The following is a 71,391-nucleotide window of genomic DNA, read 5'->3' as shown; positions in this document are numbered from 1 at the left end:
AGCTTCTTATTACTTTGCTTCTCCATCATGATTGTTCATAGTTTAAAGATGAAAAAAATCTTAGAATTTTCTTTTATATATTAATCTAAATATTTTTTAGATAAACATCTACAAATAAAAAAAATTAAAATGTTCTAGCTTAGGAAGCAACTAATGGAGGTTTTCATACATCTAAATGTATATAATCTAATATATCTTTAATTCAATAATTAGTATTTTTGAATCTTATTCTACAATGCTTTCCAAATATACATTTCTTGCAAAGTCGAATTTATAAGATTTAATACCCTCAAGAATTGATGCTTGTACAATTCCAAAATTCTTCTTTTAATCATATGATCCAAATAAGCATGTTAACAACTAAATGACACTTTAAGTGTTGTTTCCTTAAAAAGATACTATAGTTTTTCTATTTGTAAGAATATCTTTAAAAGTTTATACAAGTTTTATATTATGTTTTTGTTATCACTACTAAAGCTCCTTTAATAACCTTTAAGATTTGTGCCTCTATTAATCTCTTACAACCATTGAATATAATATTTCTATGGAGATAATATATATTTTTTTAATTCCAAAACCTATTTCAGATAAAACAATGTCTTGATAATTACAACAAACATCCCATTGTGTACAATGTCAATTGCCACAATCTAACATCAAAATTTCTCTATATAAAACTTTGCTTTTTAAACCTTTGAAGCAATCACTTTTTATTAATTCAAGCTCTTGACAAGGAATTGGAATCTAGTACTTTATGGTGAGCACTTCTTTCTTGCTAACCTTCACCACTAGATATTTCTTACTCTACTTTTTTTTTGTCTTCTTAAAAAAAAATCAACATTAATATAATCTTATACTTTACTAAGGTCTTTAAAAATGTTTTGTAACAATCTTATCCTTGCTGTTTTTTTATTATTAATACTAATATGATCATCTCTTCCAAAACTTCTTATAATATTGTCTTAGACTACATGCACATTTCTTTCACACAATCTAATAGAAGTCCATTGCTTAGCCTTTGTTACCATACCTTTTTTTGTATCTTTATTTCAAAAAACTAACTTTATTGCTATATTATAAATGTACTTTCATACTAATTATTAAAGTTCTTTCTTTTAGAAGTGTTACAAAAAGTCTTCTATGCTTTTGTTGATTCATTGCAATATATTATAAAATTAAAATTAATTTCATCAATGAATATTATAATCAATCTAAAAGCCTTCTTTTTATAATTTTTTATTTTATTTTATTATTTAATAGTATGAGCATTTATGCTTAGAGTCTCTTCAATTTCATTTATAATATTTCTACAATCCAAAAAAACCAACAAAAGCTTCAATTTCATCTTCTAATAATAAAAATTATCACCTTTAAACTTTTTAATGAATCTCAAGCCTTCACTTTTACTTAGACATGTCTAAAGAAAAAATATATCAAAAAAGATTAAGAGAAATTATCTTAAAGCTTTCAAAATTAGCAAAAATATATTGTTGCCTCAAAATTCTAAATTGTATGCAAATTAATATTATTTTTTCCTTTGAATACATTTAATTTTACTTTTAAAATTATTCACAAGTCATACAAATAATATATGTGTTTTAAATCATATTTTTAAAATTCTTTGATCACCTTTTTGATTACAAATTCTTTTTTAGTACCTCAAGAGGCCTTTTAAATAACTTAAGTTTTTTTAATAATCCAAACTATAAAACTAGTCTATAAAAAATTTAACTAAGTAAAAAAAAAATAACATAAGTATTCTAAAACAATACTTTTAGGTGTAAAACAAATATCAAACTTAAAAATATACTTAACTTGAAGTAATTACTAACTTAGATTTATATTAAGATTTCATTTTGAAAGTTGAAAGTTGAAAGTTTCTAAATCTTAATATAAGTAATAGCAAGATGATCTATTAAAATTCATCTTGTGATTTTTTTAAAAAATGTTAGTTTTCATAAATAATGTACAAGACCTACAAGACCAATATAATATGATTAGATTTTTTCTTCAAATTGATTTAAAATAGATAATTTTCTATTTATTAGCATCTTTTGTGCATTGTTATAAAATATTATTTAAAATTATACAAACATGAAATATAATGTACTTATATGAATATAAATATATATATATATAGATGGTGTTGTTAATGCCATCATATTTTTTGTTACTCACATCACAACTTGCCATCCACCATATGTCTTCACAATTTTTGCTAATACCAACTACAAGCTACCCTAAACTTATGTTGCACATCACAATATACTTTAGAGCAACATGTGGTTGCATTAGCAAAAATTGGGATAGCATGTGGTGGATGGCAAGTTGTAGTGGCAATAGCAAAAACATGGCTTGCAATGCAAGTCAGCACCCTGAACCCAAATTCAAAAATTATCCACACATCCAAACCATAAATACTTGTCTACAATTACCTTCCACCTCCAAGACGAATGGCAACTGCAACACCACATCGAATTGACGAATGATACCATCTGTTCATTCAGAACTAGAATCTAGAATCAGCCAGGACAACCTCATTTGCGTGTTCTGCGCACACTTCCATCCGCCCCTCGACTAAAAATTCATCCAAAATAATTGACGTTCAAGTTTCATCCACTGAAGATGCCACATCATCCAGTAATGTTGGATGAATGAGAGGGTGGTGAGGATGGATGTGGAAGGCGAGGCCACAGCGAGCTCACACCATCTGGAGTGTCGCCGCGGGCGAGCGATCGGTCGCGTGCGCTACGCCCGCCGCGTCAGGGGATGGGCTCGCTTGCCAGGGGTTGCGAACGAGCCAAGGAAGGGCCTCGTGGTAACGAACTTCGTCTCACCTGGCTCAGTGCCGTCACCCGCGGAATTCCGATCGTCTTCTTCTGCTTGACGCCAGGTGGGTTTTCCTCCCCCCATCTCACACACGCTGCCGCTTTCTGTTGCCCAGTAGAACTCATCTTGCCGCGTGTCTAGGAGAGTGTTATTTTGTTGTTGTTGTTGTTGTTGTTTTTTTAGTTGGGTTCCAACTTCGGCGAAATCAGTTTCAGATTGGAGAATTGTGAGCTGTGCGGCAGTTCGGTGTTGGGTGGGTCGTTTGGGTGGAGGTTCCGTGTGCGAACTATCTGGAGGTTTGTTTGATCGCCTCAATTTTTTTTCTTCATCTAACGTTATTTTGTTGGTTGTTGTTGTTGTTGATTTTCTTTTTCTGTTCCCTACGTTGGTTTTTTCTGGTTTTTTTTTTTTTTTTTTTTTTTTTTTTTTCTTCTGTGGCTTTCAAGTTGGCGGTGGGTGATCTCGAGCGATTGTGTTGTTGAATTTTGGGTGAAGAAATCTGAGGAGAATGGTTGCTTTGACGTGTCTTGCTTCTTGCGAGAGTCTTTGTGTTGAGAGGGATTCTCTGGTTGTGTCTTGTGTGAAGATTCCGGAACTGTTTTGTGTGATGGACATGTTCTGCGAAGGCGCCTAAGATTCTGGAAGACAAGAGAATCTTTTATTTATAGAAATCATGTTTTCTCCCTTTCGGTATATGCGTTCTAAAGTGCAGTACACCATGGCAGTGCTTCAGAAATACTGTCTTCCTTGCAGACGCTTAGTTGCTTGATCCGTCGCAGACACGAGGATTTAATGTTTCCCGGGTCTTGTTTAGGCGTGGATTCCGGGGCCTGTACCTGATGTAACTTGGGGCGCTGGTTGTTTTTAGTTTACTTTTGTAAAATTAAATTATGCGTATTATTATAATTAAAATAAAAAAATAAAAAGCTTTCTGTTTTCTCAGATCCAAGCAAGTCAGCCGATTTTCGGAAGTCCATAGCTGGAATTGGGCAAGTTTTTAGTTTCCCGTCTCATCAGCAACTTAGTCGTTTCGGATCGAGCACACCATGTTTCCCATTTTGGTTTCTATTTCTGGTGAATCTATCATCTTTTACAATTGTTGGAATTCTAAAGATATAGAGGCGTGGTTGCAAATGTTAGAGCGTACAACTTAGTGACGTAGCTGCCCAATATGTGATAGAGTTTGCAATTGCACAATAAATAGATGCTGGCATGTTTTACGCATCTTTCAGTGATTTTTTTGCAAGTGGTTGAACGATGCTTTCTCTACCCATGTAGTCGCAACCGTTGAAGAACTCCTAACGCAGACCAAATGTAGGGCTTTTGCATCGAAACTTTGAAGATAATTAACCAAGTGTTAATGGCCTCTTTCCAGGTTATCGAATTTAGAACTTAATAATAGACTTGATGGCGGCGCTTGCCTCTTCCTCACCGGTGTCGCAGCCAGCCCTAAATCGCATCTCCCAGGAGATCGGATCATGCAAGGCCAGCCATACCACGGTTACCTTTAGGCCCTTGAGTTTTGGACATCTCCAAGGTGCTTCAAGGAGTAGAGTCCACTTAAAGATTTGTCGATTTTCACCGGGTCTTAGAAATGACTCCAACTTAGGATTTTTCCTCGTGTCTACATCAAGGCACAGGCTGTTCAATGGATCACAAGTAGTGCGGAAGGTGACACCAATGTGTGCGAAAGGGGGTAGTGACGACAGCGTGGGGGGAGATCCACAGGTTCAGCAAATGCTGGTGGAGATGCTGCAGATTCAAATCGGCAAGTCTCGTGTGTCGGATTTCGTTGATGAGAGATCGCAGCATATGCGCAACATTGCGCAAGACACTTTCCATCAGTACGATCGCATCGCTTATAGAACCATGAAAGGGTTAGATGATTCCGGAAGCAGAGTGAGTAACAAACATCCGTTCGCAACAATTCTGTCTGATTAGCTTGGCATAGTGGCAATGCGTAACTGTAACATAGAATGTGCGTGGCTGCAGTGCGTGGCTAGGTGTGACTTTTGTACTGCCGCTCTGGTCTTGCTGCAATACAAGTGTTTTTGTAAATACACTTGCGTCAACTCTAATGAGCCCAATTTCGCACTGCAGGTGCTGAGGCAACTTGACGCAGATGCTCAAGCGCTTGAACGGGAACTCAGGGTGGCCAGGGCTGAGCTTGAGGTATATTCTTCACACTTGTGTGTGTGTGTATGTGTAAGTAAGTTTTCCACTTTCTAAAGTTCAATGAGACTATGCATATTGGAGTCTTTACCATATTTTTGTGAACCAAACGTCGACTGTGCAGGCTGAAGAGCTTGATTTGGAGGAATATCAGCTGGGTGTGGCATATTCAAGGAATGAAGGGCTTTTCTTCAAGAATCTTTACCCTTCACCAAAACCCCACCGTCTACGGTCGGCTGCTATTTCAAAGTCTTCCGTGAAGGAGGTAAAGGTATGCCTGTTTTTAATGAAGAATCTCTACAAATTCTGGGAATTACATGTAGATGTAATTTGAGATTGATATTTCTACTATTGGTACGAGTTCTGGATTTTTGGAGCTCAGATTTTACCTGTTCAGCAGAATGTAGCCCTTGCAAGGCCAACCCGGGACTTCAGTAGCAGCTACAGGCAGGTGCTCTACGTAGGCTTGTCGCTGGTCATTGTTTCCTTCATTTGGAGCTCCAGCTCAGGTGGGAGTATTTCCAGCATGCTCATTTCTCTTATTCCACTGACCAGATTTCCAGCATTAGAAAACAAGGTCTCCTTGCAAGGCTGTCTAAAGTTGCCAGACATGCAATACAAAGAATTGCTGACCACGGATTGTGTGTCATTGCAGCACTCTTAGCAGGCACATGGATGCGAGCTTCAAAGCTAGCCAGCTACGGCATGATCTTCTCCGCTCTTCTGACCCAACTTGCCTACGTCAAAGTTCTCGTAGGTGAGGAGGAGCTAGAGGAGGAAGGTCCCATCGACGTCACCAACAACGAAGACTAACCTCAACAGCCCATTGCCGCTCCTGCAACACTGTACCCATGTATATAGTGAATTGTATCTAAAAATTCAGCATTACATCAGTGTTTTTGTAGATTCAGGAACACGTGTAGGAAAATCGATAGGTTCCACTCCCTTTATTTTTTTAAAACCTGCAGGCTGAGTTACAGGATAAGCTCTCAAATCGAAGTGGGTGCATCCAGATCGCCGCCTAGCATGACCATAGATGTGTATTGCTTTGCCCTTATTGGGATTGTTTTACTAAAACAGTATACTCTGGATTTCGGCCGAAGGCGTGTGAGTGGTATGTGGGCTGCTTGTTTGAAGCGCCGTGCTTCTGAATTTGTAGAGTTGTAGAACTGGTCTCCAAAGGGAACTTTACTAATAGCATTGAGGAGTTTTCTCGACATCATCATTTTACTTTGATAAATGCTTCACTTACCTTAGAAACGTCAAATATGCACGGAATAATGTTTGTTAAGTAATGTCTATTTTAAGCGTTCTTTGGGTTTAAAGCCAACGACAGACTTGAATATTTGAGTCTGTGAAGTATACATTAACTTGTTTTGCGGTATTACTCTCAAAGTTAAATTTATCCTAAATTTAGAAAAATTTGAAGAATTTTGACAATCAAAATCATTGTAGATAATATTTATTAAGAACCACAAGATAAAAATTAAAATTAAAAGATCTTGTATTTTCTATCTTTTTTAAGTATCTTCCAAATATTTCTCACTTTGATTTTCTTCCTTTTAGCAGTAGTGCTTTTACATCCCTATTGTACTAAAAGACATAGTTACAATTTCATATATTACATATTTCATTTTAAAGAATGTCTTTATACAAAAAGTTAGAACAAGCATCCAACATAATGCTTACATATAAGAAAGATTGCTTATTTATAATGTAATATTAAAAAGAATATACTTTATTAATACTATCACACAAAAATCACCTTAATTAAAAATAAAAAATATAAGAAAGAATAGCAAATAGGATGGTGTTTAAAAAAAAAAAAAAAAAAAAAGTAGAATCTTTAAATGGTCTTATTTAAATCTTGAAAATATTTAAATTTAATACAACTAAAGAATTAGTTAAAATTTATGACCATCACTATCTTGTGTAGAAATTTAATTAAAAAAAATCACAAGAGATGGAATAGCTATCTAATTTACTTTCAATCAAAAAAAATAAGATGAATTATTCTGTAAACTTATATTCAGTTTAAATATGTAACACAACTTTTTATGAATTCTATAATAAAGATCAATTATGTAAATTTACGATATCTTAGAATATTTTTAGGTAATTCTTAAGATATTATGAAACATATTTTTAGAGATTTTTTCCACACCCACAAATTTTGATAAAAACATTTCACAATTTAAATCAAAAGTTTGCATTATGATTTTAAGTAGATTATTTTAGAGTGACATTTCAACTTGAGTATAACCAAACAAAGATTTGAACTATAGGATAATATTACTATTCAAGAGTTTAGCTAAATATCATTGTACTCTTCTCAGTCATTATTATTTTTAGACACTTAGAATAGAAACCTTAGATTGAGATTTTTTGGATGAGTACCTTTCATAGTCAAATTTTGTGTATTTTAAAATTCTAAAAAATATGTACATTACTTAAAAAAGTATTACTTAACTTATTTATAGCATGAAATCTTTAAAAATAAGATCCAAAAAATATGAACTTTTTGAATGATTAATTATATAATGTTCAAATCAATAAACATATATGTGAAGTTGAAGCAAAATTTTGGAGTTATGAAAATGTAAACACAACTAAATAATAATAAGACAAAATTGCTATTATTTGCAAAAAGAAAGTTTTAGTTTTTCTACATTAAAAAATAATACATTTAAAAGAATATAAATTTTTTATTTTAGTTATATTTTGTGTATATATATATATATATATATATATATATATTAATGTATTTTTTGTTAAGAATCTTGCAAGAGTTTAATTACTACATACAAAAAAGAAAAAATATATATTCTTTTTAATTTGAATCAATTTTTAATTTATTAAAAACTGAATTGTATATTTTATTTACACTATAAAATGTTACTTTGTTTTTGAATGGAACTTTTAACTTAATACTTCTTTTTTCTACTTAAAAGATAATTAAATTATTAAAATATCATAAGATTAAAATGATATTATATTTAAAATCAAAACTTAATTTATCATTTTAACCTTCTAATATTGTATATCTGATCTAAACCGAAAATTTAAATTCTACACTAATTCATAAAACAAAAATAAAAAATGAATTTATTATATAAAAAATTTAGTTATCTTCTTTAGAAAAACTAAAGCATTATTTTTTATCAGTAAAAAGTTTCTCTTCACAACAATTTCCTATTTCTAAAAAATAAAATATCATAAAATTTAACAATCTATTTTTGGTCTCTATTTTCAATTGTTTCACTAATTTTTCTTTTGAAATCCAAAGAAAAAAATATATTATTAGTCTTTATTCAAAAGACTATATAGTTATATTTTTGAGTAAGTACAGTATGGTTAGTACTTTATACTATTTATCAAACAGTTTTTTTTTTCCTTCTATTTTTATTGTAAGAATAGAGAAATTCAAAGTCAAATTTTGGATGAATAGCTTTCAATCTTTGCAATATTATGCATGTATGAGGAGCAACATAAGAGCAAAAAGTACTCATCACAGGGACATGTGACAAACATGGCAATTATAAAATAGAATAGACAACAAAAAAACGTAAATTTTAGTATGATATTATAATATATAATGATATTTATTGATTTCTTTTGAAAGCTAAACATGCAAAATAAATGAAAGAAAGTAAATAATTTAGAAATGTGTAAAAGACACACACATATTCAAGAAGATAAAACAGAGTTAAAATAATAATTTGACATGCTTCTTCTTATTACTTTTTCTTCTCACTAAGTCTTCTTATTTGATGCTAAGTAAGGTAACTGACCCATTGTTGACCACCCTCCATTTCTAACCTATAAGGTGGGTATTTTTGTTAGTGTGGCAACTTATTGTCAACCATGTGTGATATCTGTTGGTTGCAAATAGGTCTAGTGCTGGTTAAAATGATGTTAAGTTGTGATTAGAAGTAGGTTGGTATTTGATTAAAATGATATTAAGTTGTGAATAATAAATAAAACTCATTGTACTTGGAATGAGTATGCATGAACTATTAATATAGGTGGTAGTTGTTGATTGGTTGGGATAAAATAATATAGCATAAATAAGTGCCATACTTCTCTTGATAGCATAATTAGGTGTTGCACTTCTCAATTTTGTAAAAATTAGATTGTTGATTTTGTAATCCATCATTAGATGGAATTAGCAAATGGATCAAAAAGAATCTTCAACTAAAATATTTATATACATTTGGTTTTTGGACAAAATTGTGTGAAAACACTTGGAATCTTTCTGATTTCTATTTCTCTACATGGGGGTATTTTTTTTTATTTATTTTTATACTTATTGCAAATATGCTGAAATGCTTAAGATATCGGAAATGGATCCTCTACTTTAATCAATTGCTTTCCAGTGTTTTGCACCCAAAAGGCATATGAGTTTGCTCACATCAAGAAGTTCATCAAAGTTGGCAAATTCATCAAAGATATGTAGAATTGCTTTTGACTGCACAACAATAATCACTTGAAGTTGGGCCAGGGAAGCAATTACACCACATGCTGACAAGTACACAATAAACTTGTTTCTGTGTCTTGGTATACAAATAGTAGGTTGGAAGGGTTGCAATGATGTGGTCTGCTTTACCATAGTTCTTCTGACCTCCCTTTTTTAATGTTGGAAAGTTACAATTACACTTGCATGAGATCAAATTGTAGTGCAGGTTTGTCAAGCCAAACAAAAGGATTGTGGACAACTAGTCTACAAACTTCTGCCATTCTTATGGGTGGACTGAACATTCATTGGTTCTCATAACCAACTATATGTCCAGTTCAAAAAAGAGAGGTGGGAGGGGAGTGAAATCTCTTCTATTCTAGCAGATTAAGTTTAGTTGCTGATTTAATGTACAAAAATACTTGGTTTCTATGGCACAAGAGAGGTAACTGCATGCATCTTCTTTAAGAGAGGAAACAATTTCAAATTGAACAATTGCACTCTTTGTATACAACATAGATCATGATTTACTTTAGAAAGCAGAATAATAATAACTATCATATTTTTATACATATTTTGAATTATTTATTGGTTTTTATAAGTATCAATTAATTTATTTATTTATTATAAAAATGATATTGTTAATCTTGTATATTTTTGGAAAATTATATTTGTTGATTGTTGTTCATAGGAAAAAAGTAAAATACATTTTTAATATGAAAAAATAGAATAAAAATATTACAAAAAGTGTTAAAAGTGTTGTAATATGTTTAAAAAGAAAATCTTACTTTCAAAATATGATGTAGTATGCAAAGGTTAAAAGTTTGTATTTTATCAGAACACATAAGTAAAGGATGTTATTTAAAATATATTTCTTAACATATTTTTGTTTGTGAGAGATCACAAAGATCTATTCCATTGATATGAGCTTTTCTAAAAATAAATGAAGAAATACTAAAATTAAAATAATTGAAGAGCTACAAAACCTTTCTAACTTTTTTTCCATGCATTTGTCCTCACATGTCCTAGCAAGATGCTTCCTATTTGGAGCTTGAAAAGTTCCTCGTTCATGATAAATCTTAGTAATTAGGCACGGCACTACTTTGCAGTCAAGTAGCTCACTTCTCCAAAGATGAGAAGTTTCTCAATCCTATCTAGACTTTTGTTGGCATGACCATGTGAGTTCGAATCCAACCTTCTCCATTCTAAAGATTGTCTCTATGACATACTCAAGACTATAGACTACATCAATTTTATATAATGCTTAGAACCTCTCTACCACCTAAAGCAACTTATTTATATTCCATGTCAACTCTTAGCCTATCTTGTTTTCAGTGACATAGCTTCCAATGCCAAGTATGTAAATTAAAACATCTCCACATTTATATTGATGCAGACAGTAGAGAAAATTTTCATCATGGAAAAAGAACTAGCCATATAATAAACTCTCATGAAGAGATGAGTATTTTAAGTACTTTGGAGAATTAGATTTTCTTGGGTATTTTTTGGTGAATTTGAGAGAAGAAGGTGGTAAATGAGAAAATAGTAAAGTGATAAGATTGGCCAATCATTGAAATGGATTTCTAAAATTATAAACAATGCTTTTTGGCTGAAAAAATGAACTTTTGCTCTGGTGATTTTCTATCACAAATCCTCTTCATATACTTTGAAAATCCTCTAAAAGAAAAAAAAAAAAAAAAAAAAAAAAAAAAATCTCTAGGGAGTTTAGAAGGAGATAAATCTTAGTGGTATTGATTGCAGTATGCAAGGAGGCACTAAGAGTAGTGATTCTACACACATCTTGTCCTTTAGCCATCTGATTGTTATCTAAGTGTTAAAGGAGGGGCAACATTGCCTTGATCTGATCCTTATTGTCCCATATATCAAATGTGATAGAAATAACCACTATGATGGAATTGCAGTATAATTTAGGATTAAATTTAATTGGTGTGAATTTTGACGATTCCCTTAATTGGAGTCAAGTCTTCGTATAAAGACAATAACAAGAATGGCTTTGTATGTAGAGATGCTCAAGTCTATCTTGGCCCATACTCTATTAGTATCTACTATCTCAGAAGAAGGAAAGAGGATGTAATGAGCATAATAAGGAGATTTGGTAGAGTTGAAGTTGATTGCGACTATATCTAATTTGAGCAAATACACAATGATTAATCCAATCCATGTTGTACTAGGTGAAAAACTATCCAATGGTCTCTCTAAAAGTAGTACTTATTTTTTGTTGAATAATTAGGTAATTGAACTTAGATTAGATGAAAGCAAAGTTAAAGCTAAAATAGAGTACTTGAAAAAATACATCATTATAGCATACTTTGTTGGAAGCCACCTTCTAATAAAGTTTCTACAAAAGTAGTTAGGCTAATGAAAATAAAACTCGAGGAAGAAGTGCAATTAAGACAAGATCTTGGACATGAATTTTTCTAGGTCATAAATAAAGACAAAAAAACCTAGAAGGTCTTCATATATGTCCCATAAATCTCACAATATGGAACTTGCATTCTCCAACCATGGATGGTGAGGTTCAATAAAAGTTGACCTATTAGCATGAAGATACTAATATGAACTACATTAAAATTAATCTCAGATAAACTAATAAGTAGTACACGTGAGATTGCTTAGAGCCTTGAAAATATTTTGAATAGAAACAAAAGCAATAGATATAAGGCAGACCAATATTTTTGTGTTGCATTCAAAAATGGCAATTCCTACAACCTAACTATCAAAGCATTCAATTCTGTGCTACGATTGAGTATACAAATTGAAGTGAACTATAATAACCTTTCAATATAATGTAAGGGATATAATGATAATTACAATGTCGCAATGCAATCATATGCGACATCAATCCCACATTAATAAAAAGCATAGAATAAGTCAAGTAACTCAAAGAATGTTCAATATGTTAAATATGTAGGGCCAAAAAAATTACTATCACCTAATGCTCAAAAAATAATAGCCTTTGTAATAGAATCCTTGACCACAAGGTTTGCAACCAATCTTAGGAGTCTAATGAAGAACAATAGTTTGGCCTAAGTGAAGAAAAATGGAAATTTAAAACAAGTAAAAGAATAAATATAAAGAATTTGACACAAAAATTTTGGAGCAGACAACATAGGAAAGTAGAGAGCAAATGTAAGAATGGAATCTTCATTCAATACAACTAAGTTTTTTGATATCAATGAACTTAATGAGGCATGCAATAAATTATCGAAGAAGAGAATTAAAAAAAAAAAAAAAAAAAAAAAAAAAAAAAATCAAACTATTAAAACAAATGGAGCTTAAGTAGAAGCAATTAAGCATGGAATATAAGACCTTTTAGTAGTAGTTGTAGGCAAAAGGAAAGGTGTTAGATATACAATAGGTCTATTGAGACAATATATATTGATTCATGATCATTTGATTGTGGTTAATATATAATCTAGTAATGTACAATCAAGCAATCAAGTTATAGCAACAACATAGGATGTTCTCCATCCAAACTCAATATACAATCTAAGCCAGATAGACTAGATGGAAGAAATTTTAGAAATTAAAGAAATTAATAGGAAAAAAGATTTAGTACTTGCAATAATAATAAAGCCAAAGAATCCATCAATAATACCATTTGGATTTAAAGCAACCTAGTTAGATATAGATTTGAATAAAAGATATATGTTGAGATTTATCTCCTTAAAAGTTTAATGCAGCCACACCTTAAGACCAAATAATTAGCTCTGGGAGACTCATTGAGGTTCTAATGAAGTAAGGTTGGAATGAATATTTCAATCACCAAGTCCTTAAATAAGAAGAGAGAGAAAAACTAATCAAAAGATTTTAGATTATTTAACATTATATTTTAATAAAAGGCTATAAGATCAGAGATTAATTAGCGAATTGTTACCTAATTCAATACAAAATTGATTATCTAATAAGTTTGTTGTAAATAAAAACCAATACTTGAATTCTTTTCATAGCTACTGTTTGCTCCAACTTACATAACTATACAAAGTAGAAGACCACCATTGAAGGATATGACTTATAATTTATTGAAGATAGAGATCTATCTCTTCTTTCCTATTCAATATATATCATGAAGATTATTATCTTAATCTAAAAATTTTAGGAATTAAATGATCTAAAAAAAACTAGATTAATTCATAACTATTTCTAAAGATATTTGGTAGAGGTGGAAGTGTTATGTATATAAGAATATAAATTAAGATGAACTAAGCTAAGCTAAGTTGGCAACCTGCTAAAGCCAAGAGCAAGTTTCTTTAGCTAAGAGACTAATGTGGCTTATAACTACAAGATGAATGAAGAGGGAGCGAGAAGGGAGGGGATGAGAATGTGGATTTCTCATCACATGATACATCTAATGACATAATCTAATTACTCTCATTTAGGCCAAGTACAGTGGATGTGCCTCAAGAATGTGGTTAATTTTAATATCATTATTTTTAAATGTATATGCCTTGTATACTGCATGGAAGCATTGTAAGCCATAGAACAAATTGCTAGACATACTTGTAGTTGATTGTAGATGGATTATGACAAGAAGCTAGAATTTTGTAGAGGGGAGATACAACAAGTTGAATGCATAAGATACAATCCTTTCTAGAAAAGAAAAATAAATCTTTAGTACTTTAAAAATGGCCCTTCAAATTGAAGAAGATTTTCTATCATTTCATATAATATAATTCAACTACGATAATAAGATCTTTTTACCAAATTTTGATTATACCATCTTAGGAGACAATGCCCATTCAAATTACTTGGTAGTATTAAATTAAGTACATCTCTAAACTAAAAAGAAAAGATTGTTGGTCTTTATCATAAATTCACAATTTCTTTTGGACTTAGTGGTATAAGTATAAGTACGTAAAATATGAATGGTACACATGTCATTATATTTTTTTTTAGTAAACTACAATGGTGTATATATTTTTATAGATCCTTTTGTATTAACTAAGTAGCCATAAGAAATTGTAACAAGAAGGATCTTTATTGCTAACTAGTAGTGGTAGTCGTCAAACTACAGAACTATCTAGGAGATGTAAACTGCCAAGCAAGACTTACAAATTCTATCAACCTATTATAATAATTTGAAAATAAGAAAAAAACTAGAAAAAACTTGAAGGCTTACCTAAAGTAGCAAAAAATAGGTATTAGATGCACCAAAGCCTTCTTTTGGATTCATAGGATAAAATTAAGAGTATTACAAATCACTAAATTATCAAATAAATTAGAATAGATACATAAGCACCATGATGTGATGGCTCATATTTATTAAGTATTTTATAATAAATTATATAAGACTTATCTTTGTATATGAATAATAAAAGGAGCTAAATTTTAAGCATTTATAAGTATAGAAGACCGATTGGTCTCAATAGAGAAGGCAAATTTAAAAAGACCAATATCTTTATTAAAACTTATGCTTGCCATGCAAGAGATGAATAAAGAAAAAAGCCTATGGCCTAAATAAAGTCATTTTAAATTTTTATGTACTTTTTTGGAATATCTTTGGATCAAATTATTTAGTCATGATTTAAGAAAGTATTCAAAAAAGAAGAAATTCCATTAAGAGTGACTTAAGAATTAATTGCATTATTACCTAAAAAAAGAGTAAGATACAACCTTTTAAATTAGGGACCAATTATTCTTATTAATGTTGGATATAAAATCTATACAAATACTATATAAATAAGACTTCAACTAATATTTATGAATATTATCAACTCAAACCAATGTGCTTTATTATCTAATCAATATATTTTAGATAATATTTTATTGACATATGAAAGTATGGTATGAGCTATGAAATCAAAATAAGTATTATTATTTCTAAAATTTGATTTTTTCAAAGTATATGATGTAGTAGAATAAGACTTTTTATTTCTTACAATAGAAGCAATTAATTTATTAAGTACATTCAATGAAATGATTAGCTGACTATTTAAAGATGCTAAGGCTTATATAAAAGTAAATGAGACACTCTCAATACCTTTTATAATAGAAAGAAGAGTGAGACAAGGATGCTCACTTATTCTCTACTTATTTTATATTGTAGGTGAAGCTTTTAATTTAATGATTAGGAAGGAATTAAGTTTGAAACTAATCAAAAGAATACAACCACTTCTAGTCCAAAGATAATAAATTATAGCAGAATATACAAACAACATATTACTAATAGTATAAGGAGATAATATATATATATATATATATAGATATAGATATAGATATACTATGTGATTTATATATTAAAAATATGTTATTAGGGATAGGGGCTTATATTGAATTGAATTAAATCTAGTGGATATTGAAAAAGTATTCATTTGCCTCTTAGACCTATATAAACAAATGAATTAGACATTACATGAACAGATAGTGGAAATATTAGTAAATTTTTAGATATTTCATTTGAAATTTTATTATCATCATTTAATGTTAATACCTTCATCTAACAAAAAATAAAGAAAAATCTAAAATATTTGTGTTTAATAATGGTCAATAAAATAGGAAGAGAAATCATAATTAATAGCATCTTATTATCTACTATATTCTTTTTATTTCTTAATGGTGTGGCATAGAAAAGAAAATAGCAAAATTCAAGGAATCACTAAGTAATTATTTTGTAGGAAGAACAATGCAACATGTTCATGCCAAAGAGGCATGGCTATAGCACTACCAATATTTTAATAAAAATAGTATCAATCTTATCAATTCTTTTGATGTAGTTGTAGCATTAATAGTAAAATGGATCATCAAGATAATAAAACCATCTGACTCTAATTTATACTTAATATTGAAACATTATATGAGCGACTTTCAATTTTATTTTTAAGGTAGGTGGCATCCAAACTTTAAATTTTTTACTATCCAAAAGCATCAAAGTCAGAAAGGCTCAAAGGTATAGAACAAGATTGGACAAGCTCAAAATGATCTTTTCTTTGAAGTGACATATCTACCTCCAAACTGTCATGAAGAGTGGATCAATAATAATACTTGATATAGCCAAGAAATCAATAGCATAAGGCCTAAATTTTCAAAAGTAAGAGTAAAAAAATTACATAAGCATAGTATGCAAAAATATAGAGACATATAAGAGAATAACAACTTCTTAAATTTTCAAGGTCTATAGGATTTTTTTAATCTAAGACAACATGAAGAAGGAGTATGGAAGATAATAGCTAATAAGATTGATCAGCAACAGTAATAGCTCACTCTTAACATATTATAAGGATTCCATAAGAAGACGTAGATGGAAGTATTCTTTAAGAAAGCATCTTAATACTCCACAAATATTTTTGCAACATTAAATCAACTACTTAGTAGATCCTTTTGCCACAAAATTTTGGATTTCTTCCTAGATCCATATTTACAAAATAAGGAGAGTGATACATCATGTATAAACTCATATAAGAATAAAAACAAGGTTTATATCACAAAACAAATGACTAGACTAATAAAGGATCATACTTTATAGGCAACTTCCAATAAGTCAAGATAATCTTGATAGCAAAGGAACCAAAATATATATATATATATATATATATATATATATCTTTCTATTATAGAAGGATTGATTTTTTGGTATAGGACTTGAGGCATTTTTATTAGGCCAAGAATGTTTCATTTATATAATATTTATTGCAACTAAGCCATGACCAGCTAAAAATGATGCATTCAATTTTCAAAATTATTGTATTATGTGGCATTTAGCTTGAGGATGCACCTGACATCTGGTTGTGGAAGATAAAGGAAAAATTATAACAACAAATAATCAGTAATAATAATCGAATTTGATAACAGTAACCAGTACCAACAACCAATAATCAATAAGAAGGACCAATAACCAATAGCAAAACCAATATCCAAAAGCAAAAACCACTATCTAGTAGCAAAAACCAATATTCAGTAGCAATAACCAATATCCAGTATCGAAAATCAATATCCAATAGCAATAACCAATATTCAATAGCAAAAACTAATATTCAATACCAATAACTAATATCCAGTAGCAATAACTAATATCCAGTAGCAATAACTAATATCCAATAGTAAAAACTAATATTCAATAGCAATAACCAATATCCAATAGTAATAACTAATATCTAGTAGCAAAAACCAATATCTAATAGCAATAACCAATATCCAGAAGCAAAAACCAATATCCACTAGCAATAACCAATATCCAATAACAAAAACTAATATCCAATAGCAATAACCAATATCTAGTAGCAATAACCAATATCCTTTAAAAATACACAACTTTAACACTCAATTTCTTCCAATCCAATTGTTGGATTGAGCTCAAAAATTTTAAAGAGTAAGATAATATTCTTAACTTCAAATGGATGATAATCACAAAAATGTGCTCGGATGTGGATCAACCTTCTTCTCCAATCTGAATGCTGAATTTATAGGGCCAATTTCTTCTTATCAAACCATTCAATCAATCTCAAAATTCTCACATATAAAGGAAAATAAGTCTATTATCCAAATGCATAACTTTCACTCCAATCAAACTGACAGATTACAAAATATCTTTAAAATCCTCACTAGTCTTCAAAACCCTAAATTTTGAGATCATAACCTACAAAAACCTCAATAATCCTCAATCCAACCCTTTGATCAAGCTCAAATTTACAACACATATTAAACACAACTATAACCATTAACCCACAAAATTTCACTTGTAGATCTGTTACAAAACTCTTAAAATTGTCCAAAATGTCAACCCTATTTTATTTCACAAAAACCAAGTCATCCAAAAACAAACTAGATTTTGTAAAACTCTTACAAAGTCATTACTATAGATGCTTGGTTTTGTATCTCAAGGTCTGATTTCGACCCAAGTTGATAACCGGCCCTCCTAGGGTATCAAATTTGTCTATTTTGAGTTAATTTTTGTTAAAATCAACTCTTAACTTCTTTCTATAAATGCTCATATTCTTTATTTTTCTAATCTATTTTATTTTTTCTTATTTATGGTCCAACAAAGTAAGTAGAAGGCCATTTATAAAAGGCAATATTGATACTTTTTGATTTTACTATTCTTTTGACTATTAACTATATCTCTAAAGTAATATGCTCTAATACTTTAAACCAAGATCTCCTATATTATAATAATTTTTACACTCTTTCATCTATTAGTTGTGTTATATCATAAGAACATCATAGAACAAAAGTTGAGAGATATACTTCCATCCAAATTTATGTTTAAATGAGCAAATACTTGAAATGCGGAGCAAGTAAGAAAGGAGGCAAGACTTTTTTTTAGCTGACTTGGCATCATGAAATTATGGTAAATATTTGAAGATGAAGAATAAGTAAAAAAATTCCAAAATGGTTCAAAAAAGCCAACCACCTATGGCTACTGCTCAGAAAAATATTTATATAGGTTCTGTGGATTGAGAGAAATGATGTGGCATTCAATGGGATTTTTTGGAGGCTTAAACAAGTCTACTATAGGATGTGGCTACAATTAGTAAATTAGGAGAGGAATTCATGGTTTAAAATAATAAAAATCATAAAACATAGATCTCTTCAGGCAACACATCTTATCAATCAATTTCAACAGATTTAATGTACAAACCATGTTCTGACAATATGGAGAGGAAGCAAATGAGAATAGAAGTTAATTTATCCAAATAGTAATTATTTAAGTAACTCTAATTCATAATTCACTATCCTAACTAGACTTTGTCAGGGATATGTACCTTATCTTACCTACAATAGAGATTTAACTCTATATGTATAGCAAAAAAAAAAAAAAAAAAAAAAAAAAAACTTCTAAAAGCCAAAAGAAGTACTTCTGTAAATTGAAGTTGGCAGCAAGTATCTAAAAGCCTCAAAAACTGGTGCAGAGGCTACAAAGTTGGTACTTTGAGAAGCAAAACTTTGTGAAATCCTTTCAAGAAAGCCAACTAGGTATGATATCAAGTGGCTGAAAAGTATGAGTGTAAAATTCATTTCTTAACTCAATTACAAGATGGCTTCAATTAAGAGTTGCTTATAATGGGTGGTATGAAGTGAAAGTAGTAAGAACAAGAACAAAAGAAGAAAAACACAAAATAAGTGGAACAAGTGCAATCAAGCAATTATACATTACAAAACTAGTCATAGTCTATTCACTGAGTTTTCATCCAATAAAAAATAAAAAAATAAAAGTAAAAAATATATTTTTAGAAATTTAATTTTTTTATCTTTTCAATGGTTTAAAAAACATGTAAATCCGAGTTTCTATGAATAAATTATGAAGGTTTGAAAAATAACAAGTAAATGAATGAAAAGTTAAGTAAAGAATTTTACCTCAAGGGTAACTTGCTTAAGAGATCAGGAGTTCGAACCTCACCAAGGCTCACAAGTAGTGTATATTCCTTGTCCGATGAGTCCTTGAGGCCTTAGTATTATCTTCCTACCTATACCCAAGGTGCTACAACCCATATGGTATTTGTACACCTCCCTTCTTAGAAGGATTAAACTAACTGCTGGTCCTCCTATTTTCTACTAGTAAAACTCATTTTTTTGCATTTTTGACTTCACCATGGTATTTAAAAATATCCTACTAGTCAAAGAACCTTGTGTGGCCATCGAATCTTGCTTCATTTCTTCATAATGGCTCCCAAGGTGGTAAAACTCATTTTTACCAAAGTCTTAGAAATTACTCTAAAACTTCCTAAAATATATATAAATAAATTCTAAATAAATTCTAAAATTCCTATAATGGTTTTATAATATTAATATCAATTTAAGAATATAATTTCCTATCTTAATTATTTTTATAGTAATAAAATCAATTTAAATCTATAAAAATCTTATTTTCTATATATCTAACTAAAAAGACATGAGGTTCTTTCTCATGCTTCTTTTAACTACTAATTAATATTTATAGTTTCTTTTTATAAATCATGTGTATAGATAGAAGGCCAATATAAATATTGGCCTTAGTAAATATTCCTCAATATTCAATAATAAATAATAAATACTAAACCAACTAAGATAATTGCCTCTAAGACTTACTAAGACTCCATTTCTTTTATACTAATATTATTCTCCTTCATTTAACATCTTCTAAGCACATTTTTACCTAAAAATTGTAATTTTGGCACTCTACATGCATTCTTTTGTCCTAAAATAACTAGTGAGTCAATTTGATGGTGCACAAAAAGTTAGCTTCCATATGGCATTGTGACACATTTTGGTCATATGTGTGGTTTTTTGATGACAAGAGAGTAACCATCATATTCATTCTTCTAGAATAAGTTAGATAAAATTAACAAAATGAAGCATTTTTGAGACAAAAGCCTTCACTTTGTTCCGTATTCTTTATTCTTTAAAAATCCTATTTGTGCATGTGCTAATGTGCTGTTGGAAGCATCTAGATATCTTGGAAACTAAAATTTGTCAAATCAACTTGTGTTTATTTGATGTCGTCATCAAGTTTCCTGAAAAAATGTTATTAGAATGCTAAATATTTTTAGTTTTATAAAGACCTGGAAAGTATTAATGATTGTTTAAGTTCTTTATAAATGTAATTATATGTGATACAAACAATCCAACAAGCTGGCTTTGGTTTTTAAAAGATTGGATCTTCTTTATTATTATCATTTTTTAAATTTAAAATTTTTTTTCATGTAGATTAACTATGCCATTTTCTATATAGGTGATAGTTTTAATATAGTTCATATAATGGTTGCAATGTGTCACTTTTTATTTTATTTTGTACATAGTACATTATTTTCATAATTCTTATTATTTTTGATGTTATCTATATATAAATATTTAATTATTTGATCTTTTTTATGATATTTTTTCAATTATATTGTATAATTCTCATAGAAGATTAGACATTTAGTAATATGTTTATTGTCAATAAAATTCAATCCTACTTCTTTGCTTCTCCTTGTTAAAAGCAGGCACCCATTGTCGGCATCTCAGGTACAAAGTCCTAATGAGCCTTCTTCTTGCAAGCTCTTGCCTCTGTGGTTTGATGAGCCTCTTTGGGCACTCTTTGCAACAATGGACAAGGCTAGCAAAGATTTAAACTTTACTTTTCTTTCAATATATATATATATATATATATATATAAGAGAGAATGTTAAATAGACCCATCCATTCCAACCATTGTAAAATGAAAAATAATTAAATAGATGGATTGATTTACTAAAAGCGTAGGTCTATTTAACATTCCCCTCTATATATATATATATATATATACCTTTGGATAGGCAAAGGTCAACACCTGAGTTTCTTAGCACATCTTTGCATCATCTATGTCTTCATTTTTGCATGTGGATGCTCTCCTCACCTTGTACAAAGAAAACCTAAGATGCAACTTGTTGAGAAACAAACCTAAGATACAACTCATCAAGATTGTGGAATCTCTCTTACCAAAATGCATTTGAGACTTGTATCATGATTACCACATTCTTCATCATGGATGGGTCTATTTAGTAAAACCAGTCTAGGTATGTTCTTTCATTCAAGATTTACGTCAGCAATCATTTCTATTACATAGTTTCTATATGAGAAATATGAAAGCTGGGGACTGAGATTCTCTTCAAGTGCTATGGCAACCAACCTGTATGACATTAGTTAACTAAGAGGAGGTTGTTTCGAAACTTTATAAAACTTCATCAAGATTTCTGAGTTGGTTGATCAGGCTTGCTAGGAGCTGGTCAACCAGAGGTGATTGTTTTGACTTCAATTTTGAGCTTTTTTTGTATAAAGAATGCATCCCTCCCAATTCCAATGGTGGATTCCATCATGTTCCTGGTGCCTTTTGTGATTTCCATGAAGGAAGAGTCTAAGGAGGAACATGAAAAAATGGCTAAGTTCAAATGTTATGGGCTAATCCAGGAGCACACTCTGGACTATGCTGCTTGCATGAAGGCCATGTACTTCAAGTCTTGTAAAATTGATACAAACCATGTTCCACAGTGTAGCTCAAGATTAAACATTGAAAGAAGTGCTACTATCATTTCCCTCAAATAAAATTTATTGATGATTGACATTTGATAAATATGCAAGAAAATGGCAAGCTTCCATGTCAAATATTCAAGAGCAGTTCTGTAAGTAACAGTTCTGTGAACAACATGTTGAAGTGTAATGTTGACATTTATGCACCAACAAGCTTGCTACCTTTGGAAGAAGACTCATCATGGGATGATAGAAATGTAGAAACCAGCACCACTGGGAAATTTGCTCAAGATTGGAAGGTCAAATTCAAAGTTGAAGAAAACAACAATTACAATTGAAACCACAAGCATTGGCATTTAGGTTCTTTAAGTTGATTTGCAGACTCAGCAGCCAAACCTAATGTTTTATCAGTTCAAACTTGTATCATAAGCAGATAACCATGGGAGGAAAAAATTACTTGCTGGCTAAAAGAAGAAATTCTGAGCTTCTTATTGTTCTACAAATTAGAGTTGCATGCACAAGCAGCAAAACTAACATATAAAATCATCATACAACTGCTTGTTCACACCAAAGAATTTCACATGTCATTTCTTATGGTGTCATTTTCACTAAACAAAATCCTAGCTAACCAATGCTCACCTACTCACAATGGAAAGAAGGGACTTGGAAAGTAGTTCTTTATATGCATACATACATGTGCTCACAGTACATAGAAGCGTGGCACAAGATAAATTAGGTGGATCATGCCTCACAAACAAGGCCAAATTGAATAGTAATTGGAGGGGGGCAGAAGCATCTCATGAGAAAGGGGAAGGATCCCACACATGGGATTCTTTGAGTGGCCATTGAGAGATTCCTGGTGCAAGGTGTTGGCTTAGAGGCAAATTGTTGACTACATGGTTCCTCCAACTAAGAATGTTATTCATTTGGGTGCCAGCCAGGAAATGAGAACATTCAACTATGGTTCTGGAATTCACTAGAATGGGTCACGAATATTTTGCAAGAACCATTGCCAAATTGGTGAAGGCAAAGAACAGTGAGATGTAGAAGAAGAAGAAGAAGAAGAAGAAGGGATTGTTTGGGGGATGAAGAGAGTGAGAAAGGTTTGCATGCAACCAAATAGTGTTTGAGACCATGGGCTTGAGCCAATTTCCACCTTTGATTCATTTGTGGGAGTGTGTCCCATGGATACCATTTGCAGAATCAAACAGAATTCTGAGATATCTGGCAGAGTTGAGTCTTGAAGCTTGAAAATGGATGCTTGATTATATTCCTATGAATTGGCACAAAATATGGTATAGATGCTGGCCCTTTTGAATGGTATAGTTTAGCCAAGTAGACATTGCCTTTGGCAAACATCTTTTCCTTGTTTTGTGCAATAAACTTACCTCCTTTTATATAATGAAATATAATTAAAAATAAATAAAAATAAAAATCCAAGAAATCAGTCTTTTTCTTTTGAAGGGTCTAAGTGGAGGGGCCATTTTCATAAAAGAATATGGCAAACTTGAAAGCTCATGGTTCCTGATTCATTGAGAAAAAAAGAACTGCAAATTCTGTTGGAATGTTGAGAATAGTTGCTTACATTCCATCAACATGATTCATCAATGCTGCAGTTCAGCAGATATTATTTTTATTTTTTATTTTAATATTAACAGCTTCTGTTTTGGTGTAATAATTTACTGTGTAATGATGCCTTAAACCAGTCCTGAGGAATGTGAATACAAATTCTATGCTTGCCCTAATTATCATAAGAAACATAATCAGCAGTACAGGGTACATGTATAACTGTTGTCCAATTCTTTTACAGACTCTAATAAATCCAATCCACCAAATGCTACAGTAACATATATTTAGTATTGTATAAAACAGATCTTATGACCAAAGTGTTTTATAATTGACAAAGTTGTTTGTGACAGTGTGTTAAGCTGAGTGTTTTAACATTTGTGAAGGAAGTCAATCATGATGTTCTACTTGATCAATTTTGAGACTATCCATGGATTTATTAGAGGTTCATGATCTTGCAGCTAATGGTGGATGTAACTGGTGTTGGAATTTGAAGTAGATGTAGCTTAAAAAAATGGTTAAGAGAAATCAATACAAGAAGCTTTCTATTGATTTGACTAAGTTCACTACTTGAAATATTTTACCTCATAATGAACATCAAAACTTTCACCTAAACCTACTCTAAATTCACACATAATAATGATGAAATTTCTTAAATCAAAAACTTAAGGTTTTTCAGCTATCTAAGGAGGGTTGGAAAAAAAAAAAATGGTGGAGAAATACGGTTTTGATGTGCCCCAAAAGAAAAAAATTACAAAAGACATGGTGGTTTAATTAATATAAAATTTCAAAGAGCATTACACTTTGAGCCCCTGAACTAATACATAGACTCAGCCATAAGCATCCATAAAAACATACTAAACCACCACCTCTATCACACTAAACCACCAACTTCATCCTTGTAAAATTTGTCAATCATTGGTGGACTTGGAATGGATTTGGAATCTTTCTGTAAGAAGTATGGTTTTTTTTTGGGTTGGTACAAGGGTGGCTTCTGACAAGGTCTATGGGTTGGTTTAGGGCGTGACACAGTGTAAAGTATTTTGGACGTTAAGTAGAGAGAAGGATAAAGCATACACTCACATCATGGAGAGATCTTAAAACAATTCTATAATAAGGATGGACCTCCATCCACTCGAATTTCGGGATGAATGAATATAAGGTAGAAGAGATGAATGGCATCGTCTGACACGGCCTCTGCGGCGGGCAGTGGAGAGCGACGGGCAGTGGAGAGAAAAAATCAGAACTTCCTCGATATTCTCACCGATTTGAAGAATTCTTACTTTCCCTCATCGTCTTCAACCTGTTCCCGGGGGATTTGCCGAACTCTCCATAGCTGCGGCCTGGTTGGTTTCCAAGCATATTAAGCCGCTTGCCATTGCCTCATTGAATCAGCTTCTCATCGATCCTTCTCCTCTCGTATTTTGCATCCTCCTTTTCTACTACATTGTCGGGTCATTCGTGGTTACCTTCACGCTGACTCTCACTGCGCAGCAGCAGCAACGCCATTATGTCCACGCGCCGTTGGCTGTGAACCATTACAGCATTTCATTGCATCTGCTTCAGCACGGACCGCTTCTTAAAGGTGGACACTGATTCTAAGATTCTCCTGGCTTGCCGTTATACTCTCACTACTAGTGCTTCACAGCTTGGTGAACCAACCGGCCAGTTGCTCCTGCGTTTGGTCCTTCTCGTGACTGCATCTCACTCCCTTCGCCGAGTCTGAGTTTTGGTGTTTCAGAGACGACGATCTGAGATTGTAGTAATTTTGTTGCTGTCAGAGGATTTTTACGTACGATTCTTGTTGTGGCTACCAGGAAATAGTGACGGTCGTGGCCAGTGTTCTTGCAAGAACTCAGGTGTAATGTCCTGCTCCTACCTTCGCAGGCCTGGAGTTGTTGTAAATAACAAAATGTCATGCATCTGCCTTTAAAAGAAGTATCATCTTGTGATCCGTTGCTGGTACGCAACACATATTCAAGAAGAATATCGTTTTGATTTCGCTGAATCGGTTGAGCTCAAGCTATTGTAGGCAGCATCTACCTTGAAGGCCTGCTCTGTGGATCTTCGTGATCTGCTTTGACTCCTCCGTGTCGGCTTTTTTTTCATCAAAAGTTCGACCATGGGAGCTTGGGCGGTTGCTTTTCACGGTGGAGCAGGGATGATTGCGAAAGAAAAGATGACTGCCGATTGGAAGAAGCGAACTGAAGTCGCTTTATACGAGATTTTAGCAATAGGCATTGCTGCGCTAAAAAATAACCTCACTGCTGTAGAAGCCGTAGAGCTTGTGGTGAGTGGCATCCTCTAACATTCTCTGTCATAATTTCATAATTGCAATTTCAGTTGCGTGATGTATCTACTGGAAGTCGTTGACCAGTTTTTCTCGACAGCTCATTGAAAGTCAAAGTTAGTTGAAGCGGGATTATTATGTTCAGTGGAGCGCAGACAACAAATTGTTATGTATTGAGGAACTCTCGCAAATGTTGCTGCTATGTTTCTCTTGCTGCACTCCCCCGCAGATAGGCTGGTGACCAGTTAAACTTGTGAAGCGCCATAATTTTGTTTCCTTATTTGTTATCTTTGTCATAGCAGTTTTCTTAATTGGAACGTTTGTATTGAGGGATGTGATTGTAGCCTGTTGCCGCTTGCAACATATTGAAAGATTTGCGGGATGGTGAAGAGTAACGATTGAAATGTTTTTCAAGCTAAGTACAGTAATATTAACACCTGTGAGTAGGTGAGAGCATTGGAAGAGAACACGCTGTTCAACGCTGGCAAAGGGTCTGTGCTGACAAATCAGGGCACCGTAGAGATGGAAGCGAGTATCATGGACGGGAGAACAAAAGATTGTGGTGCTGTTTCTGGTCTTTCCACTGTAGTTCATCCAGTCTCGCTAGCTCGCCTAGTGATGGACAATTCTCCTCATGTCTACCTTGCCTTCAACGGAGCAGAAGAGTTTGCGAGACAGCAGGTCATAACAACACTCTTGTGCTTAGATTGCTCAAGTAAAAGCTGCTTGAATTGTTTGGTTTAGCAGATGTTGAAGTTGTTGAGATTCTTGTGAACATATCTTTAACTATTTCGAAACAGCAGTCCTATTTCGAGCCTTATTTTGTTTTATTTTATTTTCATAATACCCTTTATTTAACGTAGGATCAATTTTCAGTAACCAATGTTTACTTCATCATCCACCAGTTCTCGTTATTGAATGGCAGAGAAATAAAAGACTTCATTACTACTGCGAAAGTTGATTTTCTAACCTTGCTCTGCCTTTCAGGGAGTTGAGATGGCAGACACAGAAACCTTCATCACGGAGGAGAACAGACAGAAGCTGGAGATGGCAAAGAAAACAAATTCTATCGAGGTGAAAAACTTCTGGATAGAATTGAAATGAAATTGTGATTGCTCTGGCGTAATGAAAATTATTTGATGCAACGTCGGATTAGAGCAGAACATCTGATCTGTAAATATTCTGTAGAGCCAGATGAAGCGAACATACTAACAAATTGATTTATTGCTATTGATGCTCATATTAGTTTTCGCGGGTGATGATTGTGCAGTTGGACCTTTGCGATTACACACCAGGTTTAATTAATAGTAGGGGCGATAAGTTCTCCTGTAACAACGAAAATGGCATCGTCCACCCTGATCATGAGCCTGTTGTGCACAGGGAACATGAGTATGCTAAGACAAACGGTCGTTTTGACTGTGGTCATGTGCATAGGAAAAAAGGTGCTCTTTATCAGGCTTGTAAGGCAGAATTTGAAACCGTAGGTTGCACTGCAGTGGATTCTTTCGGGAACTGTGCGGCAGCTACGTCCACAGGCGGCCTTGTGAATAAAATGTCTGGGCGAATCGGTAAGCAATTCTTTGTAACTTCTTTTTATGTATTCCTTTTTCATTTGAATCTTCAAATGCATTAATGACGGCATCAACTCTGAATTTTGTCCGCAATGTTCCCACTGTTTAAGCCACTTCTTGTGTCGAAGCACTATTTGACTTTCTAAAGCCTTGTGACACAGGTGATACGCCCATAATTGGAGCGGGAACGTACGCAAATCACCTCTGCGGAGTGTCAGGAACAGGGCGAGGGGAAGAATTCATCAAACACACAGTTGCAAAAGAAGTTGCAGCCATAATGGAATACAAGGATCTTCCCCTTGGCAAGGCTGTGTACAAAGTAGTCCATGAGAAGCTGCCAGAGAATATGGGAGGACTGGTTGCAGTCTCTGCCTCAGGCGAAGTAGCCATGGCTTTCAACACTCCAAGTATGTTCCGAGCAAGTGCACAGGAAGGAGGAGATCGTATGATTGGAATTTGGTAAACAAGCATGTCCAGATTATGCAAGAAGCAGTTCTCATCATGTTCCTTGTTCAGTTTGGGGCAAGCTCATGATGATCACCTCGAAGAACAACCTATGGCGTTGTAAAGGCCGTCTCCATGCGAGGGACTCTCCATGAACAATTTTCATTGAGCTAGTGAACAATTGTACAGGTACATATATGCTTTATCATCCCTCCAGTTGAAAGGCACTGGCTCGGATCAACGCATGGGACAATGAATAATTCTGCGTTCGTGGTTGGGGGACACTAACGATCACTCTCAACCAGCGCTCATGCTATCCCTCAACCCCTCATTGAAAATGGCGATGTAATTTTCTTGTATAGAACTCATCGTGCAACGTCATTTGGGGATGGCCAAGACGTTCATGTACATACCACTAATATACTAGTTAAATATGAGTGTTATTTTTTACTCAGTAATGCGCAAGTTGTTTTCGTAACAACGCAGCATTTAGAGCCCACTTCATCATGCTATTCCAAATGAGACCATTCATGCATGTGCACATGTTGTCCTGTTTTGAGCAACATAACATAACTTCTGGTAAATATGTTCCAATTTAATCGATGGTGCACAAAATATCTCATCAATGGGGTACTAGTCCTATATAATTTGCCAGGTAGCAACTGTATACAGAAATGTGTGCCGATGAGATAGCCACTTCAAAATTAAATTTGCTTTTGAAGAGACTGCTTATGATCAAGAAAACGTGAGAAATATTCAGTTCGAGATAAGTATACTCTCTTGTATATATCCTTTAATTTTTAAGATCTAAAAAATTAATGAGTAATCATTACTGCAGATCAAAATGATGAAGTATCATGTAAATTGCAATTTGCACACTTGAAATTTTTTAAGTACAAAATATTCTTTTGTCTTTGCAATGTTTTGGAATGGTCACAACTTTTCAATACCTAAGGGTTTGAACCGTTTTATATATTTATTTATTGATTGTTGATTGCACGAAATTCAACATTTCATTTAATTTGGTTGCATGTACATCAAGCCAAAAAATAAAAAAAATCAATGAAGCAATTTTTTCAAGCACAAATTTCATATAAAAATCACTACACGAAAAACTCTGACTGCATGTGTTTTCACCTTGAACATTCAACATCATGCATCATTAGAATCATCACATACGTCAGATAATTCTTTTTCATACACACAGACATCCATCACATTTTTCTCACACAAATTCCATGTAACAGGTGAAAGTGATAAATCTCCTGCGAAATCAACAAACCATAATGACTACTTCACAATATCTTACACCATTCAAGTTTTTTAAACTCGTCTGAAAACCCCTCATCTCTCTCTCAAACAAACACACACACACACACACACACAAACTATTCGAAGATCATGGCTGAAGAAAAAGTCGGGGAAGCAGGGAAGCAAGAGGAAACGGCAGTGGAGCGGCAGCCATGGAGCGAGTACGATTTTTTCGAGAGAAAATCGGAAGAAGAAGAAGGAGAAGGCGGAGGACATTGGAAGCAATACACACCCCATCAGCTTGGCTTCATCTTCACACAAGGCCCCCCGGAGTTGCTGGATCGAGCGTGGCGCCGACTGGACCGCGGCGTCGCACTCTCCGTAGACAGCCTGCACGGAGATGCACTGCAGCACTGGAATCCCAGCCAGCTCCGCAACCCCGTCACGCGACAGTACCACAGCTTCTCCCCCGCCCTCGTCGACACCCAGTCTGGCCTTTTCCAAGTGCTCGCCTACTTCCCTCCTCTGCACAATCGCAAGCGCACGCCTGGATGCTGGTTCACTATGCCAAGCTTGCAGTTCCTCCCCCTTGGCATCCACAGCGTCATCGGCGGCGACGCAGGTTTGCTTGTCTGCGACGGAGGAATGGTGTGGACCGGCGTTCTCGACCATGACGGTGAACCATCGCCACTTACTAGCCGGTGCCCGCTTGTGCTTGGAGGTAGATCAGTTCCAATCAAACCCAAGGACTGGTCACGAGGTTCCTATCTGGGGGGGCAAAGCTCTTTGTTGATTTGCAACCCAGTCACTCAGGAGTTCATGTATTTGCCGCCGTTTGTGAGAACCATGTCATTGAATGCCAAAGCTGCGTGCATCAGATTTGTAGGTTTTGCGGAATTGGAGCCTCCGCCGCTGCCGCCGTCGCCGTCGCCACCGCCGCCAGAACCTTCTGAAGAGAAGCTAGATGCGCCTCTTGCTAGACACTTAGATGTAGGTGTTGAGGCAGTTGTGCAGCGAGCTTCCAGAAGAGGTACGATATTAGAGAAACAACTGTTGAGGAAAATGAGTATACCTGGAAACGCCGCAGCCATGGGAAGAAGAACCAGTCGGCAAGCGAATTTGGATCATGAGTTGAAAGAACTGGGTGCTGGAGTTGCACTTCATCCATCCTCGCAACAAAGCTTGTCTGTTCATTCGTCGGACACTGTGCAAGTTCCAGTAGTAGGTGAAGAAATCATGGAAGGACCATTTCAAAGGTTGTGGAGGTTGTACTTCGAGTGTTTTGGACGAGTCCCGGAGATCACTCCTCCTCCGACTCGTCACTACGTTGTTGTTGTTATGGGGTGTAAACAAGAAAGGAAATTCGATGAGTACCAGGAGAACCAGCTTGTGTGTTGTGTGTACAAGTCCAAAGAACAGGGTAGATGGTCCTATACTCGTCCAATTCCATGTCCTGCGAAGACTATGCCGGATGATGTTGGTCGAACAAGTCTTGCAATGGTAACAAGTCTTGCAAATGAAGAGTGGATGGCAGTCTGCTTTGGAGCTCTTGCACTCGGAAATATCAAGGAAGTTATGGATAACGAAGATCGAAAGTATAGAGTTCCACGAAAAAATGATAAAACTTGCGTCGATCTTTCCGAAAATCCTGCAATATTCTTTGTGTCGGTGGTTCCAGAAGATAATGTAGCAATTGTATTTCCGTTCACTCCGGCTGGCTACACAGAGAAGGAACTAGCTTGCCCGGTGGTACTTCAACCATTTGGTGTGAAGAGCCCTGAGATTGTTGTTGCAATCACAAGAAAACCATATTGGGCTGATCGACTTATTATTTTCCAAATAGAGTTTACACACAATCCAATCACTGAAAATCCTGTACCAACAGGCAGGTTTTTATGGATCAGCGAGACACCACCATGTGTTTATCATCATTTATTCTTCACAGAAAAGCATGCAAACAAACCATTTGAATCGTCGGCAGGAAATGGTATGATTTGCATTAAATCCACAGATGGTCAAAGACTAGGATTATACGATATGTACACAGCAAGATGGTGGATAGAAGACTTCCACCAATTCAGACCATGCAGACGGAAAGAAAAACCGTTCCACCTCATGGACGTTTCATCGTGGGAACCGAACTTCCGACAAAGGGTGCAGTATGCCTCAAAAGACACTGATGGTAGAACAGATCCTGAACCCGCAGACGTAGACGGCGCTGAGGCAACCTTATAAAATCAAAACTACTGAAATGAAGTGTATTATACATCAGCACGGATGGTATTCAGCATTCTTAAATTTTTAAAAATCGTTTGCAGCAGGCCACGATACACATGCTGTGATTTCTGGCTTTTCTTCGACCTCCTTCATATTGCAGAGCGCTTATTCTGAAGCTTGTATCAGAATAAGCCCATTCTTACCGGCTTCACAATACTCACAAATGTGGATAACTCAGACAAAACCGGAAAGGATTTCCAGATATCTAAGTCCTTAGGAGAAAATTTCCTGGCAGAAATGGAGCGAAGCGAGACCCTAAATAAGCACCAATTGCTTCTGAGTCGTATATTAGCACATCGCGCGGGTGTTCAAATGAAGTCTAGAAATATGAGTCATATGAAGCAATGTGAACCCAACTAGATTCACAACTTGAAGGCTTCAACCAAGCACAAACACTAAAAAGTTTACATGGATTGGCTTAAAAGTATACATGGATATACTTAGAAGTATACATAGAATGACAAGAAGATCCATCAAGGCATCTAAGCTAGAATAAATGAATGTGGTAGAACTTTCTCATAAAGTATTCAAGACTTAATTAAATCATGAAACAACCAAATTTACAGTACCATACTTTTGAATGGATGTAATATCATGTGGATGGCAAAAAAAAGAATGCAAGATCTAAGCATGGAATTATCATTCTACAAAACACCTAAACTCCACCTCATTATTTGGTTATTTACGATCCAAACTAGGATACAATAGCCAACCAAGCTAGATATATGATCCAATATGTGATAAGATGTTCCATGATTTGCCCCTGTAACTAAGTAGATAGCATTTTAGATGCTCATGTACTTGCATCCATCCGCTCAAACCATTTAACCGTTGCTCTTGACTTACCCGGAACGTGTGAAATAGAACAGATAAAAATAGCTTTCTTCATGATTTGATAGGAAAAAGAGCCAACCCCCCTCGTGTTGCAGAAAGAAAAGACAGAATCCATGTAGCAACGGCAGTTGCTCTTGGCTTGGAGTACGCAACGTGATAAAAGCACGATGACGATGATTTCATGCACGTCGGGGGATAATGGAAAAACTGAAAAAAACTGACAACGATCTTTTCCCAATATCCAGCAATACTCTTTGTGTCGGTAATTTCAGAAGATGATGCAGTAACTGTGTTTCCATATACTCCAGTTTTCTTCAAAAGGCAGGCCTCAAAGAGAAACGAACTAGCTTGCCTGGTGGTACTTCAACCATTTAGTGTGAAGAGTCTTGATATTATTGTGGCAATTACAACAAAACCATCCTGGGAAGATCGACTCAATATTTTCCAAACAGAGTTTACACACAATCCCTTCACTGAAAATCTTGTACCAACAGAAGAATACACTGAAAAAGCAATTCCTGAGAGCTTAGTATTTGCATGTGCAAGATTGCAACCTAAGTTTCCATTGGATGATAACACGCAGCTCAAAGGTAAAGTTAATTAGTTGGTCCAAAGAAAATCTGATGTGAACCCAACCTCGCAAACACCCCTCGCATTGCCATACACCGCCGCATTTGCCAAAAGAAAGAGGAGGAAATTGCAACTTCCTCCTTTCCAACGAAGCGTGGCTGCTGCTTACACTGGTATTAGGACTGGTTGGGTATTTTACTTGAGAGAATTTTGCAATCGAGTGAATCTTCCTCTTGGAAGTTTCGTTGGAGAATTGACTAAGATCGTTCGCAACTGACTAAGATGGTTTCGTGTGGTTTCATTGAAAATATGGGGAATCAGTCATCCCATTGTGCACTTATGTAATGATAGAAGAATAGCACAGGCAATTGCTGTCAGAACCACAGCAGTTTGCACAGCATGGTGCTTCACAAGTGGAAGACAACGGTTGGAGTGTGATGTTGAGCAAGCTTGACCTGACTGGGTCCTGAAGTAAAGGAATCGATCATGAATCATGCTCTTTCTCCTCTCTCTGCTGGCCTGCATGGTTTTTGTCCCATTTGTTCCTATTCTTGTATGGTGTTTTTCTCTTATATGTTTTTTGCATTCCTCTGCTGTCTTGCTCAGCATTGTCTCTCTTCATAACTGTACGGATATATATATATATATATATATATATAGATAGAATCACTTCATAATGTAAAAAATGTTTGCAATTTTTTAGTATACAATAAGCAGAGTGACTGTATGATATAGTAAAGCTTATTTATATGCTCAGTTAATTACGAATGTGTCCTGATTGTGTGAACTCAATTTATGAAACCATGCGAATAAACAAATCCTATCAGTACTGTTCAACTGAACTAAAATGTTCAAAAATTGATTGTATTAGTATAAGTTGGAAACTCCTAAAACAGGTTAACTAATTTAACGTTAAATTAGCGTGTACTTGATGCTGCACTACTTGACCTTCTAAGGTGCCCCCTTTGGAAAATGGATCTGGAATTTGTGTTTTAGTTGTACATAAGAAGAGTAGACTTTTTTCTCAACTTGAATAAAAGAATCATAGCCCTCCACCATCGTCGGACTGTGCTTCCACTGAACATATGAAACATCTAATATCGTAATATGGGAGAAAGATGAATAGCCATACCAAAAGCTACACTTATACCCGCTCACCAATTTGTTGAAACGACCCGTTGCTAAACCTGCCAAGAAAGGAAATCGATAAGTTGCACATAATTTCTTAGCTTCATACCGTACAGAACATGAAGGTTCTCCACACTGTCTCCTTATTCGAAGTCGAATATTATTAGACTCCCATCGCAGAAGGATAGGTTAATGAACATATAATGAACCAATAAAAAGATGGGTTTAAAATGGCAAGCGGTACCTGATAATGAGTCGATTTTGAGGAGCCCCCCAGAACCTAAGTGACCTGCTGCTCACCTACATACTGAGCTCCATATCTCGAATGATCTGGCTTAATGATTTGAACATGCGTACTGGTCCTCATTTTTCAAACCAGCAGTGATAAACAATCCGCAAATAATTGGGAAAAAAAGATGCAAGGAGCACCAAAATCAATCTTCGAAACCCAGATCAAATGATGGCATAACGGCAGACGAACAGACGCCTTGAGTTGATCGGAGACGAGCCTGACAAGTGGCTTCCTCCTCTAGTGCATCGAGATCCAACCCAGCAAACACATCGTCTTCTTCTTGCAGATGGAAGCTCAGTTTCCGTTTCCTTGATTCCGAGGATTTCCTTCCGTCATCTGCATCTTCACCGTCTAAAATTGCACATGTTACTGGCGTTGCATCTACACTGTTCGGAGGAACATTCTCTTTACCATCTGCAGGACACTTGAACGGGCGACTTGGGACAGAATTACCATTCCGCTTAGAGCACCCCAGAGGGATTGGTGCAGAATATGAAATCCTCGAAACTGAGGGAGGCTCATTGCTACGCCTTGAAAGTGTTTCTCCAGTGTCAGAAGAGACCAAGGTAATAGAGGTGTTTGCAGTTGGTGTGGTAACCTCAAGATAGCCTCCACCCACAGGTGATTGAGTCAGCAAGGATCGTCTGCACAAGCAAACACATTCATGACTTTATCCAACAAACGGAATCGCAGATGAAATTGAATTGAGTATATCCACACACAAAAGGTTACTACCCCATTCACTTAAAGAACTCATTAGTCCAGATCAATTTCAAGGCCCGATAACCATTACTGATAATGCACAATATAGAATAGTACGAGTTCATCCCGTTTATCTTGGATAACAAGGTCTTTCGAACTGATCAACAAGACAACTGGAAGTGCAAATAGGAATCGCACATTCAATTATATTAGCAACCGTTTATAGCAAACGCCACGAAGTAAGACACAACATAGGTTTGACTAGAACGCAGTACCGATAAACTGCCATCATGTCGATTGAGCCAGAGTGAAGATGCTGAGAGTTGGAAGTATCAATGAAGCTATCTTGTGATTCTTCTTCCCCACTTTCAGTATCTGAGTCGTCAGTTGAGACCGCCTCGTCCGATGATTCCCTATAATACAGGGAAATTGGACGGTGTCAGAAAATGCACACCTCATTATACTTTCAGTTTCACCATAGCAAGCTAGTAGAGCATGAAGTCTGCATATCAACGCGAAATAGTGTTCAATAACGACAAGTGTATGGGGAACGTACTCTGCTTCTTCATCAATGAAAGGATGGACTGCAAATCTTCGTTGCACTTTTCCTGCAGCAGTTCAAACCTTCAACTCAGAAGCCATAATCATAGGTTCATAACTCCTTGATAAGATCGGAATTGCTTAGGCTCCTAAAGATATTAAATTTATGTTAGTACACCTCAGTAGATGTCAATTGACGAAACCAAAGAAAATACCATTTTAGAATGAATACACAAAGACGGAGGTTCATATCCCAGTATAACAAAAAAATCACATGACCTTAAAAGACAAAAATACAGAAATTTAGAAAGCAGATTACCACCTAAGCGTGTATGCTTTTTCGTCGCAACTTGCTTATGCTCAACTTGTTTAGAGCTTCCGCGCATTTTCTTGTTCATTTGATCTAGTTGAGTGGTGCGCACCAAATCACGTGCTTTCTTCAAGCGCTTGAATTTCCGTGACCGATTCTGCCCCGTGGATGGAGTCCCTTTGCTCAAGCTCAAGATGTGCACATCACGGGCAGTTTGTGGATTGCGTGGACTCGTCTCATGCAACAGGATAGGTGGGGTTTGCGGTGTCTTCTGATCTCTAGTTTGAGGCTGAATAAGAGACTGAATAGGTGGTGACTTCTGCTGAGATTGAGGCTGCATAAGAGACTGAACAGGAGATAACTTCTGCTGAGATTGAGGCTGAACAGGTGGTGACCTCTGCTGAGCTTGATGTTGAATAGGTAATGACTTCTGCAGAGATTGAAATTGAACAGTTGGTGACTTCTGCAGATATTGTGGCAGCTGAGTTTGAACTTTCTCCCTGGAATGAAAAGCATTGATCTTGTCTAATTCTGGCATCCCATTATGGCCAACTGCAATGTCATCAAAGTTCAGAGCTTTGGGTTTTGCTGGAGATTGAGACGCTACGTAAGTGTCAAGGCTCAAGTGAGCTTTGTTTTCAACTTCAACAACGTCACTGTTAGTTATAACCGCCCTTGAAACCGACTCCAGCATACGAGGAAGATCACCGGAGGTCTCACATATTCGCTTGGAAGTTGAGGCAATTTCACGACGTAGACTAGGAGGAAGAGGAGGCCGAAGCCTTGATCTATAGGGCGGAGTAGTTTCATGTTTCTTTAAATCCGGGGTCTCTAAAATCGGAGATAATGTGGACACATGCGCTAGGGATGGAACCGGTGCAGGAGAGATGAAACTATCCGCTGCAGTCACTTCTTTCACAGCGACTGAATAAGATCCTGCCATTAAAGTTGCTGCTCTCGGGAGTTTGTCCTCGGGTGTACCCGCTATGAAGAACTCATCATCGTCTTGGGGAGCCTCACGCTGAGGAGACGAGCCCAGGGTTGTCAGCTGGTCATCCGGAACGTTCGTGACTTCTCTCGGTCGCCATTCCGGAGGTGATGCAATCTCAAGCTCGCCTGCTGAGTTTTTATAGACTATTGAAGTGTTGAAAAGGAACTGATGCGAGTGTATTGTAACCGGTAGCACTGTTGAACATTTCCTCATAGTGTCCTTGATCGGAGAAGAATCATTTCTCGGTGTATTCTCTTCAAGAAAGGTTACGCGTCCAGTTGCATTCAAAATATCATTACAAATCACATTCTCGTGTTGTGACGATTTGAGCTCATTAGGAAACGCTTGAGGTCCTCTAAGGTTAGGATCTTCAATATAAATAGCCTCGTTGAAGGGCATTTCTTGATCAACTGGTTCATCTTCATCCAAATTGTCCTCAAAGGTTTTCACAGGAGAATTGACTACAGCAGAACCTGCATGAAGTAGATTAACTTATTAAAACAGATAGAGGCCATACCCAGTATTTGAGCTATGTATTCAACATGAAAGGTAGCACAAGGGGCCTTCTCTGAGGTGCAAATTATACCTGTAGGTATGGCTGCGCCTGTGTCTAGGTTTTGCTGAGCAATACTCAAAGATGCAAACTGTGGAAAAAAAATACAAGGTATGAGAACAGAACATAAAAGCATGTTTGAGAATAGTAAACAGACGAAATTAGCAGTAGAAAGGAGGAAGATACTGACCCCGAGCTGACTGGGAAGACTGTCCTTAGCACTACCAAGAAAACCAGGCTCTTGAAGACTTCGAAGAACATCAATGAACATGCTTACAGTCCGAGTGGAATGTTTCACAGCATGTACAGGGGTTGGAAGGAGTTGGTATTTAGGGAAAGCAATAAGAGACGGTCTCCACGGTTCTGCGCCCGGAGGTAATGCATATTTCCGCAACAATGCTTGTTCTTCTTCAGTAAGCTCGTCTCCTTCTGAGTCAGGAACAGCAACGCCTTCCACAGACTTGTTTTTACCACGAGGCACATACTGCTCGATCTTCATCTCCGTCATTTCAACTTGTGGTTTCACCATGTGGGGAACCTGTACACAACTATATAAGAACTTCGCATAACTTAAAAAATTGGGAGAGAACAAGCATCTGATGAATTCTAGTGAGACAAAGATGCAATGTTTTAATGCATTCTCTAAGAATCGTCTATCCACAGGATTTTCAAAGCCAGATGTGCCAAAAGTTATGTACCTACATAATGAAACATTAATAATGGTTTTTTCCCTCGGATACAATAGTCCTTTAGATTCATGGCAGGTTTCTGTTAATCAGTCTCAAATATAAGGTGAGGGAGATAGTTCAAGAACCATTATTCATTCTTGTTTGTATTAAGAAAAAATTACACGCTCATCTAGAACGTCGAGCAGAAATTTGATCATTTGCAGACATTTGTTTTCGGTATAGGGTGAGTTTATCATGGATGATAGACATCGAGAGTAGATCGCCTGGCATTCAACTATCCATGCTGCATGGAATAACTGCAATAGGTAAACTTTTGGCATTCACCCTCGCTCCAAAACCAAAAGCTGTGTTCAAACGCCGAGATGGAAACAATACCATTCTAGGACTGGGGTGAAAGCTGAAGCTATTAACACCTCCATGCTGCATGTGTTTTCCAAGGGCTTTGTTCTTCGCCTGTTTCTTAAGATAGCCTTGTACCTCTGCCCCTTCACTCGCTAACACAAGTGCTGTCGTTTGTCAAGGTCAAACTAAGTGACAGCGATCAGCACGTCAGAGCATACACTAATTATGCATGATAGAAATTTCTAAATTAAAGTCAATAAGAGAAAATCAAACACAAAATAACTCAAAAAGCTACATAGTAGAAGAGTCTATTCAAAACAGTACGTATTAATAAGGATATCCACTCTTCCATCTCGCTTCCTTCCTGTGCGACCCATTCGCTGAATCATGCGTAGAGGAGATATATTCGCGTCAAAACAAATAACTAGATCCACTTCCATGATATCTAACCCTTCCTCAGCTATGGATGTTGCCACGATTGTATTAAAGCCACCTGATCTAAATTTCTGCGAGTTCCAACACAGAAAATGACCCCGCTTCAGATAGAGTGACAAATACAATTTACCATTTCGCCAGTAACAAAAAGAGGATAAAAATGTCGCTTATTAAGACCGAGTTTCGTTACCTGCAGGACAGCCTGCTGCATCTTCTGAGTTTGTCCTTTTGATGCTTTACCTGGATAAACATGTCCCATGCGTAAGCCTCCAATAACTTCAAATATCAGAGCTAGTTGTCTCAATTTTATTATTTATTCTTAATTTTTTTAATTTGGAAAAGGGGGGGAGTAAATTAAAACAATAATAAATAAATAAATAAATAAGTAGCATTACGCAGCTATTCAAACAGGATATGTTAAATGGAGAGGATTGAACGAGCAGATTCAAGAGCAAACGTCATTTAAGCAAATCCGGTGTTTAAACACCCTGATTACTAATTGCTGTTCGATGAAAGAGAATGAAGCAATGTTAGGTTCAGTTAGCGACATAAACCTGAACTCTGTCCGATAAACTCCATTGCTTTCACAATATGCCCAACTTTCAGCAGAGCTTCAAGGATATCCCTGCGCGCACAAGGCTCTTGGAGTTGAGTACACGCAGCTTAACGAGAGCCAGCTTCAAATAAATGTTGAAACATTTTCAACAATGTAAACAAAGACCAACTGCTGATAATTTGAAAGATTAAGAGATGTACTTGACACTTTCACGAAAGTTGGTAAATATGATCACTCGGGTTGTCAGCGGATCATGGTCACCTATCACCACAGTTTATCAATCATTGAGGTCAGGCGCATTACTCATCCACGATGATTAGGAGTAGTGAGTCAATGATACTAACGTTTTACCTCTTGCTGAATTGTTGAAAAGGCCAAAATAATCAATTTTGACAAAGCAAACCGGGCTGAGGCATTGACATATCAAAATATTAATAAGGATGGATCTTTACGAAAATGCTGAAGAATGATTGCCTCCAACTTGACCAGCTTGGGGCTAGGAGCTCCATGACCAACACTCTCCTGCATCAGATTCTTGATTTCTTGTAGCCTACTATTTCTTGCTAATAACCGCAGTGTCCTGAGAAGACGAGAAATTTTATATATATTAAGAAATGGGACAAGAATGGTGCTGAATAGAAACACAGCCATCTCACATGTTAAAACTGTTACGTGAATAAAAATACAATGGTTGCTACCTGCAAGAATGTAGATTACAGAACACATCACTAAAGTACCAGACGTGGAATTTGAACAAAGCTCCTACCTAAGAAGAAAATGAACAGCGTTTCTGCTTACCCTTCCTGCATCTTAGTCTGAAGCATTTCTAGAGCTGGTCGAACACCATGACTGTGCAGAAGCTTGTAGATGTGATAGAGGGTTATTGCCATACTAAAAAAAGATTCTACCTCCCGATACTGGTGCTGCTGCAACGATTGAGGAGGTGCTTGACGAAACTTATCCCTTGCTGTGATAAATTCAAATGGCGAAAGCTGCATGCAGTCACGTCGTAACATTCGAATGCAATAAGAATTTCAACCTAGTGAGAAAACCCAGAGGAACCGACAAAAATTGAAAGAAACGTACACAACTATTCACGACATTGCAATCAGAATTCTCTCCAAGAGGTACAAGGAAACACTCAGGAAAAGCCTCTGCAAACCTAATACGCTTGAATAAATACAAGAGTAAAAGAGAAATCAGATATCGGTACAGATAAAAAATAAACAAGCACTGGTAAGAATCAGAACGTACCCTTGCAAACTCCCTGCTATAAAAAACTCCCAAGTGATAAAGCTTGTCAACAACAGGCTTTAAAATCTCCAAGTAAATATCCTTGATTTTGTTGGTCTCGGCGTTCATTTTAACCTAAGCACAAAAAAACTGAGATGTCTGAGTAAATCAAAGCAAAAACCAAGTGGCTTCATAAGTGATCTGACAAGATCAACAATCCCACACAACGGTCCCAAGTCAGGTCAACAGTTGAAGAGCTTCAATGTTGACAAAAGTGGCTAAATCCTTTCCCAAAGGCTATAATAATCCCATCTATAGTGGATTAATTGAAATCAATGATAAGTGACCCATAAGAAACTCAACCTTCAACGAACTTATGTATATCGCCAGCTTCCATTAAAAAGGAGATGCAATAACTTTGCCAATATATAAACACCCACAGCAATTTGATCTCTTCTGTACCTGAATAAGTTCCAGTTTCCTATTATGTGTATACTGGCTGACATCAGGATCATTCTCATCTCGGTACTCCAAACATGACATAAGAAGGTTATCCACGACTGCCTGAATGGTAACTTGTTTAGCTGCAAAATCCAAGCGAATCATTGATAAAGATATCTGATTATGTTTTCCATAGAGTTAAAGCATTTCGAGGTAAACATTGGATTTCAAAACTTACAGCCTGGCGTAGCAGTCAAAGCCAATATCCTGAACTTTATATTCCGAGCCAAAAGCTGCATTGAAATAGCCGGATGGAGCATGATATAAGTTTACATGACTAGTAAATAGTGGTTTCTGCGATCTTCAATTCACTGAAAGCGTCTCTAACAAGAAATTTAGAAACATACAAAATCAAAAGGATAAACAATCTGATAAGCCAATGATATTCATATGGTGGTTAACGATGCTTTGAATGAAAAAGCAAACCTCACGGGTGACAACGCAGTAAGAAAAGTTGCCAGTTGCTCGGTGAGCTTCGTCCACAACCAAGCACACTATATCGTTTACTGGACAAGTACCTACCCACCCAGAACGTCACTGGTTTTAGGTGAGTACCGAGCGCATCGTTCAAAACTAAAATCTTCGATTGTTAATCTTGAAGTATCAACAAACGCTAAGAAAACTAGCTTGCTCATTAAGTAAGAACCATATACATAAGCGCTTTGATGTCAGGGTGGCAGCACCTGATTGTATATCTTTCTCTAAACATTGTGGAGTCACATAGAAAACCCTCCTGCTCCGCCACTCTTCTGCTCTTTGTGGCGGACTCATCTGCCCTGTCATATCAATGGCCATCTCCTGCAAAACAACGAACCAAACCATATCTGCCTAAGCAAAAGCTGAGGCTGGAGTATCTGTTTCCGAATCAAGATCAGAAAAATTAATTGACCTACTACTTTTGAAAAAAGGTTACCAAGGTGTCAACAACAAATCGGAATAGCAGAATTCAATACGAAAACTCTCAAAATTGATGTTGGAAAAGAGAATAGAGAATGTACTTGCGGAATACCCATGATGTTATGACAGGCTTCGATCTGCTGCATCACCAAAGGTCGGGATGGTGCTGTGAAGACAATCTTTCCTACAAATTGAATTGAGAATGAGCGAAGCGAGAATGAGCATCTAACTCTGACATAGGACTTTTAGCTGCCTAACTAAAATCTACAGTGTTCAATATTAATGTTCCTCACCCGTCCAGACATTGCAACGCAGCCCACATTAAATAGAGCACAGTCCTCAAACTAACCAGATGTTTGTCAGTATGTAACAAACAAAAGAGGTACTCCCTTGCAGACGATAGCCAATCGTAGCAAAATCAGAACCGAGGAAATCATATCTATCGTTCTTTTAACCACAATTGCTACACCCATCATCCAAAACACCAAATAGAACTTCAATTAACAAAGACTTTTAATCAAGGTGTAATAGTCAAGAGCCAATCATAACACATAAACTATAGGGGTGAGAAAAGTAATACCAGTTGGAAACCACCGAAAGTAATTGTACATGACGACCGCAGCGATGAGAGTTTTGCCAAGTCCAGTTGGCAGAGAAACAAGGGTGTTGGAAAAAAGTGCGGTCTTTGTAATGTTGAATTGATACTCGCGGTATGGTATATTGGCTGAAAATAAAAATAAAAAATAAAAAATAAAAACACGTGACAAGATACAATTCAGACCTAAAGCTTCAACCGAGGCAATGCAAACACACACACATACACACACACACACTCTCTCACAAAAAAAAAAACAAAAAAAAAACAAAACAAAACAAAACAAAAACAAATAAATAAATAAATAAAACCAAAAAAACAAAACAAAACAAACCAAAGTAATTAACATGCACAAACAATTAAGCATAGAATCAAATTGCACCAGGGTAAATCCATGTTGAGGCAGTGGTGTAATCTATGTCACTTGCAAGAGCACTTGCATTCGCCGTGACAATCGCACTCGCGGGAGCGATAATTCTCTGACTCTTCAAACAAACGTCGTCGATCTCTGCCACCGCTGCCTCCCAATCGAAGTCCTGAACACGGAACCCCAATTTCCTCAGCAACCACTCTCCACCACCTCCCCACCCTCACCTACACTCTCGCCTGAACCCCAAAGCCCTAATCCTACCCTCCACTAACACGTACAAAACGCAACAATCACCAATTCCCAGGCCCCTTTTCAACAAAGACTACAAAGGAACATCTCCCGCTGGCTCGTATCCTCACATCGTCGTCGGGCTCTCCCCCAGGAGCCTCCATGTCACACCGCCCTCCTCGTCCTCGTCAGCTACGACCATCGCAAGGTGCACAAGCTCTTCAACCAGCTTGGAGAACCCGACATGAATTGTCGCGAATCCAGAAAAAAGAAGAAAAAAAACAAAATAATGAAAAACTTCACAAAACGAAACCTGACAAACAGAACAGAAACCCTAAAACCAAGCAAGCGCAAACTACAGAGAGTCTTTCCAGAGCTAAACTACTGCGATGCGCAAGCTCTACAATTGTTGGGACGACGGCAACGAGACAATCGAACATTCGATACAAAACGGAATTCTTCGTATTCCTCAGTCTTGGTTTCAGGCGGGAGATGGTGCCCAAGCTTCTCCGTCTCGGTTTTGGGCCAGTGGTTTGAGTCCATCCGCGGATGAATGTTCCAACAATCGTAGGTCCCCGTCGCCGTGCATTTCATTCGTTCTTGTTCCCCTCAACTTGTATACGGCGTATGTGTGTGTATGCATCGATGATGTATATGAATACGCCCGCTGCTCGTATGAGTTGCATGAATACGGTGAGGCTTCACTCTGAAGATTGTCCACTCACAACTTGCAGTTTCAGTCAGTCGAACAAAATTAGAGTGATAATAAACTAAGGGTGTGTATGTATATATGTATGTGTACTAGTACACGCTTCTGATACGATTTTGAAAATACACCCTATGCTGAGAAAAAAAATTGTTTGAATTACAACCAAATTATTCTATATGAAATTGGTATGTTGGGTTTTGGTATGTATGAAAAATTGGCATACATGAAAAAGCCACTCTAAAAATTATCTAATGAAAACAGTGTGTTGAGTTTTGTGTTCCATGTATAGTATTCGACAACTCAATAACGATGAATTTAGACTATTTTATATATATATATATATATATATATACATATACATAATATACAATTATGAGAATGACCATTGAAATTGTAGACATTTATTTTATTTTTGTGACTGATTCGTAAGGATGTAGCGTCTAGTTGTATTATTCAATAAATAAACACTAAGAATTCATAACCGAAAATATAATAGTAACAATAATAATAGTAAAATAACAATAATTAAAAAGCGTGCAGTAATTAGTTTAGGTGCACAAAGAGATGCAATTTCACAGCAGTGCAAATTTGAATTCCATTCTATGGTTGTGGTATATTTAATAAATTTTGAAAGATAGTGCAAGTCATAGTTCTCTGTACAATTACCCATCTGTCAAGTGGATGGGCTTGTGTCTTCATACACCTAAGCAGGCAATTTCAATGATGGGCTGTGAAACACAAATGTCGTTAATTACAACACAAAAAACATTTTCTTATTAAAGAATCACATTAAATTATAACTTTTAATTCAAAAAATGGGTAATTGTAAATTTAAAATCTTGCTCTAGAGGAAATAGTTTGCATTAAAAGAATGCACACTTAAAAAATGAAAGAATGAACAATAATTTTACTTAGAATTCACAAATTCTTACATGATAAATATTCTCTCATGTTTGGTAAATTTTTACATGCTTCTGCGCAATACATGTAGAATGAATCTAATTATTGGAAGCTGAAGCAAAAATAAATAAATAAATAAATTGGAATTTTGTTTTATTGTCATTTGATGCTCAAAATAATTCCTAGAGTTTTGTGGTTGCACAGTTAATAGAAGATAAAATTAAAGTAACACTAAATAGATGCTGAGTATATCAAGTGATACAATTTTTATACCAAGACAGTTAAATATGTAATTCTATTGTCTATATATTGTTGTGTTAGATGATGTCAAACAAGGTATTTCCTTTTCTTTTTATTTATATTTTTAGTTAGCAATAATGTTACCCTTAAATGAAAATCTACTAAATGTTTATATAGATCTATGCTTTTTTATTTTCAATATGTAGATTCTCCCAAATAATACTGAGTTAGATTTTACTTGTTAAATCTTACATAGATAGAGCATATATATGTTGATAGATACATGTGTGTATAGAGCATTTGTGTGTGTATATGTGATTTTCAAAAAAAAAAAAAAAACTTTCCATTTCAATTTTAATTTCTCAATAGTAAAATTCCAAAGTTTGTTAATAAACCTACCAAGGAATCAAAGAATATTTTTTTGACGAAGTATGTCATGTGTAAATTTATCACAGATAGTTATTGTATATCAGATTTCCACAAAATGTTTATGAATAATTATATATATATATATATATATATATATATATGTTGAAGTTCCATTTTTATATTTTTTAGAAATCCTGGTTTTCTGCTTTTGTTTATGCTTTTGTAATTTCTTTTTTCTTTTTCCAATTCAAAGTTTCACAGTATTGGAAATATTAATATCAATTCTTTTTTGGAAATCATCTTGTAAAGTTTATGTTATATTTGCAAGTAAATTTTGAATTGATTCAAATATAATATTGTTTCGGAATTTCCTATATTTAATTTTAAAAATTATTAATTGATTGTTTATTAGTTTTGTTAGATTTTGACATTGTCAGAACTAAAATTTCATTGTAGTCCCATATATTATTTAGTTTACTCCTGTATGTTTGTTCACTTGTGGAAATGGATGTTTTAGATACATATATATATATATATATATACAAAGCCCTACAAGGTTAAAAATAAACACAGCTTAAATATTCATAGAATCTAAACTTTAATTTTTATGCTTACAAATTGATATATTTTCTTTAAAAACGCAGGTAATTGCTAATATGAAATTACGGTAATGTTTTAGTTTGTTAATATAACTTTTATACCATTCACTTAATTTTGTAATTATTATTAAGTACATATATTTGTGATTTAATGACACTAGTGATAATCGTGGTAATTCTGAGTCTTTCGAACCCCATAATATTAATTTCACTCACTCACTTAATATCTATATCTATTCTTCTCATTCTACAAATATTTATGATTAATTCTTGGATTTTTAGATACTGTAGTTGGTTAAGAAAGATTTTCTCAGCGTGCAGATGTTCGTAGTATAAACACATGCAACATTAGAGAAAAAAACCCATTTTTGCACCTGAGCAATTTTATTTTCTAGCATATAAAAATGATTTTAGCACACAACTTTTTCTTCAATCATACGATATTTACAATCGTTGATGTTTAACTCGAACAAATACTGTTCAGTCATGCATTTGTTGAAAAGCTCTCGATAAAAATCCACCCACACTTGTGTCCAAAAAAGGAAATGATAGTATCTTGTGCCTGAGAATCTTTATGTTATTTTAAACCCAACTCCAAATAGTTATAATTTTTGTTTTTCCTCGCCTTCGGATATGGGACGAGCGCCCAGCGTCGTCGATCGGGGATCGGATCGGACCGCTCAGAGGTCTCTAGCATTTAGGGTTTTGGGGTTTCCTTGAATCGGCACCGTCGTGGTTTTCTCCACAATGTCGACGACCGATGGAGCTATGGTAGAATCTTTTTGACCTTCGATACACTCCCGGGTGAGTATCTACAGGGCGCGAGAATCGACGACCCCTGTCCCCAGCATATAACTGAGCTTCCGGAGGTTGCAGGGTGGGGAGGAGCTGCGAATTGAACAGCCAGGGCGTTAGGAAGAGGAAGAAGTAGAAGTAGGAGAAGGCGTGGTGGTGTTCTTGCTCGCTTTCGACGGAGGTTTAGCCAGCGGACGATGTGTTTGTGATTGGGAGTGAGGTACAGCAGGAGCAGCACAAACTCAAGGCGCGAGAGGAGGAGGAGGCCACGCAGCGAATTGCCCCTACATCTCGCTGCGGGCAGGAATGAGTACCGATTCCGAGTTCCCCCTTGCGACGCCTGTCGAGGACGTCGCGCCAGAGGTGATTGGGAATGGGGTTGGGGATGGTGAGAAGGAGGCCGCGCAGGCCGTGGAGGGTGCCGATGGTGGAAATGGAGATGAGGGTGGTAGTGTTACGGTTGTGAGCGAGACGACGGTGGTCGAGGAGGTTGTGGTGGCCGCCGGAGAGGACAGCGTAAAAGTAGATGAGACAGTGTCGGTGACCGAAGCGGTTACTGTGGTGAAGGAAGAAATGGAGACTGATGGGAACGGCGATGGTAGGAAGCGTATTCGGGATGAAGAAGAGAGCGACGGGGTGAAGAGGGTGAAGTCGGAGGATGGAGAGGCGGATGGGACGGTGGGGGATGAGAGCAAGCCTGTGGAGGCGAAGAAGCTCGGTCCGAAGGTTTTCGAGACCCCTGTCAAGATGTTCAGCTATTTCTACAACTTGCTCCATGATTGGCAATTTAATGTGAACGTGAACAAGGTAGGTTTTTCATGCTCATGAATGCTTTTGTTGTTCTTGCAATTTTCTATGAGACCGAGATATTTTATTAGTTGTTATTGTAGTTCTCTTGCAAGACTTGTGTGTGAAGACCTGGTGGGTTCCTGGTGAGGCCTGCGACATTGTACTGGTAGTGCACACCCCTAAAATCATTGGTTGGTCCTCAAAACGGTGAAATGGTGTGTTATAACGCAGCAATGACCATTGTGGAAAATTAAACTCAGGGTTTGAGAGTCCCAGTATCTAAACATTCTTCATCTCGATTGTTTAGTGGAACTCTTGAGTGTTTCAGTGATGTTTTGTGGATTTTTGGGAATGTGGCTATGGAAGATGTAGCACTCACATCATACGATTTGTGTAATTGTTTCAGTATGAGTATTTGGTTCTCAGTGAGCTCGTCGCTCAAGGCAACCCACAGAAGGTAGGAGATGGAATTGCTGCATTTCAAATCCGTAACCATCCTGAGTGGAAGAGCAGATGCTACTATCTAATTCGCAAAGATGGCTCCGAAGAAGATTTCAGTTATCGAAAGTGCGTCGACGCTTTAATGCCCCTGCCAGCTAATCTCTACAGGTCAAATGGTCAGTTAGACCTTGAGAAACTCTTCCCAGGACAGAGGAACCGCCACCGTGGAGAGCAGAGAGAACAGAATGGGGATAGCCGCGGAGGTGGTAGATGGGACAGAGGAGGTAGAGGAGGAGGAGGAGGAGGTCGTGGATACGGTGGGAGAGGTGGTGGAGGCAGGGGTGGGAGAGGAGGAGGGGGTCGCAGAGGTGGCCGTGGAAGATGGTAACCACTCATGTTATTCAATATGTATGTGCCCTGCATTCGGTGCGTACTGGCATGTGCCAAGTGCATGACTCAAAGAACCTCTTTGCAGCACATATTTGGCTCAATGAGAGAGAGTAGCACAACTTACGATCGATCTGCTCTAAATTTTTGATGAATAGTGAACTTTGGCTTGCGCCGTAACCAACACAGATGCTATATTGCCAGAAGTTGTAGTCTCGTGGCTGGAGATATGCACTGTTAGAAAAATACGTGAAAGGTTGCAGGTGTCGTGTCTATTTTGCGCATCTGCACCAATTGTGCGTAGCATGGTGCAACTGCCTAGTGCCAGCCTCCACTTGTAACCGCAAGGGAGCTCTTTGACATTGCACAAACACATTTTTTTGACAACTAATTGAGTGGCAAGGCAAATCCGTTTCTTTCTATTCGCAATCCTGGAAAGCATTCTGCATTATGTACTTGATAGTATGCTGGCTTTGTTGTATAACAGTGAGTCGTGAAGAAGTGTTTGTAAAGATAAATTGATTGTCATTCCGATATTCATCAGTTATCGGTCCAGATTTGCGAGTGCCCACTCTCATGTTTCTAAGAATAGTGTCAGTTCAACTTGATTCAATCAATTATGAGAAGCATAAAACTTCTTATTTTTTAATGGTCATGTAGAGCAGATCTTAACAAGGGGACTTTCATGACCTACATGCATTTTTCAGATAAAAAGCGAAGATGTATTACAGTTCATCTTTTTCTATTAGGGCCTTGAGACTAATTTTTCCAAGTATAAAGTCAACTTAGAAGGGCTGCTCAAGTTCAACAAATCAAAGGATTTAAAATTTGAGGCATTTCACCTTGTTCTACAATTATAAAGTCTTCCAATAGTTGACAGACTTTTAAAAAAAATGTATTATATTAGATGTACTAGATTTAATAATAAAAATTAAGTGAAAATAAAGCTGGTAAAGTCATTAGATAAGTTAAGTAACACTAGTTGATAATTACATACACACATACATATATAAGTGAAAAAATAAAAGTTAGTGTCTAATGATTTAAAATATTGTAATAACTAAGTAGAGGAAATTTTACCTATGTTGGCTATGTCATAATAGGATATGGGGGTTAGGAAACAAGTTACTAGTGTTGAGCCATAATTGTTGAAGTTACAAAGTCCACTAATTGTTTTAAGCAAAATTTGTTCTTAATTAGTGGAAGATGTTGAGACCCAATACCTACAATTTATTATTAAATAACATTAAATATGGAGTTTTTTATTTTTTATTTTAATAGTGGCAAGCATTTGCTTTCAATGACACATATTATTGTAAATGTATAAGTAAATTATTGGTGTTAGGTATATGCAAAGTTTTGACAAATTCTCATTATTAACAAGTTATGAGTAAGCAACATTTTTTCACCAAGTCAATCTAAAGTCTTGGCATGAGTGCTTTGACATGGCATGCGAAAGATGCTTTAAATGTTATTAATTGTACTAATAAAAAAATACAGATTAAGAAAAATTGCCAAACTTATTAAAATAAAAGTTGCAATTTTCAGCTAGTATTTTTAGAATATTTAGCAAAATTAATTTAAGGAAAATTAAAGGTTTTTACTCAAAGTAATATTTTAGATCTTTAAAGAATCATAGTACAACACTTTGCTAATCATTTCAAGCAATTTCAACCACTTTAAAAAATTGTAATAATTAGGACAAATAATTGATCAAACATAAACAAAAAATATTAGATTTTTTTTTTTTTTTTTTGGCTTTAGCGAATCTACTAATAGATCATATAATAAGATAATTTATTTAAAGAACTAAAAAATGGTAGAAAATACAATCCAAGAAGAAATACTCTAATTTTGATTTTAACTTCAAATATATTGTAGCTCATAACAATATAGAGATTAAATCGAAGAATAATATTTAACATAAAAGTAATAAAAATTAAAAATTAAATATAAAAACACAATTAATTTTTTTAAAAAAAGAATCATCTAAATATTTTCCAAAAAATTGATTATATTTTAACCTATTATATTCTATAATATTACTACTATTACTTCTAATAATGAATATTTAATTAAGGATTGTACATAATTATGAATAATATGTTTTATATTATATATTTTTTATTAAATAAATATTAATAAATGATATAACTTTAAAAAAATAATTATTTTTAATACTAAATTGGATTTATGGTAAATAAATTTAGTAGTGAGTTAGGTGGAATTGACATGTAAGGTAGGAAGAAGTTTAAATAAAATTCCTAACTCCTACTATAGTTGGTAGTTTGAGAATCTAAAGATGGTTATTTTAAAGTAAAAATTAATTTGAATAAAGAGCTTAAAATTTTTACATATAAAAACTAAAATCATAAGTGATTTTAAATACTTAATTCAATCAGATAAAAAATAATTTATTATTAATCTTTTAATCTGATTAATGTAATGAACATTAAACCATGATTGCTTTGGTAAAATAGAAATTAAAAAGTAAAACTTAAAAAAAACATAATATCTATTATAAAAAAAAAAAAAAAAAATTGAATACTTCAAAAATTATAAAAAGAAATAAATAGATTTATATACATAAAAAAATCTTACTTGGCTTTTTTAACTTATCTTCGTAATAAAGAAATGAAATAGTCTTCTAATTTATTATTAATAAGCTTTCTAAGTATATAATAGATAATACTAATAAGATCGAAGAGCTCAATAAACTATATAACTTTATACAATTATTATTTTTATTTTTAGATTGTACATATTCTATAGTAAGGTAAAAATAAAGACTAATACGTAAAATAAATGATAAGCATAATGAATTTGTGGTATAATTTTTTTTTGAATATACCATAATATATATATATCTTAATATTAAAATTATTAGTACATATATAATTTAAATATTTTTTTCTTTGAAAATTTAACATTTTAATTTACAAAGATTGATGATGCATAATGAAAAATGTTAGAATTTGTAGATATAATATACTATATTATTAATGACCAATATTTGTAAAAAAATAAGAATAGTAATTCGAATTAATAAATTATAAAATTTTATTTATTTTTATTTTAAATTAATAAATATATATTTTTATTTAATTAGAAATTTCTAAATTATTTTAATAATTATAAGATAACATTTTAGTTTATCTTATAACAAAAAAAATTATATATATATATATATATATATATATATATATATATATTTAATTTTTCATATAATTTAAAGTATTTTTTTAATAAAATAAGATAAAATAAGTATATTATTTAAATGATTATAAAATATTTAATGCCAACAACTTTATTAAGTTTTTGTTATGGATATATATATAAAAGACTTAGATAAAAAGTATTAAGTAGAAGATAAATATAGGTAGATTTGCTAATATCTTGTGGAAAAGCTTCTTAAAAACATTTATAGATGCAGATTTGATTTTATATGTGTTTGTTGTTGATTGATAGGTTAGAAACTTGGACAACAAGTTGACCACATATTGTATATGTTTGCAACTTGTATAAGTTGGCTATGTAGCACACATGTGGAAAACTTGTCTTGCAAGTTAGACATGTGTATCACAAGTTGGACATGTGTTGGAGGTCCAATAGAACATTGTTATGTAACTCCTAGTTAGATAATATATATGGAAGCAAGAGTGGATTTTTCTTCACCCTTGTCAACATTTTTTTTTTTTTTTTTTTTTTTTGTTTTGTTTTAATCTTGTTTTAATTTTTTTTAATCTTGTCTTTAGTCTTCTTGTTTTTGGCAATAGCCATTCTAATCTTGATCTTATACCATCTTTGAGTGACTATGTACTCTTTTTGAGTGACACAAGAATGTATTGATCTTTCAGTCCTTAGTGATTCATATTCTTGATAGTTTTGTGACATTAATGGATTCTACAAAAAATAAATATAATTAAATTAATCCATTTAATATATAGTCCAAATAATTTAATCACTATCCAATAATAATTATTTATTTTGTGCTACAAAAATTATTTATTGAAAAATAGAAGATTAAATGTTCATTTTTTTGTAGTTTTAATTTTACTAGCTAGTATAGCAAAAGATAATGCTTAAAAAAATAGAACCATAATTGGATGTTTCAAAATATACTTTGGAAATGTTCTAAAATTTTACAAATCAAACAACCATTCATATTATTACATTACTTCACTTGCAAAGTTGTTGACATGAATTGTAGAAATGGTACCAAATATAGCTTTAAAATTGATATACTTCAACTATGACATAAATATTTAGAGTGGCTTAAAAGCTGTCTATACAACCTTCTATTAAGAAAGAATTAAAAGAATTACATGCTATTGTTGTGTCAAATACATTAAACTTATAACATAGAAGTGTTATCCATAATTTTTCATGTGTTATGCAAAGAATTAAAAAAAAAAATGTTGCTACTTCTACCCTAATTTTTGCTACTGCCACCACAATTTGCCATCTATCACATACCACTTTGATTTTTTTTTAGTGCCATCCCAACTTTTCATCTATTACAAGCATGGTTTTTACTAATGCTATTACAACTTGCCTTAAACTTGAGTTATACACCATGAGGCACTCTTTTTAACCACCAAAATTGTTACCAAAGATGATTGTGCTAACTTATTACTCTGAATTATTTCCATCAACCTCCATTTGTGAAGAGAGGGGTGGATGGGTGACCAATATCATGAATGTATGAAATGAATGACAATAAGAATATTTGAAAGAATCATACCAAATCATTAGAGATTGTGCATCAAACATGTAGCATCCCACTTTTGTAGGAAATCCTGATTTTACATAAAATAAAACGTAAGTTTGTAAATGAAAACTTAGAAAAAACTTCAAAAAATATTGTGATATCATTGCATATTCTGCATTCTAGAATAATGTTTTGGTTTGGAATATAACTTTCAATATAATTGAACATTTAAATAATGTACAACTCATAAGATTTATATCATTAATAGCTTTTTGTGCATTTCATTAGTTAGCTCAGTTTAGTGTGTGAATTGGGATAAAATATTTAAATCATAGATTTAAGTAGGGAATTTTTAGACAAGATTTCTCAACAGGGCCAGCAAAGAAGAAGAAAAAGAAACAAAAAACAACATCCCATTCTCAACATAAATTGATTAGAAACAAAAGTGGTGCAAAAGGAGACACCATCGAGTTCATATTCACATCTGAACACAAGTCTAGAAATGGCGGGCTACTAAGACGGTTGATGCAATCTAAACGAGACCGGACTACAACGAACGAGTCCCACAGTAGATTATGAAAACTACATGCAATTTGGATGAAAGGCACCACAAGCAATCAGCCTCCAAGGCAGGTCTTGATATGTTCTAGTCGGCCTCAAGTTCACGTCCAAATTGTTCCAACCTTGATTCTTCCTCCGCAACATCCCGGACCAGAGCGTAATTTACAGTTCCTGGGTCTTCAAAAGCCTCGATTTGCTTTCCACCAAACCTTCATCCACGTAATATAACAATCAATGAGAAAATACAAGGATATGCTCTATAAAAAGTCCTAATATGTGCAAGGACAAATGGTAACAGTAAAAAAAAAGAAAAAAGAAATATTAAAAGCATTGCTGAAAGAACGATAGCAGCTATGCGGAAATACAGTCATGCGCACTCGCTTTGTTTGAATTCTACACGAGAATCGGGTAACAAGGAATGTACACTTACCAGCGACCGTTCATAATTTCAATGCACTTCAAGCCAGCTGTTTTGTCTTTAAACTTCACCATGACCACCCCCTCTGGATGATTCTCGTAAACCTGATTCGACAACCAATAGAACGCAGCTGGAAATTATTCCATGGAGACCAAGAAAATCAACCTCAAACACAAACCAAGTGATCGCTACATTCTGTCACTTGCCATCAAAGTGCACATTTGGTATTGATACATATGTGAAACATCACAAATAAACACCAAATATTTTCTTTTCCCACAAAACTTTCATGATTCGAAGCCAAGCTCTGGACTCTAGCCCGTTCAAACTACACTCAACCGCATGACGTCTATAACATAAACCGTGCCTGAACAAATTGAATCTCTCATAGATAAGATAGGTCCACAAGTATGAGGAGTTTACTCTTAGTCTCTCAATCGGTCCAATTTTGGTGCATTCAGTCATCACATCCTCCTCCACCTCAGGCAACAAACTTGGATCAGCCTGTACAAAATCAGGGGTCCCAAAGCGCCTGTTAAAATATGGTTAAAGACGAGGTCATTCAAAACAGTCTATTATTCTTTGGTAAGCGCGGTGCGAAGTAGAATTTAATAGCTTCTAATAACAACATAAGATGGACGTTAGCTTGTTCACCAGGAGCTCTGAGCGTGTGAACATGTGCTTGAGAATCACAGTCATGGGTTCCAATTTCTTCTTGTCATCAAAACCTCCTGAAGCGCACATGAAAACAGAAATCAGTAAGCAAAGTTGTCTCATGATGAATTCGAGATATTTGGTTCACCCTGGAACAACGATAACGATGGTTTCATCATCATCCATCCAAGTCTCCCTTCTTGATTGGCAAGAGAAAACCGATATAATCAAATTACAATTAATGAGAAGAAGAGGATGCAACCATCTCCAATCAATGCATTTAAGCAGGCTGGAGTGCATTGCAATACGGACTCTAGCACCATGAATGAGGAAAGAATGGAGTAAATTGTAAATACCCCAGCCAAGTGCCTTTTGTTCCTGTTGTTTCAGCTTCTTTTTCTTTTGTTTATTTTGCTGCTTCTTCATGAATACTTCCCCTGCACAAAATCATCGGCCTGACTGATAACTCGAATTCAACATAGCACAAATAGAATCTAAATTAATTCGAAACATACATATAAGAGTATTACCCAGAACAAATTTCAAATCAAGAGAGAGGAGTCAGCTTCGGTGCTAACATATAGCAAGAAAAACAACACATTAATAACAACACCCATTACCAAGTTGTGAGGGACTTCTGGCTCGCAATACATATACATTGTTAAAGGCTCGGTGAGTATGCTCAGTAATTTACCGATTTCAAAATTATGACTACTATAGGAAGTGCAGAAACGACTATGAACAAGAGTTGGACAAACTTCGGGACTATGAAAAACACAAAACAACGTACCCTTTTGCTCAAACTTCGCTCGAGTCACAGACATGATTGGGCCAACCCCAGGTCTCAAAGATGTTCCATCAAGAATACTCAGTGCTAAGTCTACTGATGGCTCCTGTTTGCATGAACCCCCTAAAAAGCATGAGCAAAAATACAAAATTGGAGGCAACAATCGATACAGCAGAGATCATATTTAGGGCCCATCTTAAAATCATTGTTCGAATTGCTGAACGGTTGCACTTCCAGGATAACCATGTCTATACACTAGAATAGGGCATTAAAAGGGTCTCACCTTGAGATATGTGACTAGGCCGTCACCTTTCTGTTTTCCTGTAGCTTTATCAACATAAAGTTTAATTCGCGGTTTCCTAGTGTCAGGATCCTGCCACCAGTAAATGAGCACATCAACTTAGAGAAAAAAATCACAACAACAAAGAATAAATCCATCAAAACACAATTTTTCTGCTCGGAAGGTCAAGGTTACAATGTAACAACTAAAATAATATTACAGATAGAAAAGCCTCAAACAGGATAGGTCCACAGAAAATCAAGGATATGAACTAACCTCCTTGATAACGCCACATTTGGAGAAAACTTCAACGACCTGCAGAAAAACAACAAAGAATAATTAAGAAGCCAACGAACAGGTTGAACATCTAGTAGAAAAGCACGTGATCACGTTACAAACAAATCTTGTAAGATCCAACTTAACAAGGATCACGGACGAAGGTCGTAGATGAGATTTCAACAAGAAAGTACCTCATCCATAGTTGCATCTTCAGGGAGGCCATCAATATACACGTGCGTATTGACCTTGAGATCAAACCAGGCTTCCGGTTCCTTTTGTGCTTCCTGAGTATCATGACAAATTACTCACTAAATGAGCAACTGTTGAAATACTAATTTGCGTATTCTTATTCCTGGCTCCAAAACTTAAGGCAACGTGAAAACTACATGCAAACAACTATCCTTTTCCCACAGACTTAACGCTAGGACGAGTAAGAATAAATAAAGTTAGAGCCATCTTGACGAACGACAAAAACCCAGCCACACATTTCTAAAGTTGTAATCTGCACGATTTCGGAACTTGCTTGCGAGCAGAGTAAATCAGAATCTAATAAAGAAAGCTTCTTTGTTTCATTAGAGATGTGAGAAAACATCACTAAACACTACATGGAGGACCAATGTCAGGACGCAATTAAACAGCACAAATACTGCACAGCAGCTAATAATGCCTTCTCACGCCACAAGAAAGTCCATCAAAAGGCTGGTGATTCAGATGCCTTAATGCGAATGAAGTACCTTCTTAACTGCCTCTTTGGTATCGTCAACTTTCCGCTTACCACCAGTTTTAAGGTCCACTGTCTTGGCAGGAATATTTGCTACTTCGTCTTCGACGTCATCATCAGTTTGCAGTATACTAGGTATCACAGCAGGAAGCTCTGGAAATACTTCTTCCTCTTGTACGAATGTCATATCATCTGCTCCATAAGCAGGTAGCTCATGAATGTTCTCCTGCACAATCCAAACTGTTACCAACCATAACTATGAAAAAAGACAAAACTTTAACAGATTATCATGACCAGTTCCGGCTACAATACACTGAAGACGTGGTGAATAACAAAGAAATTTCATGAGCCTGCGTGTTCTCCTTGATTCTAATGTGACTCGCTGAAGTGACTCTTTAAAAATTGTTTGAGAGCAATAATCGTGGAAAGAACACATGTAGCTCAACTAGAATGCAATACTAAGGGATTAAATAGAACCTACTTGTGGGATCCAGGCATGACGACCATGGTCCCATCTGTATACAGTCCCATCATCGTCAGTAAACTCTTGCTCGTTTTCTGGAGCGCTTGCTTCTTCTGCTTGCTCCACCGCGGCCACAACTGGCTCTTCTGTAAACTCAACCTGCTTCCGAAAATCCTTGTGATATCTGTGTGACTTGCCAGCTTTCATGGCCTCCGCCTCTTCCTCAGCAAGTCGTATCTCCTCTTGCCATCGTAAGTAGTCATCATCCACATCTGCTGTAGCTGCTGCTTGGCCATTTGCGCCCACGTCTTCCCCGTTCTGCGCCATCACTGGAATTGGGCCAGGACCTCCAGTATTTTCTGACGCTAAAAACAAAAAAAGATGAGCGGGTTGTCAAAAGGTTTGGAACTGCGTAACCACAAAGGTGCGCAACAACCAGTAATTTTCCACGATTACGAGACGTAGATACAGGTGTATTTTTCCCCTTGAATAGCCTCTGGAAAGGATGCATACTCCTCAGTTGGCTCAGCACCTAGCGATAGAATGCATGCAAGCACATAGATCCCAGTAACACAAACTCCCAAACCGAGAGGTAGCCATGTCCGCAACAAGCAATCCTCGCTCGCCTGCGTTCCCACTCACCACAACCTTCACGACTTCCTGAGCCGTTCAGAAACGCAGGAGAACATACAATCAGGAAAAGAAAAGAAAAGAGAAAAGAGAAAAGAAAACTCCATCACTCACAACAACGATTGCAGAGGTCTTGTAAACGATATCAATTTCCCAACACCATTCCTGTTGCGCCCGTCATGTCCGCTCAACTCCCTCACAATGACGCTGGCTACATGATTCCCTACTCCGCCCAGTTCTCGCTCCAGCGAGACAACAAGTTTTGAAACGGATACGAGTCACACATACATGTCCATGGCAACTACTTGCACTTCACCTGCACGCGAAATGGCGATTCTGCATCACGAAGATCGATGAGCACGGATGGCACGCTGGTTCAGGGGACTAATAGTGAGCAGATCGAGGCGTTATTATCGCCACAAAATTCTAGATCATCAGCTAATCCAAGAGCCTAAACTACTAGAAATTGGAAACAGATAGAAACCTTAGAATTCACAGTCACTCACGCTGCCTCAGGCTCTCCCGAACACAGCCATATTGGGAATCGAACTGGAAGATGAGGTTATTCTCGTTAGGTTTTGGGCTCTGCGCAGAGAAAAGCAGAGCTCGGGGAGAGCCAAACCCAAACCCTAGTTTCAGCTCGACATCCCCACAAGATTTCACTCTCCTCTACAAGCATCTACGTTCTCATCTTCCGGGAACGCGTGCGCATATCATCTCCCGCGTTCATCCTCCTCGACTGTAATGGATGAAACACCCCATCCTCTTCCACTCTTCTGTTAATATTTTCAATTGTTACTTTTAATTAAATTTTTTCTTGAAATTTGTGACTATAAAATGTGATTTTAAATTTAATATAATTTAAATATTCTCAAATAATTTTAAAAAATTATTTTCTTAAAATAAAATATAAAATTTAGGAGGCAATTGAACATATGAAAATAATTCTTTTTGTCTTTTGGTATTTCTTTGTGTGTGCAAGTGTTAAATATTTATTTGATATATCATTTAATATTAATATTTAATATTATCGATATTTTAACCATATAATAAAAAAATCAAAGTAAAGTAAAATATAACTTGAAATAATATAAAAGGGATAAAATTTTTAAATTTATCATCTTCATATGTTCATATATTTTAATATACAATGCATAGAAGTTTTGTAGTGTAGTATATATACACATGCTCTCTTCTTATATATATATATATATATATATATATACAATATTACCTCTTGTAAGTTTTATGATTGATTTACCTCCCGAAATATAACTTATAGGAGATTAAAACATACTAGGTGTAACCAAAAGCATGAATATGCTCATGTGTCTATTTATTGCTAGTCCAAGCTTAGATGATCAAGCTTATATTGATGCAACGATGTTTGTTATGTGTGCCTACATTGTGATTTATGATTTTTGGAATGTGTTCAATATGGATGAAATGAGATTGTTTGATAGTATGGTGCCAAACCAAACCATCACTCAACAAAAAAAATTCAACTACAAGAAAGAAACTACATATATTACCATTGCATTCACAATTAATGCTGATATAATCTACAAATTTCCACCATTTTTTTATTAGCCATGTCTACAAGTCCCGTTTCTTCAACTATTATACATGCAAATAACGAAGCATGGATGATTGAGGTTTTATTTTCTAAAAATGGTCAAAAATCTCAACAAAGAGATAGGGATGGCATGTTGATGGATCCTACTCTTCATAGATAATGCACTATCATACATTACAAATGACCAAATTTCTTCTAATATGGATATTTGTATTCTTCCTCCAAATGCAACTTCTAAGATCTATCTAATGGATGCTAGAATCAATAAGGCATTCAAGCAACACTACCAAAGCTTTTATTTGTAGAATGCATTTAACCCAGCTGAATAAAATGATATCAACTTATATAAAGCCAATTAATTGAAGGCAATATAGTTGTCATTTGCAGCTTGGATAGAAATATTTCCAACAACAATATAAAATTATGTCTAGCATATTGAATTGTTTAAGCAAGCATCCAAAGTCAAAGAAAATAATGGTGAAGAAGAACTAGTAGATATAATTTGCAGTCTTCTATTACAAAATCTAATACCAATAAAAAACTTACTTAATCCAATTGAAGAAAATAATGCATATATGAAGCTATATGATTACAAAATTATTGAACTTATTTATTATAAAGAAGCAAAGGAAAGCAAAGGTGTTGACAATGCCATCAAAGAAGATTGTGCATCAGCATTGTTCATGTGCATGGAGAAGTTGCATTGTCTTTATGTGATTATCTCCATGTTGGATATTGGAGATATGGGTGAATATACTACTCACAAGATCCTTTGCAACATTTAGCTAAAGCTACATACAAAAGCCCTCCAACAAAGCACATTGGATTCTTGCCTAAGCTAGATTCTTTATTATTTATATCATCCACAAAGTTATAGTCTTTTGTTTTTTTCTTCCTTAATCATAACTAATAACTTATTAGAATTATAACTTAACTGTAGTGTAACCAAGTTGGTTCTTCAATTTTTCAAAACTTATTGAGATTATAACATATTGAGAGTTAACTTATGAGAGGTAGTATTGTATATATATCTTACATTTTGATAGAGTAATAATTTGATTCTAACTTTCAATAATCTTAAAATAATACAACTTAAGTATTATACTATAAATAAGTCTTTTATATTATAATAAAACTATTACATTTTTTTTAAAAATATTTAAAATCATAATTTATATTTTTTATTTAATATATAATTTTTTATATAATAATACTAATATATATAAAGTTATTTTTATACTTACATATAATTTAAATATTTCTAAAAATTTGGTATAATATACAAACTTACATAGATATTTATAAAATTGACTAAGTCTTTTAATTTAAGATTAATTATAAACTTCAAAAAATAAGTGATATTATTAAGAGTAATTTTTGAAGAAAGTATCATAAAAAATAGATTGTGCATCTATACTTAAACAAACTGCTTATAATATACAATATCAAAAGCCAAAGTACTTGAGACTATTCAAGAAAATAAAATAAAATAGAAAGAACCATATACATGTAATAGTGTATTAGTTTGATCAAACTAAAAGTAGTAAGGAAAAAAATTATGTGTAATTATACTTATTTGTGTATAATCATAGCACAACAATTGATCTATTCAAATTATGCTTATAAAAAATAGAATTATTGTATGATTACAAAACACATTATGAATTGCTGAAATTTAAGAAATGAAAAAAAATTAGAATCCTAAAATTCCTAATTTCTATATTAAGTGTTGGAAATCGATCCCATCAAAAACTTGTCAAATTAGGTATTAATTTTTTTTTAACAAGATTCTATCAGTTTTTAAGGTTTAGAAGAGAAATTAATTAAAAATGATAAAGAAGTGCAATAAAATATTAATCAAAGTATTAATCATATAAAATTAAATAGATTTATGAAATTAAAATAAAGAAGCCAAAATAGCCTTTTTACAACCTAGTTTTTTAAAGATTTAAAGATTACTTGATAATGCTTTTAGAATCAATAGATTAAATAATGACCACATCTATTTATATAATTTATATTATTCATGTGCATCTTTGGAAGCAATATAGGATCAAGTTTTGGAAAACTTGTAAAAATATTTTTGCACTTTTTATGTGCAATAATTATCTACCATCACATTAGAAGTATGTCGCTAGTTAAAATTATACATCTTGTAGTAAGTAAAATTTATTTTTACGACAAATATTTTAAAAATCAATTAAAATTTATTTTACATAATATTTATAAAGAAGTATATAGTATAAATCTTAATTCAAGCAATTTTTTAAGTTTGGAATAAAAACCTTTTTGCTGATTATTTCAAATAACATCATAGAAAAAATATTTAAAGGTAAAATATCCGAAAATTTCTTTAATAAATGTTGATAAAGAAATTTCATCTAAAGAAGAAAATGCCATTTTTTGTGTATTTGATGGTCTTTCATCAAGATCAAGGATATACATGGTACATAAAATCTTCTAATATATCATGTTATATTATTATATGAAGAATATGATTTAATTATATCTTATCATGAAATTAAAGTTATAAAATAAAACATCAAAAATAATGAAGAAAAATAAGAATCAAAGAATAGAATAAGTATAATAAAAGAATTCAAGTGTGTACAACTTATTATTCAATATATTGCTAATATTTGTTTCAGCCAAAAGATGATTATATTTATTGGTATAGGATTTTTTTAATTATATGTAATTGATTAATATTCTAAATAAATTATTTATAAATTTATAAATTTAAATCGAACTATTCTACTAATTATTCTTATTTATATTAAAAAAAATTAACTACTTATAAATGGATAGTGATTTAATTGAGACAAGAAGATATTTATTATTATATTTTTTTAAGTAATAATAAGTATTAACACAAATAATGTTGTTATGCTATAAAATTAATTTAATTGTATAGTAAGTTAAATATTTTTTTTTACTTTTATATGTAACTCACAATGACTAAAACTTTTAGAAGTATTATTTAGAGACCACATACATCTATATTGTTTTAATTTGATTACTTGAGAACTAAAATAATTATTGATAACATAATTTTTTTAATGATGGATCATAGGATTATTGACCAATCTGTTTTGCATATCTTTATTTTTTAATTTTAAAAATATTATTTTTAGTATACTTATCTTTTAATAATTCTTTAAGAAATGACAAAGTGAATGATCTATCTTCTTATGACTCAATTCTTATAGTAGAAATTACTAATTTTAAGACTCAATCTTATACTACAATGATAGAATACATGGTTTCTTAGCCTTGCAAACATTTAAATTTGATGTTCTATACATGAAAAATTGTGCATATAAAAAATATATTAAAAAATATTTTTAAAATTTATTTTAAAAATAACAATAAATATCTATATTATCAAATAACTTTAGATATTGAAAGAATAAATTAAAAAAAAATAGGCAGTATCTTATAATTATGTTATTGACCAAATATTTTACTACCAAAATAACATTGATTTAATCTATATAGTAGGTGTAGTAATTTTTTATAAGAATTTCTAAAAATAAAATTATTTTAAAAAATATTAATAAAATTTCATATAAAAAATATATTATAAATATATTTTATAATATAATATAAATAAAATTAAATAAAATTTAAATATATACTTTGTTTCATTATCAAAAACATGTGAAAAGTTTTTTTTTTTGAACTTATATAATAAAAGATATATGATTTAATAATTTCAAGTTCATCTTTTAAATCATTATATAATATATCATGATTTTTATAGGTATTCAAAAGAAGTCATAAAAAAATAATACCAAAGAATAATTACTTAAATATTTGAAACTATTAAATAATCATAAGTTAAAAGTCTTAACACTTAGCATCAGTGTTAAGGATAAGAACTCGATGAAAGAAAATAAGCAAGTGAGACTCTCTCAAAGAAATATGAAAAAATAAAAATAGAGAAATATGTATATTAAAAAAGAAACTAAAATGGGTATTGTCAAAAGACAAGGAAACTAGAAACTCTTGAAACTAGATTAGAAGCAAGAAATGAGTTGACAAGAGTGAAGAAGGCTTTACTCTCGCCTTTATATATATTATCTACCTAGAATCTATGTGGGCAGGTTCTATAGAACCTCCAAAAATATATTGACTTTGTATGACACATATCTTGATTTATAAGGCAAGTTTTCTATATAGGTGCTACACAGTTACTTTGTTGTATAAGATATCAATACGTGTGGTATATGATTAACTTGCTGACAAGTTTCTAGCCTATCAATGAACTACAAATACATGTAAAGTTAAAACAACATCTACAAAGCTTCTAGGAAGCTTTTCTATAAGATTTTATGAAATTAATCTATTTTTACCTACTTCTATCTATTCATATTATCTAGGTAATAATTATGGTAGATATATATATATATATATATATATATATATATATATATATGATATTATCCTTCCTTCTAAAGACAAGTTCAACAAGGAGTCGTAATCACATATTAAGGAAGTCTAAGATGTAGCAAATCGTATTTATCACGTACTTTGATCTTTATTTCTTTTGAAGGTAGTTGATAGGTTCTCTCAACCATTGATAATGTTGTATTTTAGAGCAAAAAGACCACCATGTGAGTTAATCATTATTGAAACCTTTGTAACTTATTTCAAACAAAACATTTGTAATACCATCAAGAATCATACCTACTTCCAATGAAATCATCAAATATCAAAAGTTTCTTCTCAGATTATAATACCAAATGCATTTTATTTCACCATCTATTTAAAGAAGAACATATCAATCCTGAAGGTCTTCATATCTATTACATCATCTTGAAGGTTGTGATAATTGCAATGTTTTATGTGATAAGTCAACAAATGATGGCTCTTGAATTGAATTTGCTGGTTGTTGATTCTCCATCTCTTTAACGTCACATTTATACAAAAAATACATACAAAGATAATTTTTTTAAAATTATATATTTTTTATAATAAAAATTTTCTATCTTTCATCTTAATTTTGATGGATTTTATTGATGAATAGCTTTGAGCTTTTCTACTAAATTTCTAAGATTTTTTATAAGTTGCCATGTATGTTTGCTAATATTATATCTATGCTAATAAATAAGATATTTTAACTTATGTTGGTATTGCCTTGAGTCTAAGACTTCTTTCACCTCAAATTTTTGATTATTATCTATTTTTATAGAAGACATTAGTATTTATCTTCTTCTCAAGATATTCATAATCTTATATGGTTTTAAAAGTGACAAGTAAAATACATGATGGATTTTCATAGAATTTGATTAATGTAATCAATAAGCAATTGGATTGACTTGCTCTTATAGATGAAATGGTCCAAACCTATAATAATCCAACTTGTAACAAAAGCAAATAGTTTTAATATTATGATAAAATAATTATATCTTATCACAAACATAGAAATGAAATTATTTCTTGTATTAAGCACATATATTGCTCTTTTATTATTTTTGAGCATCTTGTAATTGGGCCTTCATTGTTGTATATAGCTAAAATAAATGATTTATTAAATCTTTTATTGTAGGATTATGAACTTTTAAAATATCAAAAGTATCAAGTCATAGATGATATCCATAATTAAGAAAGAAAGGTATTTGTTGTATAGAAGAATGTATTGTATTATTATAAGTTAACTCTACCAATGATAAAAGAATTGTTCAATCATCTTCTTGATAATTGATGATACACATCAAATATTACTCCAAAACTTGATTTATACGTTTTACTCGTCCATTAGATTGAGGATGGAAAGCCAAAGATAGTTTTATGTTCACTTTTAAAATCTTAAAAAGTGTTCTTCAAAATCATTATACAAATAGAATTATTCTATTTGATATAATATCCCTAGGCAATCCATGATAGTAATAGATGTTGTTAAGGAAAAGCTTGGTTATTTCTTCATTTATAATAATTTTGTACAAAGTAAAAAATATGCCATTTTAATGAAACAATGTACTATTACAAATATAGAGTCATAAGAACTTGAGTCTAGAAGATCCATCATAAAATCCATAGAAATAGAAGACCACAATTGTTTTGGAATAGATAATGGTTGGGAAAGTCCATAGGATTAATAATAAGGAGTTTTTGACCTTGAAAAAATGTCACATGATTGGACAAAGTCTTTCACTACTTTCAACATTTATTGCCATTTAAAGTCTTTAGATATAAGTTCTAAAGTCTTGTTATATCTAAAATATCCAGCTACTAGAAACTCATGATGTACTCAAAAAATATGTAAACATACTTCTCCTTTTGGAATGTATAAGCATCTTTTAAAATATAATAGGTTATTTTTGAACTCAAACTTAAAAGCTTCATAAGATTTAAAAGAAGGATTCTTGATATTATAATCAATAAGATTAGATGACATACTTGATTGAATTTTCTCGACAAGGATTGAATCAATAATCAATGTTGATTTTATTGCTTAAAGATGAAAATATTCTAGCTCCAAGAGAATTGTTCTTTATTCATCAAAAGATGAGTTTTTTTTTTTTTATTTGGTGTAGGATAAGAATGTTTAGAAAAGGCATCAGACAAACCTTGTTTTTTTTTGGGTCAATAAGTGATCTTAAAGTCAAATCTTGACAAAAACATGCTCCAATAGGCTTGGCAATAATTCAAAACACATGCTGACATAAAATATTTAAGATTTTTAGTTTTTACAATATACAACAAATATAAAGTTCATGTTCTTTTATATTCTTAGAATAGATTAAGATGTTATCAAGTTAACAAACAACAAAATCATCTAAAAACTCTCAAAAAATATCATTCATTAGATGTTAGAAAGCTATTGGTGCATTTGTAAGTTTAAAATACATGACATTGTATTAAAAATATCCATACTTTGTTTGAAATATAATCTTTTATTTATTTTCTTATTTGATGCATACGAGATGATATGCTCTTCATAGATCTATTTTTGTATAGCTCTTAGCTTGATTCAACTAATAAAGAAGTCTAGATATAAAAAATAAAGGGTATATATTCTTGATGGTGATTTTATTGAGCCCTCGATAATTAATTCATATCTTCAATAATCTATCATTTTCTCAACAAATAAAATTGGAGCTCTTGCTGGAGATTTGGAATAGCATATGAAGTTCTTGGTCAATTTTTTTTTTAATATACTCCTTGAATTTAACTAATTCATTTTGTGATAAGTTGTAAATTGGTTCAAATGGCAACTGAGTTCTTTCTTGAAGATCAATTGAGTAAACATAGAGATGATGTTCTAATAGAATATCTACATACTTCTTAAATATATCTTAAAAATCTTGATATTGGCTTAAAATGCCTCTTGAAGTCTTTGTACCATTAGAAACATGTACAATATAAATGATATAAGATAATTCTTCTTTTATACCATGTAAAAAATCTCTTTCATCTACAAATACAAGTTCAATTGCACTAAACTTATGACTTTCTATTTGAACAACTATACTCTAAGTTATACTTTTCAAAAATTATAGACTATAAGAAATCTAATTTATTTTTGGATTATATTTTTTTAGAAATGATAAATCTAAAATGATTGAATTTAAAAGAATTTTAATATTATTAAATATTACAAAGCTACTATGATCATTAATTATTACTTTTGTAAGAAGGGTTTCATGAATAATATTTCTTAAAGGCAATAGACGACCATCTATGACTTCTACATGAACAAATTTAGTTTTTTTTACTAAAGATATGTTATGCCTTTTAGCAAATTCTTCATCTAAGAAATACATCAAGGTTCCTAAATCTAACAAGGCAAAGGCTTTGTAATGTTTAGGACTTAAAATAACATTTATTATAAAACAAGGAAAAGGTTTTGAGGAGAAAATATGATATTTTTTAGGTGTTGTAAAGGATTCCAATTGCATGATCTTTATTGTAGCTGGACAAATTTGTTTTTTTTATCATACTATCTTCTTTAATGGTTATATTTCTCATTTTATAGTTATATTACTTCTTTAGACAATGTTAAGCAATGTGCTTAAATTTTCTATTATATAGGTACCAAAATAAGTATTAGACTATTTTTTTGGTAGTATATCGATAGTCATAGTCTAGTCCAGGGTCAGTTGTTGTGGTCATATTAGATGCTATGTTGAGGCCACCACAAGCTACTTTTAAAAAATCAATGGAGATGTGAGAAGGCATTATAACAATAGAGTCTAGCAGAGAAATTACAGTATGGAAGCTATAGTAGAGCAATCTTAGATGGAGGATCAAATACAATACCTTTTAGCTTAGATAGCTACTTTGCAAGGACAAATAGAAGCCTTGAGGACAAGGGAGTTGGCATCTACTTGGTTGAAATTGAATAAGTATAGTACATACTCTGGGACTTCAAGATAAGAAAATATATGTAAATGGCTCTTCAATATGCAATAATACTTCCAATTATCTAGGGCAAATACCACTGAAAGATTTATGTATGTAGCTAACTATTTGAAAGATATGGCAACTATTTGGTAGTGACATCGAGTTCAAAGTTATAGAGCTCGAGGTGGATTTTGTGATTAGGAGGAGTTTGAGATCAAGTTTAGGAATTAATTTTGGTCTATCAATGCGGAAAAGATAACATACAGTCAATTAATAAATCTTAGACAATCTAAGTCAATGTAAGATTATATCTCCTGATTCAAGTTTGTATATCTCTAAATTAGCAATATTTGGAGGTAGAGATAATGGATTGATTCTTATAAGGTTTGAAATTTGTAAATTAGTGAGAAATGAAACTAAAAAATTTACAAACATTTGAAGAGGCAATACGGATTATAGAGAAGATTTATGCTATAGATTTTAAAAATTATAGAGTACAACCTATAGCATGAAGTCCTATGCTGCTATTTAATACTATAACACAACAACCAGTGGAAATTGATGTCTTACAAAGATTATTGATACTACAAATACAACAAATATTGGTGCAAAAGGGATTATGTTTCTATTGTCAGGAATCAAACCATCAAATTAGAAGTTGATTAAAACATCAAAATTTAAGCACCAACAAAATAAGGCAAATTTATAGTCTCAAAATTCATGAAGTCAATAATGAGATATTACAGGAAAACGGGGCTCTCCAATAATGGCACTGAGAGATAATATTAGAGATAGCTACTATCTCTCAGAGACAAATGGCATGGCCTTAGATAACTATAAAAAGAGTTAACTATTGCATCTAATGAGATTACTAAGAAAACAACTATGTTGAGTGCTTATAATTATGGTTCTACAAAAAATTTCATCTCAATTAAAATTACTAATCAACTTAGAATTAAAACTAAAGCAATCAAGGAAGGAAGTATATATCTTATAAATGACTGAGAGAACGTATTGAGTAAGACATGTGAAGAAAAAACCTTGAGGTTGACTAATACGTATGTCTTAAGAGAGAAGTTCAAGGTGACAAAGCTAAAATATGATGTTATCTTTGGTATAATATGGCTAGAGATGAGAACTAAATAAGTTGATTAGGTAGCAAGGACAATCTCTTTTAAAGATAGTGGATGAAAAGTGATTCTTTGCATCTTTGCATCAAGTAAAAAAGAAAGATAATCTACAATCAAAGACTTACTCGTAGGGACTAACTTTATAAAGAAGCAATTTTTAACATAAGCAATTGGTATAAATGGTAGTTCTAAATCTTACATTAGTGGTAGGAAAGACAATCAAAGGAGTAGAATATATAGATCACCTTATATGGAAATGTAAGGATGTCTTTCCAATCAACTTACCTAATAGTATGCCTCTTGATCGAGGTGCCTCCTTTCAAATAGAACTATTGCTTGCAAAAAAACTAGCAAGTCGACCAATTTATTACCTAACACCAAAAGAACTTTAAGAGCTACAAAAGATATTAGAAAAATTCTTGAAGAAAGGCCTCATTTGAAAAAACACATCACCACAACAAACACATGTACTCTTTGAACCTAAAAAAGATGGTGGACTTTGCCTTTGCATTAACTATTGAGGCTTCAATAAGCAGATTATTAAAAATACATATCTACTTTCACATGTAGATGATCTTCTTGACCAAATTTTAAATGTGACTGTTGTTCTCGTTGCATTCAAGCTTCAGTAGACCAAAGCAATTGAAGTAATAGAGATGGATTTGAACACGGAAAAAGACTCGTTATATGAATTGGGTCTGTTAGTGACACAATTTACTATACTCTAGCTATTTAAAATCAATTATCAAACTTCAAAACACCAAGGCTTACTACTTCCATCTTGATTCAACACAGAATCCATTCTATGATTATAAATTCAACAATACTTCTCTCAATCACAATTCTTCATAAGTAAATAATAAAAAAAATAAAGATGTAGCACCAAGCTTATTCCGGCTTATGACTCTCAGTCTGGCTTTCGGCTTATGACTCTTAGTCTGGCTCTTGGCTTACAACTCTCATAATCTGATTCTTGGCTTACGACTCTCACTTTAGCTCTTGACTTACGACTCTCACAGTCTAGCTCTTAGCTTACCTTTCTTCAACCTATTTATCCTACCAAAAGATGATCCATCGGCCAATGAATTCCAAAAGTTATGACCCTTTGAATTCTTAACCATTTATTTCACTAACAAACTACTGTTACCAGCTAAACTACCTAGCCATCAGTCTAATTCTCAAGATTATTAATAATCAACTAGTAACTTATCACAAAGTTTATTTACCTATTCTACATAGCTCCACTCCTAATTGTGCAACGTCATCGCAAACATTATTTAGCCTCAACTTATAAAGATGTAGGAGCGTTGGCTTTTTCAGTCAATGGCGTTGGCTTACCACCCTTTGAATTGGTGACCTTCTCTTGTGCTACATCTTTGCTATCTGCCTTGGTATTTGAGGATTCTCCATCCAAATGCACCATCAGATCTTCATTCAACAAACCCAATTCCTGTATCTGAGACTCACATTGGACAATTTGGTTGTCATATTCTTCTAACATCTTCTGCCATTCTTCTGTTGGTTTCAAAGGTATCTCTGAAGGTGTTATCGCTGAAACTGGCATATTGGTCAGTACTAAATTATTGGCCTCCTTCGCCAATACGGCTAGTTTAGTCTGCAACATCGCAACCTCTATATGCAGCCGTTCTTGCCGTTGCTTCCAATTGGTCTCTATCCTTACTGTCTCAGATACCATGTTCGCCATCTTCTCCTTAACCACAAAAGAAAACTCGATGCTTGTCAAGAATCTCCTTCGTATTTCTTATTATGGTCCAATCAATTGGATAGATTCCCTCTTTTGTAACAGAAAATCTATCCCGGATTTATATATAATAAAGTTTAAGCTGATTGCCATTGATCCATGTTGTAAATTTAATATCTATAAAATCTTCTAATTGTACTAAACCATTTGAAAATCCTTCAATAACTCGATATGGCCCAAGCCATCGAACTTGAAATTTTCTTGGAATTTTTTTAAATCGACTATCATAAAGAAGTACTAAATTATTTGGCATAAAAGCCTTTGGTCTAAGCTTACTATCATAATAAGTCTTCCTTTGTTT

At 33.8% G+C, this 71,391-nt stretch overlaps 5 protein-coding genes across 34 annotated transcripts; 3 read left to right on the top strand and 2 right to left on the bottom strand.

Moving 5' to 3' along the window:
* The first annotated feature begins 2,745 nt into the window (after positions 1-2,745).
* Positions 2,746-6,103, top strand: LOC112272935 (uncharacterized). Of its 11 annotated transcripts, none has more exons than XM_090245111.1 (7): positions 3,023-3,125; positions 3,773-3,818; positions 4,205-4,728; positions 4,930-5,001; positions 5,126-5,266; positions 5,402-5,510; positions 5,657-6,103. In XM_090245111.1, exons 3-7 carry the CDS (start codon positions 4,237-4,239, stop codon positions 5,812-5,814), a joined length of 972 nt encoding a protein of 323 aa, XP_090101237.1. In that variant the 5' UTR covers positions 3,023-3,125; positions 3,773-3,818; positions 4,205-4,236; the 3' UTR covers positions 5,815-6,103. The 11 variants fall into 11 exon arrangements, with proteins under 11 accessions (XP_090101236.1, XP_090101238.1, XP_024356900.1 ...); XM_090245109.1 differs by having other exon boundaries at positions 5,126-5,272; XM_024501131.3 differs by having other exon boundaries at positions 5,126-5,272; positions 5,399-5,510.
* A 19,133-nt stretch (positions 6,104-25,236) lies between these two features.
* Positions 25,237-28,781, top strand: LOC112273300 (isoaspartyl peptidase/L-asparaginase). Of its 4 annotated transcripts, none has more exons than XM_090244981.1 (6): positions 25,237-25,526; positions 25,759-26,231; positions 26,679-26,912; positions 27,219-27,305; positions 27,502-27,799; positions 27,964-28,781. In XM_090244981.1, exons 2-6 carry the CDS (start codon positions 26,064-26,066, stop codon positions 28,263-28,265), a joined length of 1,089 nt encoding a protein of 362 aa, XP_090101107.1. In that variant the 5' UTR covers positions 25,237-25,526; positions 25,759-26,063; the 3' UTR covers positions 28,266-28,781. The 4 variants fall into 4 exon arrangements, with proteins under 4 accessions (XP_090101107.1, XP_024357677.1, XP_024357674.1 ...); XM_024501909.3 differs by having other exon boundaries at positions 25,256-25,526; positions 25,974-26,231; positions 27,964-28,745; XM_090244982.1 differs by having other exon boundaries at positions 25,348-25,526; positions 25,829-26,231; positions 27,964-28,745.
* Positions 28,782-34,026: 5,245 nt separating this feature from the next.
* On the bottom strand, positions 34,027-43,978 carry LOC112273298 (DEAD-box ATP-dependent RNA helicase FANCM). 5 transcript variants are annotated; one of them, XM_024501902.3, is made up of 23 exons: positions 43,672-43,978; positions 43,325-43,478; positions 42,928-43,071; positions 42,449-42,531; positions 42,134-42,248; positions 41,877-41,968; positions 41,629-41,683; positions 41,412-41,533; positions 40,971-41,084; positions 40,515-40,708; positions 40,169-40,296; positions 39,917-39,977; positions 39,715-39,785; positions 39,351-39,400; positions 39,066-39,231; positions 38,759-38,886; positions 37,885-38,232; positions 37,728-37,785; positions 36,160-37,614; positions 35,857-35,908; positions 35,576-35,713; positions 34,551-35,242; positions 34,027-34,365 (listed from the first exon to the last, which is right to left on the bottom strand). In XM_024501902.3, exons 1-22 carry the CDS (start codon positions 43,702-43,704, stop codon positions 34,741-34,743), a joined length of 4,263 nt encoding a protein of 1,420 aa, XP_024357670.1. In that variant the 5' UTR covers positions 43,705-43,978; the 3' UTR covers positions 34,027-34,365; positions 34,551-34,740. The 5 variants fall into 5 exon arrangements, with proteins under 5 accessions (XP_024357670.1, XP_024357673.1, XP_024357671.1 ...); XM_024501905.3 differs by having other exon boundaries at positions 35,857-35,989; positions 36,163-37,614; XM_024501903.3 differs by having other exon boundaries at positions 36,163-37,614.
* Positions 43,979-47,121: 3,143 nt separating this feature from the next.
* On the top strand, positions 47,122-49,198 carry LOC112273701 (uncharacterized). Its single transcript, XM_024502787.3, has 2 exons — positions 47,122-47,959; positions 48,348-49,198. Exons 1-2 carry the CDS (start codon positions 47,459-47,461, stop codon positions 48,768-48,770), a joined length of 924 nt encoding a protein of 307 aa, XP_024358555.1. The 5' UTR covers positions 47,122-47,458; the 3' UTR covers positions 48,771-49,198.
* A 4,698-nt stretch (positions 49,199-53,896) lies between these two features.
* On the bottom strand, positions 53,897-58,892 carry LOC112273472 (splicing factor U2AF-associated protein 2). Of its 13 annotated transcripts, none has more exons than XM_090245417.1 (13): positions 58,758-58,892; positions 58,388-58,609; positions 57,662-58,269; positions 57,194-57,406; positions 56,651-56,743; positions 56,457-56,495; positions 56,184-56,273; positions 55,904-56,006; positions 55,470-55,550; positions 55,114-55,190; positions 54,883-54,963; positions 54,472-54,563; positions 53,897-54,250 (listed from the first exon to the last, which is right to left on the bottom strand). In XM_090245417.1, the coding sequence occupies exons 3-13, from the start codon at positions 57,968-57,970 to the stop codon at positions 54,127-54,129; spliced, it is 1,302 nt and encodes a 433-aa protein (XP_090101543.1). In that variant the 5' UTR covers positions 57,971-58,269; positions 58,388-58,609; positions 58,758-58,892; the 3' UTR covers positions 53,897-54,126. The 13 variants fall into 13 exon arrangements, with proteins under 13 accessions (XP_090101543.1, XP_090101546.1, XP_090101544.1 ...); XM_090245420.1 differs by having other exon boundaries at positions 57,662-58,008; XM_090245418.1 differs by having other exon boundaries at positions 58,388-58,589.
* Positions 58,893-71,391: the final 12,499 nt, after the last annotated feature.

Source organism: Physcomitrium patens, chromosome 20 (assembly GCF_059467195.1).
Source record: "Physcomitrium patens ecotype Gransden chromosome 20, ASM5946719v1, whole genome shotgun sequence".
Lineage (NCBI taxonomy): Eukaryota > Viridiplantae > Streptophyta > Bryopsida > Funariales > Funariaceae > Physcomitrium > Physcomitrium patens.
Note: the sequence above shows the minus strand (reverse complement) of the source record. Positions and strands in the feature narration are given on the sequence as shown.

What these genes read in the sequence shown, in the direction of transcription:
- LOC112273298 (XM_024501902.3), bottom strand. Translation starts at nt 43,704, where the DNA reads ATGGAGGCTCCTGGGGGAGAGCCCGACGACGAT. An exon ending in CTTTCGGTGGTTTCCAACTG is followed by an intron (nt 42,532 to 42,927) that starts GTATTACTTTTC and finishes TTCAATTTGTAG; the next exon opens with GAAAGATTGTCTTCACAGCA. An exon ending in AATCATTCTTCAGCATTTTC is followed by an intron (nt 39,978 to 40,168) that starts GTAAAGATCCAT and finishes CTGTGGTGATAG; the next exon opens with GTGACCATGATCCGCTGACA.
- LOC112273701 (XM_024502787.3), top strand. Translation starts at nt 47,459, where the DNA reads ATGAGTACCGATTCCGAGTTCCCCCTTGCGACGCCTGTCGAGGACGTC. An exon ending in TTAATGTGAACGTGAACAAG is followed by an intron (nt 47,960 to 48,347) that starts GTAGGTTTTTCA and finishes TAATTGTTTCAG; the next exon opens with TATGAGTATTTGGTTCTCAG.
- LOC112273472 (XM_090245415.1), bottom strand. Translation starts at nt 57,970, where the DNA reads ATGGCGCAGAACGGGGAAGACGTGGGCGCAAATGGCCAAGCAGCAGCT. An exon ending in AATGTGGCGTTATCAAGGAG is followed by an intron (nt 56,274 to 56,456) that starts GTTAGTTCATAT and finishes TACTGGTGGCAG; the next exon opens with GATCCTGACACTAGGAAACC. An exon ending in AGCGAAGTTTGAGCAAAAGG is followed by an intron (nt 55,551 to 55,903) that starts GTACGTTGTTTT and finishes GATTTTGTGCAG; the next exon opens with GGGAAGTATTCATGAAGAAG.
- LOC112272935 (XM_024501132.3), top strand. Translation starts at nt 4,237, where the DNA reads ATGGCGGCGCTTGCCTCTTCCTCACCGGTGTCGCAGCCAGCCCTAAAT. An exon ending in TAGATGATTCCGGAAGCAGA is followed by an intron (nt 4,729 to 4,929) that starts GTGAGTAACAAA and finishes TTCGCACTGCAG; the next exon opens with GTGCTGAGGCAACTTGACGC. An exon ending in TGGCCAGGGCTGAGCTTGAG is followed by an intron (nt 5,002 to 5,125) that starts GTATATTCTTCA and finishes TCGACTGTGCAG; the next exon opens with GCTGAAGAGCTTGATTTGGA.
- LOC112273300 (XM_090244981.1), top strand. Translation starts at nt 26,064, where the DNA reads ATGGGAGCTTGGGCGGTTGCTTTTCACGGTGGAGCAGGGATGATTGCG. An exon ending in TAGAAGCCGTAGAGCTTGTG is followed by an intron (nt 26,232 to 26,678) that starts GTGAGTGGCATC and finishes ACCTGTGAGTAG; the next exon opens with GTGAGAGCATTGGAAGAGAA. An exon ending in AAGAGTTTGCGAGACAGCAG is followed by an intron (nt 26,913 to 27,218) that starts GTCATAACAACA and finishes TCTGCCTTTCAG; the next exon opens with GGAGTTGAGATGGCAGACAC.